The 72,089-nt window shown below is 34.9% G+C and overlaps 2 protein-coding genes across 2 annotated transcripts; both read right to left on the bottom strand.

Annotated features, from left to right (window-relative positions):
* Nucleotides 1-1,970: 1,970 nt before the first annotated feature.
* LOC123542379 (coadhesin-like) lies at nucleotides 1,971-24,022 on the bottom strand. Its single transcript, XM_053531586.1, has 12 exons — nucleotides 23,969-24,022; nucleotides 22,634-22,719; nucleotides 21,508-21,579; nucleotides 20,292-20,412; nucleotides 19,753-19,896; nucleotides 19,116-19,235; nucleotides 17,171-17,344; nucleotides 13,790-13,960; nucleotides 6,819-6,995; nucleotides 5,848-6,033; nucleotides 5,444-5,671; nucleotides 1,971-2,170 (listed from the first exon to the last, which is right to left on the bottom strand). The coding sequence occupies exons 6-12, from the start codon at nucleotides 19,153-19,155 to the stop codon at nucleotides 2,037-2,039; spliced, it is 1,110 nt and encodes a 369-aa protein (XP_053387561.1). The 5' UTR covers nucleotides 19,156-19,235; nucleotides 19,753-19,896; nucleotides 20,292-20,412; nucleotides 21,508-21,579; nucleotides 22,634-22,719; nucleotides 23,969-24,022; the 3' UTR covers nucleotides 1,971-2,036.
* A 1,178-nt stretch (nucleotides 24,023-25,200) lies between these two features.
* Nucleotides 25,201-59,110, bottom strand: LOC123543127 (phosphatidylinositol 4-phosphate 5-kinase type-1 alpha-like). Its single transcript, XM_053532033.1, has 18 exons — nucleotides 58,900-59,110; nucleotides 57,125-57,156; nucleotides 56,327-56,452; nucleotides 55,618-55,748; nucleotides 54,848-54,965; nucleotides 54,164-54,316; nucleotides 52,304-52,363; nucleotides 51,373-51,612; nucleotides 50,643-50,720; nucleotides 49,556-49,652; nucleotides 43,609-43,726; nucleotides 42,548-42,680; nucleotides 41,812-41,899; nucleotides 40,731-40,784; nucleotides 39,667-39,711; nucleotides 27,281-27,367; nucleotides 26,032-26,167; nucleotides 25,201-25,438 (listed from the first exon to the last, which is right to left on the bottom strand). The coding sequence occupies exons 1-18, from the start codon at nucleotides 58,928-58,930 to the stop codon at nucleotides 25,201-25,203; spliced, it is 1,965 nt and encodes a 654-aa protein (XP_053388008.1). The 5' UTR covers nucleotides 58,931-59,110.
* Between the last annotated feature and the right edge of the window lie 12,979 nt (nucleotides 59,111-72,089).

Consider the following 72,089-nt stretch of genomic DNA (forward strand, 5'->3'; position numbering starts at 1 on the left):
CCTTTAAAACTACATTTAAAATACACGTTAGCTTCTAAAACAAAATTAGCTTAATGTGAAATGGTACACGTTTTTTTTTTTGCCATCGAAAGAAGCGTGGTCATACGGTGATAATTATTTTACCGATGAATAATTGCTTTCGCAAACAAAATGGCGCGTGGAGAAAGCGCCACTTCCGGTAAACGAGATCTCGTTTTTTTGTCACGGGAGGTTGGCGAGATTTGCTCTATATGCCTTTCAAGTTGCCAATCTATTTATTTTTATAGCTCTTTGCATGGAACAAATATTTCAACATGTCAAAATGAGCGATTTCCATGGAATAGATATTATAACACTGCGGCATAATGGGGGTTAATGGGGGTTTACACGGAATAGATATTTTAACACTGTGTCATAATGTGCTTTTCCAAGGAATAGATACTTTATCACTGCGTCGTTGTGGGCGTTTTCCATGTAATATATATTTTATTACTGCGTCATAATGGGCGTTTTCCATGGAATAAATATTCTAACACTGCGTCATAATGGGCGTGTTCCACAGACTAAGCGTAGCGAAATGAACATACATCACAAGATACAGTGCAAATGATAAAGGGTTGTTAGTCTAAGAAATGCCTCGCATTCAAGATCAATGCAATTCATTATGAACTGAAATATATTGACTTTGGACAGTAACAACTGACTCAGTTAGTATTTTCTAAATAAGCATGCCAGATCCTCTATTAGTAAAGCGAGAGAACGACTGCTTTTGTACTTGTCAGCTTGTCATTTGTCATGAATTTTAATAATATTTTCCAAGGCAAAATTTGTCAGATTTTGCCATGGCAATTTGGTCATGACGGATTTTTACCGTGTAAAAAATTAAAAAGTGAGATAATAGTATAAAAAAGTTGTAATTCTACCTATACTTAAGTCCGGATATAAATAAAACACGTCTTTCAGAAAATCTGAGCAAAAAAAAAAGAATCTGATATGCCATGGAAAAATGATAAATGTTCTTGCCTTGGCAGTTATTTTGCCATGGCAAAAGACCGATCTGCCATGGCAAATTCGTTTTGGCAAATGCACTATTTTCATACATATTTTCAAAATAATAGAAATTATATATGTTAGAATCATACTAACTTTCAAATAGGTTAGTAAATATTACAATTTAAAACAGTTTGTTTTCATTTTTGTGAAGCGCGTATAAATATATGCTAAATTTGCCAAATACCGGCGTAGCAAAAAGAAACCGATGGCTCTTCTAAATGAGTTTTTATGTAAGCGTTACAAACCTGAGGCTAATAGAGGTCTTTTTTTTTTTTACTAAACATGACGATTTCGATTCCTCTTGTTACTATCACAACTCGTATGGAAAATCGTCATCAAAGTGTTTTAAATACAGAAAATGGTTCATTGAATTCAGTGAAAATATCCGGGTATAAAATAACCTGATCGACGCATTACAGCGTATGGAAGAGAATATATACACATGTATTTTAGACTTCGCAATTTTCAAGACGCATTTCGTCGCCTTAATTCAAGAGTGATGTAAGTCCATTTTTGCCAAAATTGAAATTTTAGAGTCATTAGGTATGGCATTGTCCTCTGTATGATGATGTAGAATCAACATAAATCGGCTAAATTTTAGTTCAACAAGGCTGTAATTAGTGTAAAGTCATTGACACTCATATCTTTAAAACATCTTTTCCCGAAACTATCAAAAAGCTAGTTGCGGCATTGTGGCGACGAAATTTTATTTTCGCTATATTCGCACAAATTGAGTGTTCGTATGCGCAAAATACACTGACGTGACGGTAGCAGTAGAGCAGTAACAACAATAACTTCACGCAGGTGCAAAATACATAGAATGTTGTACCCATAAAAGTGTTACAGCTGACACAAATACCTCTACATATCTCGCAAGTTTAATAGCTCTCATCTGTGTAAAATATACGTATCCCTTAAAGAAAAGAAATATGTCATGGAAAAAAATATCAGTCGACAATGTTAAAGATCAATTATGCTTTGTTCCACATTATAAGTATTATTTTTCAATGACAGACACCACAAGTTTTCGCACAAAGTGCAGCTAGCTCATTATCGGTGCAGGCAAACTGTGTATACATCGGGTCATTACAACTTCCGCCAACACTGTCAACACAGGGTGGTGGGGCGCTTGTTGCACCTAAAATGTATACATAGGATTATTACAACTTCCGTCGACACTGTCAACACAGGGTGGTGCAGCGCGTGATGACCTGAAATGTATTCAAAGTATCATTACAACTTCCGTCGACGGATTCTACGCAGGGTGGTGCAGCGCTTGTTGCACCTGAAATATCTTCATAGTATATCATTACAACTTCCGTCGACACAGTCAATACAGGGTGGTGCAGCGCTTGTTGCACCTGAAATATATTCACAGTATCGTTGCAACTTCCGCCGACACTGTCGACAAAGGGTGTCGGAGCGCTTGTTGCACCTGAAATATATTTATCGGATCATTACAACTTCCGTCGACACTGTCAACACAGGGTGGTGGAAGACTTCTTGCACCTGATATATATACATCGGATCATTTCAACTTTCGCCACCTGTAATATAATATTCATACATCGAATAATTAATTTCTGCTGCCACTATCGACACAGGGTGCTGGTGCGCTTTTTACACCAGATTTAAACATCCGACCATTACATCTCCGGTCTACACTGCCAACACACAGGGTAGCGCGTCGCTTGTTTCACCTGGAATAGATATGGGTTTTAATTAATACAGTATTTAATAGATGTATTTAATCATAAGGTAGTGATAAAAGATTTATTATACATACCTAAACATAATTGGTTAAGGTAAATATCATCAACATAGTTACGTTACAACCTAATGCTGAGATTAAAATGCTTCCTAGAAAGGGGAACTCTTTTCCTATTTCTGATAAAATATAATTTGTACAAGTACGAAGGACTTTCGTGTATTTTTTGACTTTTCATTCAAAGATTGCAATCTTATCTTTTTTCATTTTACACAGTGAGAATACAGCTGTCACACTTGCACAACAAACGATTTTATAAAAAATACGCCAAAAAATGTGTTAAATACCTAAAGGGGTCTAGGCTGAGGAAGATAAACATGAGTTGGCCATTCAAAGTATCGGATTACAGAACAAACATCAAGGAAAAAAGAACAAGGATGCATTGAACAATAACGTTTATAAAGAGATATTGTTAACTTCCATATACCATAACATATTTGTGTATTTTCTGCTTTTTGCTTCATATGTATGCATGTTACAAATAGCTTAAAATATCCCATTATTAAATAATAATATACACTTATTTATTTTGTTTACTTTCTTTCTGGTGGAGGGCCGATCGTTAATGTTGTATGAACTTGAGCTCAACCCTTTTTGCTTCTTATTATATCGTTTTGTTTCTGTATTTACTGACATGTACATATAAGCAATAAAACATGATTAAACTAATAAACCAAGTATAGTTAAATTTCCGAAACGTAAACCTTCATATACTAGTCTTATTTCCGTGGTGTAAATATTCATATATCTTATCTTGTCTTATTTCCGAGACGTAAACCTTCATATGTACTAGTCTAATTTCCATGGCGTAAACCTTCATATACCTTATCTTGTCTTACTTCCGAGACTTAAACCTTCATAAACCTAGTCCTCTATAATTTCCGTACCGCAAACCTTATTATACCAAGTCTGGTTTAATTTCCTAGACGCAAATCTTCATATACCAACTCTGTTCTAATTTCCGTAGCGTAAACCTTCATATACATAGACTTGTGTACCTTCCATATTAAACATTCATATACCAAGTTTTCTCTAATTTCCGTACCGCAAACCTTCACATACCAAGTTTGGTTTAATTTCCTAGACACAAATCTTCATATACCAACTCTGTTCTAATTTCCGTAGCGTAAACCTTCATATACATAGTCTTGTGTACCTTCCGTAACGTAAACATTCATATACCAAGTCTTGTCTAACTTCCGTACCGCAAACCTTCATATACCAAATCTGGTTTAATTTCCTAGACGTAAATCTTCATATACCAACTCTGTTCTAATTTCCGTAGCGTAAACCTTTTATCTACATAGTCCTGTGTACCTTCCTTAATGTAAACATTCATATACCCAGTCTTGTCTAATATACGTAACGTAAACCTCCATATACCCAGTCTTGTCTAAAATCCGTAGTGTAAACCTTCATATACAAAGTCTTGTCTAATTGAGTAGGTTTAACCTTCACATACCCAACTTTGTCTAATTTCATCGGCGTTAACATTCATATACTCAACACTGAATAATATCCGAAGTGTAAACCTTCATATACCCATCCTGGCCTTAACCTATATAAACCATAATCTTGGAAGAACACAACCTCAAGAAAACAAAACCCCATATTAGTGTATGTATGCATGGGTAAACGATTGGCAGATACACATAAACATAATTATAGACGGAGTAAAACTAATGGACAACAAGGAACGTGTTAAGGAACATAGTGGGGCACCGCCTTGGTCAGTGGCAAGCGTAAACCGGTTTATTGCGCGCAAGTCCTCATTCTTTTCTTCTTTTTGCGAGAGTGGCACACCGTCACAATTTAAGTCATATTGCGATTTCCCAGCTTTTGATGATGGAGGTAGACACAAGGTGCCAGTCCAAGCATTGTTGCAGTTGCGGGCGGGCCTCATTCTTTATCGTCGCTATGTTCCGAAGTTACAGGACAGTGTAAATAAAAGTTATCCCAGCCAATTGAATCACTGATACATGTATATGGTAACAAATGCATCATTTGTAAAACACAAAATATGTTGTCTGTGTAAAAATATATTCAAGAAACCCTGCGGAAGCATACGTGTACATATACTCAATGTACAGAACAAAGTCATCAAAGGCACACCAATAAGGGCTCGACGAAGCACACCAGAAGACAGATTTATACCAAAGCAGAACTACCTAGTGTGGAGTCATCTACCTGTCCCGTAAATTTTTTAAATACAACGCCGACGGCGTAGAAAGTTTAGTGCTGAACACCAAACAAGGCTTTTTATTTACAGCATACCGAAGTTCCTGGACAATCACCATGGCCCAGAATCTTATGAAATGTGTGAATAACACCACCATTAAAACCAGATTACAAAGATAACTGTCGTAGTTGTGTCTTCAAATTACTCCAAAATAACTAGAAAGAAATTAATATAATGTTAATCAGCTACGCTAAATGATCATTACCATTAATATCGTCTGGTCAATGTCAATGACGTCATTTCCTGTCAAACTTCTTTCAGTTATGCAGTCTTGGGTCGTAATAAACACTTTTTCTATTGACTGGCTACATCAAATACTGAAAGTGAATAGGGCGTATAATACTAGTATATCTGCTCTACATGTAGAGTAGGAAAAACACAGATCTTCAGTATATTTTTCTTACCACATATTCCGCACATTTTTGGACAGTATGTTGCTGCCATGTAGACATCCTGACAAACAAGCGGTTGAATGTGTGTATCCGAGCAGAACACCTGGTCAGTACAACCAATCGATGGTACCAGAGATGGCTTTGTTGTGAATGAAGATGATGTCGTGAAACTGAGCGACGTAGTTGAAACCATTGATGACGTCACTTTTTGCGTGACCTGTGTTGTTGCATAGTTTATCGCTGCATCAAAGAAAAATATTCATGTCTTTCAAACGATAAATTGAAACGTTACTGTATTCTGTTCGCATCCATTCTAGACAGAGTTTTTAGACAAACATGATATTTTGACAAATACATTCACAAGTAACACATCTTTGTTTCGCCTTGACAATTAAAGCTTTTTTCCAGATTTTTACCTTTACATGTTACTTCCCCGCAGGCTCTTCTGTCTATGAAAGAAGCTGGATTTGCACAAGATTTCCCTCCATTTTCAGGTACGGGGTTCGAGCATGTTCGAGAACGAAACGTCATACCACCTCCACACGTCACGGAACATTGATGCCATGGTGACCAATTTGCCCAGTTTCCATCAATTGCATCGCCTGAAATTAAAAAGAGAAGTAAGACAAAGGTTAATATATATATATATGGAATGCTCTTCTGAAATATTATTTATGTAGATCTAGATCTAGTATGTACTATAGATCTACTCTATGTATACATAGCGACTACCAGGGTGGCCAACCCACTCGACGTTTGGTTACCGTACACTTGATAAAAACGTCCCGATTCAGGTAAACATTTTGCTTATATGTTGGTTATTGCTTGACGGATTTTCATAAGATCAGGTGTGCTGAAGACGACAAAATCAGTGTTTTCCAAAATCAGTGCTTTCTTCCACAGAAAACGTATACCATCAGTTCTCAGTACTGTTCTCAAACACTTCGCCCGACTGAGAAAGTGTGTACAGTGTGTTCGTTATCTACAAAGTTCTTCAAAGACAGCGCCACATATTTTACAAGTAAAATTCGCAAAACGCGACAGAAATAAAAATAATTTTCCGACGCCCTTTAATAGTTATTAACAAATTTCAAGTCTCGTAGTGTACATACAACTCCATATAGATTTTAAAAAAAACACTGGAGAGTACTAAAAGCAATACTATAAAACTGAAACTTTACACATGTACATATATGTTCATATACACACATGTACATACATACTCATATACATGTATACGCATACATATACAATGTAGGCCTACATACATGCATAAAACTACACAGGATGATTTTTCTGTTTTGTCGTGTCTTTGCCCCGCCAGTACGATGTGGCAGAAATCTGAAACAATATGCTATATAGGTTTATTCATATAATGTACACAAACCTGGACAGGCATCCGCTGCACAAGGTCTTGAATCCAAAAAGTGCGCAGGATTTTGGCAAGGTTTGCCACCATTCTGAGGGGAAGGGTTAGAACACGTGCGAACTCTTGACATGGTTCCGCCTCCGCACGTGACGCTACATCCATGCCATGGAGACCAGTCAGACCACCCGCCATCCACTGACAAAACAACAGAGATAGTTAAAGCATTGTAAATACTGGAGGACTGATTGTCAGGTCCAAGATCAGCTATGTCCCTTTCTGTTGGGACTGTTAAACTAGTTCCAGTTGTTGTTGTTGTTGTTTCTTTTTTTTTTTCTTTTTTTTTTGTTGTTGTTGTTGTTGATTTTTAACGTCGCACTGCCAAATTTATATGTTCATTGTGAATTTAATGACGAAATATGAACAATGCAGACTGCACAAATGTGCATGTAGACACATACACACAATAACAAAACAATCATACATTTTGTATTCTAACACGACTAGCGAATAACCTACATACATGTAGAGCAAAATCTATCTCGGGTTATTCTGCAATAAACCACTCGCGTGCAATGACGCCATCCGATCCAGGTGCGTAGCACGGTCGTAAAAAGTGGTTTCCATTTTTTCTAACATTGTTGATACTGGTATGTCGTGTTAGAATCGAAATAACAAGTTCCCAAGTGTGATTTATCGTAGAATAACCCTAGTTTTTCGTTCTTATACGAAACAATATATCACTCAGGCCTACGGCCTTCGTGATATATTCTTACGCATAAGAACTCAAAACACGGGTTATTATTCTACGATAAACCACACATGGAAACTTATTATTTCTTAAATAACTATTGGGCAAATATACATCAAACTATAATAACATAGGGAACAGAACTGAAACACATTTTCAAGGTCATTTATTAGAGCAGGGACGATCAGACTTTTAAGGAATACATATATAACTGATTACCATGTTGCAAATTAAAATAGACTATATGTAGTATAGGTAGTTTGTATAACACAACTATTTTGAGGTTTCTTCAATTTATTGGACAGTACCAGTATAGTACGTGTAGAGAAAAACCTACAACATAAAACAGTAAAATCATGAACATAGAAAATACGAATTACAATAAAACAATAGCAGATGTGAAAAATACAGATTTCACAAAATAGATCTCTCGCGGTAAATAAGTCATCATTGCATTTAAAAAGAACTAATACTAAAGAAAATATCTTACCAGAATCGACTAGCAAAGGTACACTTATAACATAGTAAATTGTCCAAAGGTAAGGACATTAAATTACTACAGTATAACAATAGTTCTAGAGTAACTTGCGTTCACTCGGACAATGATTCTCAAGAATGAAGAATAGAGGGCCGTGCAATTGTTAGTTCGCGCCAAAAGTTGTTATTTGTGCATGAAGATAACTGACCAATGAAAACGTCTTCTATCTACAAAACAAGTTCAAATGCACAAGTGGACACATGACTGAACATGATAATACAAACACGGAGTACGATACAATATGATACAACGAAACACAGAGTACAAACATGATACAACGGAATACGGAGTACTGATCATCGATATACGACCTGACTATAAATAAATAAAGTGAATCCATTTATCAGTTTAAATAAAGTGAAACTTGACTTTACTACATATAATAGCCAAATCATTTGAGCATGAAATATTTTGCTTTTGCTTTAAAATAGTAATAATTTTACAGATTAACTGAGAGCTAAGTAATATTATATTCGGCAATATAATTAATTCCTTTCTCAATAAATTTCCAAGTATCATAAATCATTGGAAAAGTCTATCAAAGTTTTGTCATTCTATTTCACTTCTTTGTGGTGATTAAAAATAACAAATATCCGAGCTTTTATTTCCCCTAAATTCTGAATTTTTTAGTACAGCTTATTTATTTGTGAATTTCATTAATGTAAAATCTTCAATGAAAAATCCGCCATTCAGCGATAAGAACACTGTCTCGTGTATAAAGCGTGCTTAGTTAACAGGTCAGCGGGCACATCGTGTCTACATTCAATTTAAGTGCTCGTGCTCAGTGAAGCGTGGTAATTTCACTCGTTTAATGTGCAATCTGACTTAAGTACTTGATCTTCTAAACGAAGATCTGAGAACGACCCATTCACATACGTCTTCTGTATATTTTGGATTTCCAGTATTGCTATTTTTATTTTAACCAATCAGACAACTTGTTCCAACGTCAAAGACTAAGAAAAATGTGCGTTCAATCCAGGGCTCGAACCTGGGACCCCTGACGTGCAAAGCAAGTGGCCTACCGATTGAGCTAATCGGCTATCTGACACATTACGACATAAGAATTGTAAATAACAAAAGTCAAAGCTACAGGTAGATTTTGCAAAATGTTGTAAGTTAATCTGATGGGCTAGCGAAAGGGTCGTCAGAACGAGGCTATGAATAGGTCGTTCTCAGATCCTATGCGTAGCGTAATAGGAGATGTACTTTAATGAGATTGTTTAATGTGCTGCCATTTGAGAACTATATTCCTTCGGCGGAGTGTGAAATCTATGGCAGTTATCAAAAAATCGATTAAGCCGAAATTCATATATTTTTATTTATTAATTTATTTGAATCTCATCCATTTACATTTTATACACATATACAAACAATAAAAATTCACACGTATCATACAAGTAAATGGCTATTCTATATAGAATTACAAGAGACAATTTAAAAATAGTACATTACACTATTAAAATCATAGTAAAGCTATTGCAAGTGTATTGTGTTGTATTTTGTGTTGTGTTCATTTCAAGTGGTGCATGTTTGCGTGTGTGTGCTTGTGTATGTGAATGTGTGTACTGAAGTTGTGTGTATCACACTGGATAACCGGCTATCTTGGCGCCCGCTGGAAATGTAACTCAGCTGGAAATGTAACGCAGCTGTACATAGGTAGGTAAAGTTTTTCATTTATTTCTATTAAAACGAAGCCAATTCTTGCAAATCAACTTGACAGTTTTATCAAGGAATGACCATTGCTTACATTTACAATTTCTGGGCCAAAAACGATCGTTATGTTTTGAGATATTCGCTAACAATTTCTTCACTTTGAAAAATCGAGCAAAAATCCAAAGTTTTGCGCAAATTGTTTTGTTTATGAACAACCTGTGAAAAATTTTATCATCTGGTTGAACAGATGTGTCCTTTCGGAACACCTGTGTGAAGTTTCCGGGTTCTACGTTATTCCTGAAAAAGTATATTAGCCGTTAAATAGGCATGGTCGAAAAAAAAAAGACTGTCGAAAACGGCCGCTGTATTTGCAAAAGGCAGTTGTTGAAGTCAGCTGTCGGCTATCGAGAATACAGCTGTATCAAAGTAAAAAAAATGTCTTGTAGACATGTAATATGCCCCGTAGAGTCTCTTCTTTATGTATATTTTGGATCTGTTTTGCCTGTCTGTGTTTTTGCGACTTCTTTCGTCTTTAATTTGTGTAAAATGTGTATACTTGCAGTCCGTAAACAATTTGAATATACTTATGTATGGTCCTTATTGCCTTGTCGAGTAATTCTGGTTGATTTCATTATCATTGTCCGTTTGGTTTAGGGTCTAAAAGTTGCTTAGTTCCTTTCGTCTGTCCGTTCGTCCGCCCGCAGTGTCTTGTCCGGAATCTGATTCTACATGCATGGACTGATTTTTAACAAAGACCTATAATACTTCTTTGTTTTTAAGTATTAATTTTTAAACTTCAAACATGTGTTACCAATGATACAAGTATTGCTGAGGCCCATTCATTAATGGCCACCTCCAATGTCAGTATAACAAAAAAAAAATAACACAGACCTATATATAAGTATTTTGTGTCAGACTGGCAATTTCTACATGCATAGACAAAATTTCAAATATATGGTATTAATTCCATTTTTTCCATAGGTTTATAAAGCAACATTTTGTTTTGTCTGGCGTATGACTTTATCATTCATCGAGAGATTTTGAAATATGTTACGCAAATGTTTACTACAGCCAAATTATCTTAGACATGCAAGAGTCGTCATCCTTCCTTGAAAATTAAGGTCGCAGTTTCGAGTCCGGTCTCCAAGCAACAATTCGTGTCCGGAGCGTAACTTTGTTACTCAGTGTGGTATTTTGAATTAATTTTATATTATTAATTACACAGTGAAACTCAGGAAGGTCAAGGTTGCATTTTTGATTAATGTTTGTACTATAGTGTCGTATAGTATAACTTTTATTTGCATGTGGTTTTATTTGATTGCTAACTATGTATTGCAGGGCAATTTAACTTGTTTCAATATGTCCTTTTCCTTACCTTTTTTCAGTAGAAAAATATGCTGGATGAAGTAGCTGATTTACAGTTGGTAGGCAATGATATAATGGGTTTATTTCTTTTTTTCACGTAATACATGATTTATAATTTCAAAATTCAATTTAATTCATTGTTATATTGTTTATGGATCATGCATGTACTTATTTATTAAGTTGCCAGTCGTTTCTCGATAATGTATATAGTTTACATTTGATTTCAGAATCATGTACATCTGTTACTATTGTTCAGCGGTGTATGAGGTGTACAGAGACATTATACATCATCTTATCAAAAATCATGACCACAAATGCCTGAAGTACAAAGAGAAAGAACTGAACTCTGAAACTGGAAAATTTGGGTATAGAACTAAAAGTTTCGAGGATATTATTCCAAAAGAGTGCAAAATAAGTGTAACAAGCGATAATGTTATATCCCTTTCAAAGGACAGAGTGGACAGACATTGTACAACAGATGACAGTTTTCTAACATCTGCAAGACTTTACGGGTATCAATCACAACCGCAAATAAAAGAAAAATATAAGGAACTGTATCATTGTTATCACTGCACATTAGGATTTAAATTATACAACGATATTTTACATCATTTGTTAACAGTTCATTCAAAGGAAGAATTGAAATACAGAAAACTCGAGCTTGATTTCAGTTCTGGTAAAACCGGTTACCGTACTCAATATGTAAGAGGAAATATTAAGAAAAGAAGCTTTGAAACAAATGAATCATCAGTAAGTTACGAAAGAAATTCAGAAAATGAAATTAATTTGTTTTTGAATATTGGAGCAGATGAAGAAAAATCACAAAATATCAATGATGATTCTGTGGAAGAAGATGACGTAAAGTATCTGAAAGAAATCCTACCAGTAGTTTTAGACAAACTTCGAGAACACGGACAGCTAGATTTGTATTCCAATCCTATTACTTCACAAATGCGTTATTTTCAGTCCGAAACATTGAAATTTTGGGAAGTAGGCTATAGGCTGTTCAAAGGAAAATTCTTACGATTCATGTCTGGGCCTCGAAGTACCGGACAAGTTGTGTCAGGTGAACAGTCTAAAGGCTACTGCAGTTCAATAGAATCAAACGTTAACTTCGCAGTACCATCCCTAAGTGTACTGAATCAGGAAAGTTTAGATCCAATATATCCTGGAATTTTAAACGAAAGTATTGCTAAACTAGCTGAACATCTCCAAACAAACATAATAAAAATTGGCATTGATGGTAAAAAAATCGCACAAGGAAAAGGAAAGCAAGCTGGAGATATAGATTGTTGGGGATTTGAAAATGAGCCTACTCTTAAAGACCGAAAGGAGAGATACAAAGAGGAAAAGAATATAATTTCTGGAATTTCGCAATATGTAGAGGCGTTTGGTGAAGAACATATTTCCGATAGAGAAGTGTTGAATCTCAAAATTAAGCTTCAGCGACTGTTTAATCTGATAGGCTTGCGATTAAAAGATCTAAGGGAAGTCGCTTTAAAGGTTAGCCAAGGTTTATCCAAATTTCTTAAATTAGCATGCTGTGAAAATGGAGACTGGAAGAAGTCAAGATATGCACCGGTTATAAGCAGCTTAAAAGTGAAGAAATATGACGTGAATTTAGCCATAGAAACAGGACTACGTTTAGTAAATGAGCTCGGAGCTCAACTGTGAAATTAAATGGGACGGAACATCTATATTCAAAATCAGGTACTGTAAATATGTCAAATCAAGGAAATTATCATGATTTAGAGGAGAATAGTTTATATATTGCTTCGGTGTAACTGCAAAAAAATATATGGTTGGCTTTCGCATGCTGGAAAAATGGCAAGAACGCGTGCACTACGTTTAAATTCAGCCCGGGTGTGAAGGAATATAGTCCTAAAGCCTCTTGAAATGAAAGTGCCAATTTTAAAAATAATTACGTTTCCGTCAAATTACTGCCAGTAATACTTTTTACTTACAAAAGTATTCAAAATCATCGGAGTTAATGGATAGTCTATAAATGCTAACATCTGAGTTCAACGACAGCACTAGCGGCCGTTTTCGACAGTCTTTTTTTTCGACCATGCCTATTTAACGGCTAATATACTTTTTCAGGAATAACGTAAAACCCGGAAACTTCACACAGGTGTTCCGAAAGGACACATCTGTTCAACCAGATGATAAAATTTTTCACAGGTTGTTCATAAACAAAACAATTTGCGCAAAACTTTGGATTTTTGCTCGATTTTTCAAAGTGAAGAAATTGTTAGCGAATATCTCAAAACATAACGATCGTTTTTGGCCCAGAAATTGTAAATGTAAGCAATGGTCATTCCTTGATAAAACTGTCAAGTTGATTTGCAAGAATTGGCTTCGTTTTAATAGAAATAAATGAAAAACTTTACCTACCTATTTACAGCTGCGTTACATTTCCAGCTGAGTTACATTTCCAGCGGGCGTCAAGATTATCACGGTTATCCAGTGTGGTGTATGTGTGTACCATGTCCATATATTATGTATGATTGAGGTTCCACTTCGACAATCCGTCTAAATACCATATTTATATAGTAAACACTTGCTGAGCAAGACTTATTCTGTATCAACAGTCCGGTTATCAACTGTAAGGTGCGACAAGGACTTCGATGAAAAGATATAAAAAGCAACAAATTTACCTTTAAACGATATTGAAAACAAGATTACCTGGGCATAGAGCGTCACGGCAGCCGTGATTTTCGGAAGATGGACCTGTACATTGTTTTCCACCGTGTGCTGGGCGCGGATGAGTGCATGTCCTATCTCTGGTCCTGAGGCCGAAGCCACAAGTCTGACTACATGCTGACCACTCTGTCCATAACGACCAGGAACCATCCACTGTTTGTAATATATGAACTAATAGAGTATGGCCATAACGACCAGGAACCATCCACTGTTTGTAATATATGAACTAATACAGTATGGCCATAACGACCAGGAACCATCAACTGTTCGTAATATATGAACTAATACAGTATGGCCATAACGACCAGGAACCATCCACTGTTCGTAATATATGAACTAATACAGTATGGCCATAACGACCAGGAACCATCCACTGTTGGTAATATATGAACTAATACAGTATGTCCATAACGACCAGGAACCATCAACTGTTTGTGGCCATAACGACCAGGAACCATCAACTGTTTGTAATATATGAACTAATACAGTATGGCTTTAACGTTTTATTTTCTGACTGTCTTTTTTAAAACGAAAATATTGCAATAACATTACATCAACAAGATCATCTTTAGATATATTAAAACAAAAAAGAAAAAAGGTAAAAAGCAAAACATATGCTTTATCTAAAACTTGTATTGTCCATTTTTTCTCTACAATTTAACTATTTTCTATATCGTCAATCGGCGTCGAAAACCTCGTATATAATTATTAATAAGTATTTTCATCTCAGCAGGTTAGATCTAGATATAAGTTCACACGTTCTTTGCGAAATAATACTAATAACTATCCTTTTTATTAAGGTCTGACAAAGTTGTTTATCTAATCCACTGGACAAGTGTTTATACCTTCTGACAGGCATCGCTATGATCACCAAACAAGAGAAAAAAAGTATTAAACAATAATCATAATTCATATCCCGAGAGTAAACCAATTTTCATCGTAATTGAAAGTGCGACATGACTTTTCTGTGGAAACTTAGTAACAGGACATGTCTGCAATTGTTATTTCAAATAAGTCTTATGTCACGTATATTTCACGTAAATTTCAACTTTTTACGATTTTTTTTTTACGATTTTGGCATTCTACGAGGAGTGTTCGATATGAATTGCTTATTGTCCTCTAGCTCGATACCCACGTGGGGCACGATAAAAACCAATACCTACCTGTATAGGGTTATTCAATATCTACACAACGGTGTATAAATGTACATGTTAGACTAAGTGTAAGACATAAAATTTGCCATTTGAATACACGCAGTCATTGACCACTGTAGTAAAATGGTTGGTAGAAGCGTCGACAAGAAAGATGAAATACGGGCTTACATCAAAGCTCGCTCAAAACTTGGTTGTTCTTTGAAGCAGCTGATGACTGAATTTTTACTGCTTATGGACCTTCTTGTGTGTCACAACACAGTTCGGCGGTGGAAAAAGAAATTTGAGTCTGGTGTAGAGTCCATCAAAAATGCACCGAAATCAGGTAGGCCAAAATCTGCATCTCGTAAAGAAATCGTTTCCAGAATAAAGGAAATCATTGAAGAAGATGCCAGATTTACAGTTCGTGATATTGCACGAAAGGTAGGCATATCACTATCAACGGTTCACCTTATTTTGAAGAAGCATTTGAAAGTCAGAAAGATTTCTGCTAGATGGGTGCCACATCTGTTGACTGATGAGCAAAAGAGGCAACGGGTTAAAGTGGCCAAAAAGCTGCTTCAAATGTTTCCAAAATATGACAAAAAGCAGTTTGCCAATGTCGTCACAGGTGATGAAACCTGGGTCCATTATTATGAGCCCGTCAGAAAGGTTAGCAATAAGATCTGGGCCACTAAACACAGCAAACGCCCAATAATTGCCAAACGTTCTTTGAGTGCAAAGAAGGTTTTGTATGCAATCTTCTTCTCTGGTGAAGGAGTCGCAATAAAAGTGCCGGTGAAAAAGGGCAAAAGCATCACCGGAAAGTACTACAAAGACGTAGTACTGAAGAAACTGAAAAAGTATTATCAGAAACGACGCCCTGCCACTGGTTTTAAACATGTCCGTCTTCTACATGACAATGCCCCCGCTCACACCTCCGCAATAGTTACGGTGTTTTTGAAGAAAGAAAAAGTAACTGTTTTGCCTCACCCCCCGTATTCCCCAGACCTTGCCCCATGTGATTTCTTTTTGTTTCCGAAATTGAAATCATTCCTTGCTGGGCGGAAATACCAGTCCCGACAGGCACTTGGATCTGCCATTCATCAGTACCTTATTACTGTGCCCAAATCAGCGTACCGTGACGCCTTCAAGAAGTGGATACATCGGCTGAAACTTTGCATTTCTAGCCACGGGGAGTACTTCGAGGGCATGAAATGAGCCCTTTTGGGCTAACTTAAAATTTGAAGTCTCCAGATAGAAATAAGCAATTCATTTTGAACATCCCTCGTATAACCTCGTGTATATGCGATCATTTAAGTATTAGCTACCTAACAGAAATGTTTAAAAAAAACGACATTCGCTTGTTATATTCTTGCATACCAGACGGGGATTTCCGGTATTTTCACCGGTGCTGGAAAAATCCATCTTACATCCCCCAGGGTGTAAGATGACTCTCGTGCTTTAAATGACGTATTACGAACTACATCTATGTAGAAGATTTTTGTAGTTATTTAAGTATCAATTTTTCCTAGGCTGTGTCTCAAGTAAAAGGATAAATACGAGGAAGGACTCTTTACTCCAACATTGATAAATTAAGGGCGAGTTCTATGGGACTGTTTATAATTTTGACACTTCATTCAAAAATAAGCTTGGAGTAGAAGTAAAACCTACCTACACTTCTTCCACAACATGTAATCTAAAGAGTAAAGGCAAAATAGAGAATTTTTTTTACCGCATGTAACTCAGTATTTTTAAAGATGTGCGCTTCTGTTTCAGAGGTAAATTCACTTTGAACAGCAAGAAATCGCTTATCAAATCAGCAATTTCCAATTTTGAACAATAAATCAATAATAAGTCCTGAAAAACGTAAAAACTTACTAGGAAAAAAAGAGGAATTCAAGGAAAAAATTGTCCCAGCTAGGCTTGAACCTATGCCTCTTGAAAAATATAAGTCGAAAGTAGGTTTATGGTAGGAATAGAATATTCTTCAAAACAGGTACACTATTAGGTATCTAATACCTGAGATTTACCACGAAAATGTGACCGAATATTGCTATTACAACTTAATATGATGCAAGAAATAGTTCGGAACCTTAAATTTCTTTATCCAGAAAAAGGGTCACTTTTTATATATCCAGAAAAAATATGAAAATGAACGAGGATCCCGACGACGGTCGACAATATATGTCAAAATGGCAGAACGACATATATTCGTATACTGATTAATTACCCGGACACGCCGTTGGACACTGTTGACGTTCTCTGTCTTGACCAATGCAATAGGATCCATTGTTTTTCGGTTCCGGGTTATTGCACAGGCGCAGTCGCAATTTATGTGCGTCACTTCCGCAAGTCGCTGTACATCCGGACCACGCTGACCAGCTTGACCACTGCCCGTTAACAGCTGAATTGGATAAATTGGAATCAATTAGAAGCGGAGTGCTGCTGGGAAACTAATGTATGTTCTCTCCTGTATGTGTTTCAAACTGATTTTCATTCTCTTAATGCGTATGTAGAAAATTGTTAACATAATATAACCTTATTATAAGTTAATGACAAAAAAAGAGTTACAGTATCCGGGTCATAGATGGCCCAAAAAGCAGCACCTGTGCACAAAGCTCTCTATTTGTTACCACTATGTGTCTTTGGTAACCTATGGTCAATATAGGAAGTTTCAAAGTACTAATCATAAAAAAAAGAAAAAAAAAACCTCCTCTGTATTTGTTTCTACTCTATGTCTTTGGTAACTTTTGGTAACCTATGGTCACCAGGAAGTTTAAATGTACTACACGTAAAAGGCAAAACACTGTATTACAATTTTGTGTCCACTCTATGTCTTTGGTAACTTTGGTATAACAGCGCTATTAAAATATAGCTCATATAATTTTGGTATCAATTGAAAGTGTACCGTCTACTGAAAAAGAAAATATAAATTACATGTTTGTTTTTTTTACTTTATAGTTTTCAATGATACTTCAACAGAAATCCAGCTATTACAGAGTAAGATTTATCATTTCGCAGTAAAAACATGGCTGTAGTGTATATTATTATGGTCATCTTATTTACTAATTCTTATTCAGCTGACACAGTTCTTACAAATGATAAAAAGCATGGGGTCACCAGGCAACGAAATGTTATCTATTTGTGGATCGAATATCTTAAAAGATAGGATAGCGCAGCCGCAACGGGAACGACCTTGCGTGGTTGCGAAACATATGGATAGAAAGTACTTTTCTAACATAACTGTGATACGGGCAAAATAGCCGACAAAATTAATTAAGTTTACAGTTTTAGCTAAGCATTTTGTATAATTTTTGACTGAATATTTGTATATAGATTACAGGAAAAAAAAACTTCTGGATAAGATATGTCTCTTCCAGTTTACAAGATAAGAGGATGTAAACAAAAGAAGAAAGTTTAGTTGCAGCGACCTTGAATTCGATCATTTGTATCTCTCTTGATATTATATAAAAGCCGCCACCATTGAGGTTTGAACCGCTTTCCTTCAAAATTTGTACGTTCCGGAAGGTACCATTGATCAAAGCCTTAGGCAACGTTAGAAATTTAGTAAAAAAAAAGTCGTGTAATGTACCTACTTAGTAAAACCTAAGTTTCATTTCAACAGATGATTCAAAACTATTGTGCGGACACTGTAATGTTTCATTGTTCCACTATTTTTTGTAACAGTTGCCTTAAAATTAAACCCACTGGCCTCATTTGCAATTCCTGTCTTGCAGGTCTTACTACAGCTTGCCATACGCCAAAAGATAATAGGCAAGGGTAGATTTCTCGGAGCACAGAGCACCACAAACACAGCCTCAGAGCCACGCCAAGTTTGATTTTAATACCTCAGTCCAAACTAACGTCATTGCACGCATTGTCGTATATTTTCGCTTATAAGACGCATTATTAGGAGTCATATTTCCAGTTCAGAGAGTGGGGAGCATCTTATGAGCATTTACTACAAGGAAATTAAAATAAAAAGAAACCCATGATTGCATGACCGACGTCATATAAGCTAGTTCGTCCTATAAGCGAAAATATACGATGTATGGACTTGACACCATCCATCTGTCTAAACATCCGTCCACCTATAGACCAAACCAGTAATAATGGTTTCAATTTTTGACTTGGTTAATAATCTGCTAAAACAACTAAAATGTAAAACAACTTACGACAAAGTCCACATGTCCTGGCACAAAATTTCTCTGCCATAGATTGTGATGAGCAAAGTGTTTGCTGAACGTCAGGCGAAGAACAGTGAGTGTACTCGTCCTTGCAGACAGCGCGTACATCTGTAAACATCATTTAAAGTCATTCATTAAATCGAACGTTATAAAGATGTGTTATGTGTCACAAATTAATAACCATGTACACTTTACACATCGTTTAATTCATAGTATTGTTTTAATATTGAAATTTTTATTTCAAGGTATGTTAGCTAATTTCTGACGCCATGACACAGGAACATAAAGTGAAAGGACATGGTCAAAATCACAGTTCACAATTTTGTCCTTTGGCATGGACAAGACGACAGGGCGAGATTTTCAAGACGTCGTATACGGCCATAGAATTCTTTTAATTGTAGCCTGTACATCTTTCCACTCTGGCTCCAGCACAAAAAAAATCTTTTCTTTTCTTCCTTGGTGCCCGCGCCAAAACACGAACGCACCAATCCGAGAAATATCGCCTGTTTAATAATATCGGAATATAATAAAGGTGTACACTTAGAATATTATTCATATTAGAACATACATAGTTTTATATACATGCGTACTTAGAAACCAAAACACAAGGCATTTTTTTCCTCACCTGGACATGCTTGTGTATTGCATTGTCTTGTCTCATCTTTTATCGTCTGCTGCGTGGAATGTTTACATTGCCGCTTTCGTGATTGTGTTCCACTGCCGCATGTGACGTCACATGACGTCCACTTCTCCCATTCCGAACAAACCTCTACGACATAAATAGAAATGACTACATTCTACTATGTTCATCGATATTCGAACCTTTTACAAATATTAGGGAAAATCAATTATCAGAAATAAGATTTAACAAGAAATTTAAATATCTTATGTTCATAACAAAACATTTGGCAGACTTATTTCACACAAGGGCTTTATGAGCCATAGATACTTTAACTTTCCAATCGATACCTTTTTTAGTTATTTTACATAAAGATGATACATTTCAGCCATAAATTATAACTTACCATGTCCCTATTTTACGGTAAAACATGGTCAAACATGGTAATTTGTTAAAATCGATCCTCAAGATTTACCCTAAAAAATATGATTCACATATTTCAGGATCGGTTCATCAATGGATGAATATACCTGATCGGTACATACCTGTTTGTATGTCTTGACATGGCTGGTTATTGCACCTATCACCAAGGCAACACTTGACGCAGATGTCAACGTCACGTTTTCCAACAAGTCCTGGGTCTCCTACACTGCCGTGATTACAATGCTACATATGGTATAGCGAAAATAAATGTCGTGATACCAATAATTCAAATGTTAAATAGAAAATAATTAAGTATAGGTTTTAAGTTGAATACAGCAGTTTTAAGATACTGATTTCGAGCGAGCGTTAGCGAACTTGTGTATTCAACTTTTAACCGTCTTACAGTTAGTCCCGCCCAGTTAATCATAGAATGACCAGATTTGAACGAAATGGAGCAATTCCATTGGCAAAGCAACTCGGGCGAACTGTAAGTGCTGTGATTACAATAAAGCAAATGGTATACAGAAAGTAAGTGTCATGATTAAAATGCTATAAAAAGTAAAGCAAAACTATGTGTGAAGATTAAAATATGAAAATAATTAAGTGTTGTGATTACAGATCTATAAATGGTATACAGAAAATAAGTGTCGTTATTACCACGTTATAAGAGGTATAGCGAAAGTACGTGTGAAAATTACCATATTAAAGAGGGAATAACTAGATAAATGAAGTTTCGTGATTACAATACTGCAAATGGTATAGCGAAAATAAATGTCAAGATTATAATATTACAAGTGGTTAAGCGAAACTAAATGTCAAGATTATAATATCACAAGCGGTATAGCGAAAATAAGTTTCGTGATAACAACAGAGAAAAAAGTGTACCGATTACAGTGCTGGTATGGAGAAAATGAGTGCCATGATTACAAAGTGGTGTAGCGAAAATAAATGCCATGATTTACGATATTTGTAATATGGTATGGCGAAAACTAAGCGATGTCATTCAGATTGTATACCGTATATTTTCGCTCATAAGACGCATTATAAGGAGTCATATTTCCAGTTCAAAGAGTGGGGGCATCTTATAAGAGTTTACTACAAGGAAATTTAAAGAAAATAAACCCCAGATTGCATGGCTGACGTCTTATAAGCGAGTGCGTCTTATAAGCGAAGATATACGGTAGTAGAAAAGAAAAGGCATCATGAGTTGTATACTACTCCAGTAACAGATTTGTTCTAATCAATGCGCCCATTGACCGTTTTTACAGATTTCCACAAGATTACTGGACTCTGGAGAAAGGGCTACTGATGAGGAGAAGAGAAGAGTAAAACAAGTACCTGTTGCTCCGTGCATCCTGTCCTATGACTGACTTGCCCAATATTATTTATAAACAGAGAAACGAAACAAATCTGCAATATATACAAGTATATGCAAACGTTTGATGTTGTGTAAAGTTTGATAACTTCATTTCAAATTTAACCGTGGGACAACAAGTCAGTTCATGAAAATGGTGAGACAAATATCCAAACGGAAGTAATTACCATGGAATTTATACAAAATGCGCCGCGCTATGAGAAAACCCCAACATGTGGCTTTGCGACCAGCATGGGATCCAGGCCAGCCTGCGCATCCGCGCATTCTGGTCAAGATCCATGTGTTTCGCTAACAGTCGTTCTCTCATTCTCCACAAGGCTTTGAAAGCGAACAGTATGGGAACCTGACCAGACAGGCGCGGATGCGCAGGCTGGTCTGGATCCATGCTGGTCGCAAAGCCACTATGGGTTTCTCATGGCGCGGCTCAAATGCATTCTGATATTACAACACATCAACAGAAAGCTACTTTATGCATTTATACATATAAAACATATAGCAAATTATTTATACATATTGTTGTAGTCATAAAGGTTTAATATACCGTTTTAGAAGAAAGACAAAAGGAGGTTTGCTAAGAGAGTTTGTTCATCAAATAATCAAGGCCTTCGTGTGGTCTCATGAGTTATTACGGAGTTCAGATGCGCAGGAATTGAACCACGAGAGCGTCAGTACAAGAGGTTAAATATCCAAGCTTCTGAACGATGAACCGTGGTAAAAGAGACGATAAAGCACAAGAAAACCGTTGTTGTTTTCATTCTTACATGCTTTTTGAAACGTTTTGGTAAATATTACGCTGGACTTAATTTTTCCGTGTAGTAATTAATCGGACGTCATGCAGCAACTTGACGTCGTATTTGACGTCACAGTGCTCATTTTCCGGTCCACGCATCAACCGTTGTTTTTATCGCAGATATGAACAGATAATGACCTTCCAATGTTTAACTAGTAAACAAACCGAGCGTATCAGAAAGTTAATTATATTAAAATTTTGTCAGATAGGAAAGATATTTCCCGCTTATGTAGATAAATGTGTGTTCATAGAGGTGTCGTTGCGTATATTTACAAAAATACCGACAAGACGTATCTTACCTGACTTCCGGAACATTTTACTGTTGTTGAGCAAGTGGAGACGGGGTCTGCAAATGATATACTGTCACACTGATAGCAAACAGCACCTGAAATTTATCATTCGAATAAAACAAAAAGGTAATTAGCTTTGTATCGCAAAATATGCACGAGTTCTGCAGCGGAAATATTGCGCGACTTTAGGAACGCAGAATTCTTCCGCTAAAAAAAAAAAAGTGCAAAGATAAGAACATTTTTATTACATACATGTATATCTACATCGTATAAATGTAATGTAACATTATGAACTTATTCAATATCGAGAAAATGACACCCGCCCCTGGCAGCCATATTTGTTTTGCCACTATCAAAAGGGAGCCACCAGAGGAATGTCGTTGAAAATATTGCAATTTCTGGCAAGTGGTCTAGGAAGGTATATTTTATATTTGAAGATATTTTTTTTTTCTGTTGTTCACTCCAATCGTCTTATACTCGTACATGTATTTAACACGGAGAATACATGCATCGCCCGGGAATTTAATTCACAACCCCGCGACCCATAGATCTGCACTCTCCCTACTGAGCTAAACAGGCAGGTACCATATTTTTGGCAAATCGAAATACGATGGAGCATAATAAAATCGATGAAAAAGCATAGAATCTACTTTAGGATAGATAAGTGTTTGACGCACAATGATAAGACACAGCTCCAGTGAAGATAGTAAATATTTGATGCACAATGATAAGACACACCTCCAGTGAAGATAGTAAATATTCGATGCACAATCATAAGACACAGCTCCAGTGAAGATAGTAAATATTCGATGCACAATCATAAGACACAGCTCCAGTGAAGATAGTAAATATTCGATGCACAATCATAAGACACAGCTCCAGTGAAGATAGTTAATATTCGATGCACAATCATAAGACACAGCTCCAGTGAAGATAGTAAATATTCGATGCACAATCATAAGACACAGCTCCAGTGAAGATAGTAAATATTTGATGCACAATCATAAGACACAGCTCCAGTGAAGAAAGTAAATATTCGATGCACAATTATAAGACACAGCTCCAGTGAAGATAGTAAATATCTGAATCACAATGATAAGACACACCTCCAGTGGAGATAGTAAATATTTGATGCACAATGATAAGACACACCTTCAGAGAAGACATTAGATATTTGATGAACAATGATATTTAGTATACAGTAGCTTACCTTCAGCGGAGGTTAATTGGTATTTGATGTAGATTTACAAATATAGTAAGCATAGACCTACCTTCAGCAAAGGTGCTTCATATTTATAGCAACAAAACGAATCATTCAACAAGGACTTCTATCATAGAACTTACCTTCAGTAAAAGTAATAGATACATGTAACAGCAGAGCAAGGAATGGCAGCCTGTCTGAAATATATAATCTACTAATAACAAACTAATTAACCTTTGCGACCAGTGAAGACCAAATCAGCCTGCACATCCGGCTAGCACTGTCCGCTACTCAGTCAGTAAATTTTCAGTGAACATCTTTTCCAATAATAAATGGTATTGCCCAAATTGGACCCAAAATGGAAACGTCTATTTTAACAAGAGGGTCATGAAGGCCCTGTATCGCTCACCTGACCTATTGAACTAAAGATCATCAAGATTAACATTTTGACCAAGTTTCATTAAAATATGGTCATAAATGTGGCTTCTAGGGTGTTAACTAGTTTTTCCCTTAATCTGACCTAGTGACCTAGTTTTTGACCCCACATGACCAAGGATATAACTTGACCTAAAGATCATCAAGATTAACACTCTGGACAAGATTCATGAAGATACAGTCATAAATGTGGCTTCTAGATTGTTAACAAGCTTTACTTTGATTTGATTTGACCTGGTGACCTAGTTTTTGACCCCACCTGACCCAGACTGAAACTTGACCTAAAGATCTTCAAGATTAACATCCTGATCAAGTTTCATAAAGATATGGTCATAAATGTGGTCTCTTGAGTGTTCACTAGCTTTTCCTTTGATTTGACCTGGTGACCTAGTTTTTGACCCCATATAACCCAGATTCCAACTTGGCCTAAAGATCATCAAGATTAACATTCTGACAAAGTTTCATGAAGATACAGTCATAAATGTGGCCTCTAGAGTGTTAACAAGCTTTTCCTTTGATTTGACCTTGTGACCTAGTTTTTGACCCCACATAACACAGATTCGAACCTGACCTAGAGGTCATCAAGATAAACATTCTGATCAATTCCCATGAGTTTGAAACTTAAAATTAGGTATCTAGAGTGTAAACAAGCATTACCTTTGACTTGACCTGGTGACCTAGTTTATGATCCTACCTGACCCAGATTGAAACTTAACCTAAAGATCTTTAAGATTAATATTCCGATCAAGTTTCATTAGGATGTGGTCATAAATGGACAACCGCTCAAGTGATGACAATAACTCATCATTTTTTTTCAAAAAATCAGATGAGCTAAAAAACTAAGATTTTTCAAGATTTTCATAGTGACAAGGAACTTCATAGCTAAACATGACAATCCTTAACATAATGTACTTCTAAAGATCAATTTGCAAATCTATGATTACAAATGAGCAAAATTTGGTCTTACCAACGAGCAACATTTCCACTTACCAAGAACTTCACTGCTACATGAGGGACTTGAGGGCGTATAACTTGGCGTACCCTCTGTAAATTCTGTGTAAGTTGGAGTGGACTCGGACACACTGAGGGGTGAGTGTCGGACCTTCGTGCTACTTGAACCTCGTGACAGAGTTGTCTCCTCTTGTTGTGAGATTGTTTGGAAATATGAACGATCAGATCTGCATTAAATACAATTTTTTAATGAATTAATATTAGTAAATAGTACACTTTAAATAAGAAAATCAAAAACCATAATATGTACGTTAATATTAGGTTATTTAGCACTGTTCTGTACAAAATGGCAATACATCTGGCCATGTAACCATTGGAAGAAACATACTTGACGAGCCAATATGCTATTGCACTATTTTTTTTTCTTGAAGACAAGACAGCAAGTCCAAATAGTAATTACATGTTATATTGTACAAGGCAATGTTGAACAAGAGCTGTCTGATGACAGCGCGCTCAACTTTTCTCAGTGCTTGACTCTTGAATTAGAGCTTTGCTGGTAAAAACTTTATAAAACTTTAACCAAAAGTTTCCATAGTAACAGAGATATCTGACTTTATCAAAAACTTTAACCAATAGTGTTGGCCTCACCATCAGGCCGATGCTGGAGCAAGTGCAATAGCTCTACTTTTTCTTCAAAAAGTCAAGCTAAAAAAGACCCCATCATATGAAGTCTGCTACCATTTTGCTTGGTTTCGCAGATTCTCATATATAGCAAATTATGATTTTAAAACAGTAAAAACACTATGAAAAGAATAAAAACCTTTGTAATTCCTCTGACGATCTTATTACAGGTAATGGGGCAGTGGTTGCTCTATCAGGAGGTTTCGTAGCTTCTGAAAATGAGGGCGGGGGAGTAGCGCTGCCCATCAACAAATCTGGTCTAGCACCCATAGTACCTACAAGTACACAACTTATAATTCAATCATGCTCTAACTCATCATATTGCACTATATTTTTTTTTTACATTATAACATAAAATATCATGTTTTATTTTCATTGTTGTATTTTAATTATATTAAAACATGGTTCTGCTGTACAATATATGAGCCGTGCCATGAGAAAACCAACATAGTGGGTTTGCGACCAGCATGGATCCAGACCAGCCTGCGCATCCGCGCAGTCTGGTCAGGCTCCATGCTGTTCGCTTTTAAAGCCTATTGGAATTGGAGAAACTGTTAGCGAACAGCATGGATCCTGACCAGACTGCGCGGATGCGCAGGCTGGTCTGGATCCATGCTGGTCGCATACCCACTATGTTGGTTTTCCCATGGCACGGCTCATTTATGAAATACAGTAATTTCTAATATTTTGACAGATATTTACTACTCACTTTGTAAAGATCATACAAGAGTTCTTCACATACTTCCATTTTTGTAAATATAATGTTTGCTTGTTTCGAGTTTAACACGGTTTTTCAACAGTATTTCACTTCGTGTGATGCAGAAAGGTAATTAGTTTATAACTGTGATTTCCTATTGATTGAAATCCTCTTGAAACTTGTAAAATAATTGCTTAAATTTTGACAAAGCTAGCTGTTTCTGCAATTCGCCTGTTTATAAGATTTGGTATCAGTTGTATTTCACTGGTACAGCCAGTAAGTTCATACTCACATCGGAGAAATCTGGGCAGTTTTGATTGATTAAAAATGTTGGCAAAATTAGATTAAAGATAATGACCATGGACTGGTTATAATTTCTACAGACTGGGATAATTTCAATGGACTGGTTATAATTTCTGCAGACTGGAATAATTCACATGGACTGGTTATAATTTCTACAGACTGGAATAATTTACATGGACTGGTTATAATTTCTACAGACTGGAATGATTTACATGGACTGGTTATAGTTTCTACAGACTGGGATAATTTACATGGACTGGTTATAATTTCTGCAGACTGGAATAATTTACATGGACTGGTTATAATTTCTACAGACTGGAATAATTTACATGGACTGGTTATAATTTCTACAGACTGGGATAATTTACATAGACTGGGCATACATTACCTGGAATATGTTCTCTATCCTCGTTCATACTAGATGACCTTGGACCACGTTCACCGGGTTTTCTTTTAGAGGGAGAATGCTTTAATGCTGAAATATTACAAAAAAACTGTTTATATATACATTAACTCCATCCTAACATAAAGCTCATAATAATTCTAAGTGATCTTAAATTTTCTTATAAAATATTTAATCTTTACAAAAATAAGTCTTTTTCTCAAAAATTTAAATAGCATTTTTACGTGTTTTACACAACAAAACATAGTACATATTTCTGGGATGATACATTATGACAAGTGCAAATATGATCTTCGGTTCAAATATGTAATGAATAGGTGAACACAGTGCAAAAAGTAACAATAGGAAATGTTTATTTGATGGGTACAGTATTTGCCATGAGTCATAAAAGCTCCCATGCAGACTTTGCTGTAATAAAGTCAGACACATATGCAATACGACAGAATACAGGGTGTGTGTAAAGTTGATCTCCATCAGTGCCAGAACAGAACCTTCAGTAAAACCACAGTTGCTATATTATATTTCTGTTCTAGTAAATCTATAAAATTCTGGAGAAAACAACGTCTTTTGATCTTTAAGATTATTGTATTTCAGTAAGGTCTTTATATACATCCCTGGGGACCAAATTTTCATGGGTTTCATTGCAACAACAATAATGAGCCGCACCATGAGAAAACCAACATAGTGGGTTTGCAACCAGCATGGATCCAGACCAGCTTGCGCATCCGCACAGTCTGGTCAGGATCCATGCTGTTCGCTAAAAGTTTCTCTAATTGCAATAGGCTTTGAAAGCGAACAGCATGGATCCGCGCAGGCTGGTCTGGATCCATAGTGGTCGCAAACCCACTATGTTGGTTTTCTCATGGCGCGGCTCATATAATTATTATGACGACCAAACAAAATTTACATACTTTATCTGTAAAATCTATAACCACAAATTTATGTCCTAATGAAACAGCAATTCTGGCTTAAATCGAGAAGATCTATGCCAAAACGATTTTACAGAAGTCAATATCTGATAAGGAACAAGAGGACCATGATGGTCCTGAATCGCTCACCTATCCCCACATGACCCAGTGTTGAACTGAGTACGACGTTGTTATTTCTATTATTTGACATAGTGACCTAGTTTTTGACCACATGTGACCTAGATATCATCAAGATAAAAATTCTGATCAATTTTCATGAAGATCCATTGAAAAATATGACCTCTAGAGAGGTCACAAGGTTTTTCTATTATTTGACCTAATGACCTAGTTTCTGAAGGCACGTGACCCACTTCTGAATGTGACCTAGATATCATCAAGGTGAACATTCTCACCAATTTTCATGAAGATCTCCTGAAAAACATGGCCTCTAGAGAGGTCACAAGGTTTTCCTATTTTTCGACCTACTGACCTAGTTTTTCACCGCACATGACCCAGTTACAAACTTGACCTAGATATCATCAAGCTGAACACTCTCACCAATTTTCATGAAGATCCATTCAGAAACATGGCCTCTAGAGAGGTCACAAGGTTTTTCTATTTTTAGACCTACTGACCTAGTTTTTGACCGCACGTGACCCAGTTTCGAACTTGACCTAGATATCATCAAGAGGAACATTTTGATCAATTTTCATGAAGATCCATTGAGAAACATGGCCTCTAGAGACGTCACAAGGTTTTTCTATTTTTAGACCTACTGACCTAGTTTTTGATCGCACGTAACCCAGTTTCAAAACTGACCTAGATATCATCAAGGGGAACATTCTCACCAATTTTCATGAAGATCCATTGAGAAATATGGCCTCTAGAGAGGTCACAAGGTTTTTCTATTTTTAGACCTACTGACCTAGTTTTTGACCGCACGTGACCCAGTTTCGAACTTGACCTAGATATCATCAAGGTGAACATTCTGACCAATTTTCATGAAGATCCATTGAGAAATATGGCCTCTAAAGAGATCACAAGGTTTTTCTATTTTTAGACCTACTGACCTAGTTTTTGACCCCACGTGACCCAGTTTCGAAACTGACCTAGATATTATCAAGGTGAACATTCTGACCAAATTTCATGAAGATCCATTGAGAAATATGGCCTCTAGAGAGGTCACAAGGTTTTTCTATTTTTAGACCTACTGACCTAGTTTTTGACCGCACGTGACCCAGTTTCGAACTTGACCTAGATATCATCAAGGTGAACATTCTGACTAATTTTCATGAAGATCCATTGAGAAATATGGCCTCTAGAGAGGTCACAAGGTTTTTCTATTTTTAGACCTACTGACCTAGTTTTTGACCCCACGTGACCCAGTTTCAAACTTGACCTAGATATCATCAAGGTGAACATTCTGACCAATTTTCATGAAGATCTCATGAAAATATGGCCTCTAGAGAGGTCACAAGGTTTTTCTATTTTTAGACCTACTGACCTAGTTTTTGACCGCACGTGACCCAGTTTCGAACTTGACCTAGATATCATCAAGATGAACATTCTGACCAACTTTCATAAAGATCCCATGAAAAATGTGACCTCTAGAGTGGTCACAAGCAAAAGTTTACGCACGCACGAACGCACGGACGGACAGACGGACGACGGACACCACGCGATCACAAAAGCTCACCTTGTCACTTTGTGACAGGTGAGCTAAAAATGGGTCAAACTTTTCAAACACCCTGTACCCTGCAGCATATAATAGAACGCCATTTATGAAAATACAGCCAAAAAACATGCACACAATGGTATTTTCTAGGACACAATATATCAAATAAATAAAAGAAGAATCAACTGGTATATCAAACATGCTTAATGAAAACCCAATACAAAATTTATGACTCAAAAAGACTGGATAAAAATTCAAGCTCATCATGAACATTAAATATCAAAATCAATTAAATGGAAGATTCCTATCACGAACAAAGGACAAACATATAAGCTTCAGTGAAAACGAAACATGTGACACCTGACATGTATGTAATAAACAAACACCTCCCTTGGCAACATAACATGGCAACACAAATAAACGCAACTTTAAGGGAACAAAAAGTATTAAACATGAAAATGTTGACGTTCTATAAACTTTCAGCAGCATCATTGAATGAGTGTGAGGGTATGGGGCAGGATTTGGCTGAAAGGGAAAAGATAATACAATTCAGATAATTAATTTAGGGGATAGAATCAGCAGTGTAAGGGGATTGGACTGAATTAAACTGTAAGGGAATGAGATATAAAACTTCAGATAATGGACATAACGGGAACATGACATTAGTGTAAAGGAAACAGGATATCAAACTTTAGAGAGAAAGTGTTTAGGAAACAAGATATCTGTGTAAAGGAAACAGGATATCAATTTTAGAGAGTAAGTGTTTCGGGAACAAGATGTCTGTGTAAAGGAAACAAGATATCAAACTTCAGACAGTAAATGTCAGGAAACAGGATAGCAAAATTTTGAGAGTAAGTGTTAAGGAACAAGACATCTGTGTAAAGGAGACAGGATATCAAACTTCAGACAATAAGTGTAAGGAAACAGGATAACAAACTTTAGAGACAGGATATCAAATTTTGGAGTGTAAGTGTTAGGGGACAAGACATCAGTGTAAGGAAACAGGATAGCAAATTTTAGAGAGTAAGAGTTAAGAACAAGACATCAGCGTAAGGAAACAGGACAGCAAATTTTAGATGGTAATAGTTCTAGAAACAAGACATCTGTGTAAGGAAACAGGATAGCAAAGTTTGGAGAATACGTGTTAGGGAACAAGACATCTGTATAAGGAAACAGAATAGCAAATTTAAGAGAGTAAGTGTGAGGAAACAGGACATCAGTGTAAAGGTTTCAGACAGTAAGTGTAACAGGACATCAGTGTAAAGGTTTCAGATAGTAAGTGTAACAGGACATCAGTATAATGGGAACATGACAAACAAGAGCTGTCTCCATAGGATGACACATGCCCCCAATGGCACTTTGAATGAATAGTTAGAGCCGATGTTAGAGTTTTGACCTATGGACCTGGGTCTTGCGCGCGACATGTCGTCTTACTGTGGTACACATTCATGCCCAATAATTTTAAAATCCATGCATGAATGACAAAGATATGGACCGGACACGCCCATCAATGCACTATCATGAAATATGACCTTTAACGTCTAAGTGTGACCTTGACCTTTGAGCTACGGACCTGGGTCTTGCGCGCGACACATCGTCTTACTGTGGTACACATTCTTGCCAAGTTATTTGAAAATCCATCCATCGATGACAAAGATATGGACCAGACACCCCATCAATGCACTATCCTTTAACGTCTAAGTGTGACCTTGACCTTTGAGTTACGGACCTGGGTCTTGCGCACGACATGTCGTCTTACTGTGGTACACATTCATGCCAAGTTATTTGAAAATCCATCCATCGATGACAAAGATATGGACCGGACACGCCCATCAATGCACTATCCTTTAATGTCTAAGTGTGACCTTGACCTTTGAGCTACGGGCCTGGGTCTTGCGCGCGACACGTCGTCTTACTGTGTTACATATTCATGCCAAGTTATTTGAAAATCCATCCATCGATGACAAAGATATGGACCGGACACGAAAATTGCAGACAGACTGACGGACCGACAGACCGTTCAAAAACTATATGCCTCCCTTCAGGGGCATAAAAACTTTAGATAGTATATAGGAACAAGACATCAGCGACCTTAACCACTTGGACACGGAGGCCCCCATATGTGTTTTTAGATATTAAACTGCAAGAAATGAATATAAAGAAACAAGACAGGACCCAAACAAATATAAGCTTCAAAATACATGTACATCAAACTTTTTCCAGTGTAGCTATGAAAATGTGCAACATTTAAAACATAACATGTCTTACAATGAAAAAATAGAAAAAAAGTACAACAAGAGGGCCATGATGGCCCTATATCGCTCACCTGTTATCATTGCACTTGAGGACAAGAAGGTCCTCAGAAAAAATATCTAAGTCCAAAGGACAGGAACAACAAAGGAAAGAAATTTAACCAAAAAGAAAAAAAAAAATTCTTACAAGGTACAGATATGTCAAAATACACCTAAAAATTGGAGGTACCATCCATGTTGTACCACAGAAAAGTGGTCTCGGTTTTTCCCTACGGCCAATAATAAAAAAGTTACTAAAAATAAGCTATTTATATTAACGTAAAAGGGAAGTAATTAAAAAAAAAATTATTGTAAGTGAACAACAGAAGGATCTGCCAAATAAATCTGTTGACATAAATGAAATTTCAGATCAGTATCTTCATTAGTTACAGAGATATACCCATTTTAATTTGAAATAAAGGGAGGTAATTTGACATAAAATCAGTCCATAGTTATCTACCCTGATTGACTCAGTCCAACTAATGATAATAATGAAATTTCAAATAAGTCCTATAAATACTTACTGATATAAATCCATTTTGACTACAATCAGGGGAGGTAATCAGATATAAAATAACTCTGGAACCTACAATTGGATCTGATTTGTCATGGAATCCAAGATTTATTGTTGTTGAAGATATTTTGGAAGTTTGTATCAAATAAAACCATAAATGAAGTCTCTATATGGCTGCAAAAGCCAAAATAGCTAATTTTGGACCTTCAAGGGGCCATAACTCTGGAACCCATGAAGGAATCTGGCCAGTTCAAGAAAGGAATCAAGATCTTGTGGTGATACAAGTTGTGTGCCAGTTTGGTTAAAATCAAATCATAAATGAAGTTGCTATTGTGCAGACAAGGTCAAAATAGCTAATTTTGGCCCTTTCAGGGGCCATAACTCTGGAACCCATTATGGGATCTGGCCGGTTCAACAAAGGAACTGAGATCTTATGGCAACACAAGTTTTGTGCAAGTTTGATTAAATTCAAATCATAAATGAAGCTGCTATTGTGCAGACAAGGTCAAAATAGCTAATTCTGGCCCTTTCAGGGGCCATAACTCTGGAACCCATAATGGAATCTAGCCAGTTCAAGAAAGGAACCAAGATCTTATAGTGATACAAGTTGTGTGCCAGTTTGGTTAAAATCAAATCATAAATGAAGCTGCTATTGTGCAGACAAGGTCAAAATAGCTTATTCTGGCCCTTTCAGGGGCCATAACTCTGGAACCCATAATGGGATCTGGCCAGTTCAAGAAAGGAACCAAGATCTTAAGGTGATACAAGTTGTGTGCCAGTTTGGTAAAAATCAAATCATAAATAAAGCTGCTATTGTGCAGACAAGGTCAAAATAGCTGATTTTGGCCCTTTCAGGGGCCATAACTCTGGAACCCATAATGGGATCTGGCCAGTTCAAGAAAGGAACCGAGATCTTATGGTGATACAAGTTGTGTGCAAGTTTGGTTAAAATAAAATCATAAATGAAACCACTATCGTGCAGACAAGAAATTGTTGACGGACGGACGGACGCACGCACGGACACACGACGGACGAAGGGTGATCACAAAAGCTCACCTTGTCACTATGTGACAGGTGAGCTAAAAACAGAAATGTTTCATGTATAAAAACTGAAGAAACAAACTGATAAAAAGCATTTATGTGTCGAACTGTGGTTTAAAACTGCTGTGTTTCACCAGGAACTTCAAATTCATGAATTTTAAATTTTACAGAAAAAAAAAAACACCAAAACAAATGGGAGGTAAACTCGAGCCCTGGAAATCAGTTAACTATAAATTAACAGAAATTCATCCCCCATGAAAATCTGATTTCACTGAAAGCAAAATGAAACTGTCTCCTTGGAAACACAGCATAGCAACCACTACTGTACATATCTGGTGCATCACAACCAAAATATACAAAACTTCTACTATTCACTGACCTTGACCTTGAAGAAAGAAGGAAAATATAAAACACTTAATGAATAAACATGCTTAACATTGCTCAAACTACATCATTACATTATACAGTCAAAATTTGTTTTCTTTCTTCTTTTACAATATTTCAACATAGTCATTCAGCAGCTTTTTCCTGACCTGTGTGGGCTATCTTATCTATGCAGGGAATCAATATTCAGCAGGTTATTCCTGACCTGTGTGGGCCATCTTATCTATGCAGGGGACCAATATTTCGCAGCTTATTCCTGACCTGTGTGGGCCATCTTATCTATGCAGGCGACCAATATTTCGCAGCTTATTCCTGACCTGTGTGGGCCATCTTATCTATGCAGGGGACCAATATTTCGCAGCTTATTCCTGACCTGTGTGGGCCATCTTATCTATGCAGGGGGCCAGTATCTAGCAGCTTATTCCAGAGTTGTGTAGGCCGTCTTTCCTTTGCAGGGTGCAGGGACCAGCATTCAAAGAATTATTCATGACCTGTTTATGCTGCCTTATCTATATATAGGCCAGTATTCAGTAGGTTATTCGTGGCCTGAATACTAGGCTGTCCAACCATATACATGGGCCAATAAAAACATGGGCCAATATACAGTAGGTTATTCATGAACTGTGTAGGCCATCATATCTATACATGGGCCAGTATTCATTTGTTTATTTCTGACCTGTATAGGCTATCTTACCTATATGTGAGCTCGTACTTGGCAGCTTATTCATGACTTTTATAGACTGTCTTACCTATGCAGGGGCCAGTATTCTGCCAATTATTATTGACCTTTGAATGCTGCCTTTACTTTGCAGGCGCCAGTAGTTAGAGACTTGTTCACAACATGTGTAAACTGTTCTATCGACACAGGGGCCAGTATTTAGCAGTTTATTACAACCTGCCTTGAAGGGTTTGTATCTCTCTTTCTTGTTTTCAGTCTAAGTTTCAAAACTGTGATAGATTCAGATCCTCCATCAATGCATAAAAGTATGGGTGAATGCCTACTGCAGCATATATAAAAAATATCACCTGAATATACCCAACATACATGATCATGTTCACTTGTCTTTACACAAAACATGACTATATTCAATTTTGGTGTAAAAAATGATATAATCTGACACTGTGCATGAATGGAATGAACAAAAATACATGATCTTAATAAAGAGTCAATCATAAATGTAGTGACTTCACAGTGTTACCAAAAAAAAAAAAAAATCAACTAGAAAATTGATCTCTGCATAACTGGTTTCAAAGCATGAATGGTTTCCAAGATCCAATTTTGACTGCTATGAAATTAGAATTAGAGATCAAATTTTGACTGCTATAAAATAGACTTTTGAGATCAAATTTGAGGTGACTGGATATGAGTTAAAATATTACTGCTATGAAAATGGACTCTGAGATCAAATTTTGACTGCTATAAAAACGTAATTAGAGATCAGATTTTGACTGCTATAAAAACGTAATTAGAAATCAAATTCTGACTGCTATGAAGGTGGAATTTGAGATCAAATTATGACTGCTATGAAGGTGGAATTGAGATCAAATTTTGAATACTATGAAGGTGAATTTTGAGTTAAAATTTTGAATGCTATAAAGGTGGACTTTGAGATCAAAATTTGACTACTGTAAAAATGGAATTCAGGTTCAAAATTTGACAGATATGAAAATGGAATCTGAGATCAAATTTTCTATGCTATGATGGTGGAATTTGAGAACAAATTTTGACTGCTATGAAGGTGGACTTTGAGATCAAAATTTAACTGCTATAAAAACAGAATTGAAGATCAAAATTTGACTGCTATGATGGTGGAATTTGAGATCAAATTTTGAATGCTTCATTATGAAGGTGGAATTTGAGATCAAAATTTGACTGCTACAAAAATGGAATTAAAGATCAAATTTTGACTGCATGAACATATCAAGCTGATCGTACATTCTACAACTGAGGAATCCACAAAAAAAATATGTAAAAATAAGTTCTGTCTCATGCCTTAACATTACTGGAATTTCAAGGGAAATAGTCTCAGCTGCATACAACTTTGGACCATTTATATGCTGCATCTATGTGATATGGTAGGCATAATCTGTATGGCTATTACCTTTTCTTCTCGCCAGATAACGAATATCCTGTGAACTGCTAAATTTCTAAAATGTACTGGTCCATCATTCAATCTGGGCAATACCACTTATTATTCAAAGGGATTTTCAATGTAAATTTATTGACTGAATAGCAAACAGTACAGACCATGATCAGCCTGTACAGATGTGCAGGCTGATCTTGGTCTGCACTGGTCGCAAAGACAGAATCACTTGCCGCCAGCAGGCTGAAGATTATATGTAAAGTGATGTGTGCTAGTTTGAATATTTAGTTATTACCATACCAAGAAATATAATGTTGATTATGATGATGAAAATTAAAAATGTTTCTATAAACAGTTGAATTCTTTTGTAGTTTTTAATTTTACCTTTCTCTTAAGACCATCAAATCTCATTCAAAAACAATCCTATTCATTTTGCTATAAAACAAAGAAGGCTGAAAACAGTGAATTAATGTACAACAATTAACTGTTCTGACATCACAATTATTATGGCAAAGCGTCAAACAGCATAGCGGCGCGCTGGAAAAGAAACCGATTGAAAACCGGCAAATATTTAATGAATGTCACCAAGGATGTACTTAAAAGTCCTTGATAACGTGTTAGAATCGAAATAATATATCTTATTTTGTGATTTGCTCTTGTTGTATAAAATCATTGTTTGTCGTTCAGATGCGTATTATTTTATCACTCGGACTGCGCCCTCGTGATATAATTCCTTCTCATCTGAACTCCAATGATTTATTCCGTGACAAATCGCTAAATGAGATATATTATTTCTTAATTATAATCATGAAAATGGAAAACCTTTTGAATCTATATTGGTGAGTGGCAAGTGATTTGAAGTCAGTGACTTTAACAACTTGGCCATAGAAGCCTGTGTTATATTGTCAAATGTTGCATATTTCCCTTAAAGGAACAAATATTGCATTTTCACCTTAAATCCTAAAAATATTTTATTTCATCACCCTCAGTATGGTAAAACATGCCTAGAAACTTACAATATTTACGAAAAAAAATATTCAATTAATATTACAGGAAAAATGTTGTCAAAAAGCAAGAAAAAAGCTTAACATAATGTTGTCCAGCCAAAATACAATGTAGCCAGCCAAAACAAAACATTGTCCAGCCATACTGAATATCAGGCAACTCATGCTGCGTAGTCAATATCTGGTACTGTTATATAAAATAATGTTCTGACTACATGTCACAGTTAAAAAACATAAACTTGTTCAGCACTATTCACTTAGCCCTGTCCTCCCCACCAATTTCTTACACTAACTTATAATGGGCACACACAAGCTTCAATCATAATTATTTTTTCTTAAAAAACTGAGCAGAAAGTCACAACTAGCTATGGCTATGACTACAGAGGTCACAACTTATTCAGTGTTGCCTCTATTAAGGAGGTTCTGCATGTCTGGGTCAATTTTTTCTTTAACTTCGTGTGTTCAAACCTTCAGAATACACCCCAAAAATCTGTCAATAAAAAGGTTACAGTCTATAGTTGGATTTTTGTTCACCTAAATGGAAAAATTTCAACCTCAGGGACATAATTAATCCCTTCATAGCACCATAACAACTACCTCAGTAAAAATATTTTTATCCTTGTTTTTCATTCCTAGAGAAATATGTACAAATGCTCGGACTGCTGCCAGACTTTTCACTGACTACTATCACCTTATTTTGCTGGCCTATCGGTCCTATACAGCCAAACAATCTACACAATTATTTTTCATTTTTCGAAAAATCAAGGAACTTAACCTCAAGATGAATTGACAGTTGCTCCCTTTAAAATAATACTAAACTACAATAAACAATTACAGATTACCATCTTCAAAAAACTAAGTACAGAAAAATTAAAGTGTTATTTGAAACATTTCCGCTGTCAATTAGCACAAGCAAATCTCTTTAAAAGTTACTAAATTACTAAACTATTTCACTACAGATGTGAGAAGGCGTCAGTATAAAATAATATTTAAATAAATGTGTTCTAAGACCTAATTTTGATATAGTAAGGGTCTGCTGTGGTTGCATTATAAAATAAACTTCAAAAAGAAAAAAAAAACATTATCAAAAATGCATTTTACCAAATCAATAGCAGCGATGAATATGTAAAAAAGCAAAATGTCTGCAAAAAGGCTAATATAGGTCAAACATGGCGGATAAATATATGGGGGTCTTCAACAATGGTGCATTCAAAACTTTATAAAAAAATCTAAGAGAAAGAAACACTGTTAACAACATAGCCAGGCAAAACTTACAGCGTCGAAATGTCTTAGCTTTAAGATAAACATTGTAAACGATGTAATTTCAGCTGAAAATATTCTGACTCAGTGAAAAAATAGTCAGACTAAGAGAAAAAAGTAGTCTGACTCTGAGAAAAAGTAGTCCGACACAGACAAAAAGAAGTCCCACTCAAAGAAAAAGTAGTCCCACTCAAGAGAAAAAGTAGTCCAAATTTTGTGAAACCAAGTGAACTCATTCAAATGTTTACATATCTACATGACGCATATTCAATGGCAGATTTCATAGCAAACTCCACCTTATTATTTCATAGGCTCATTTACAATAAACTTACAAAAATAATCTTTATTTATCTGTAAACTACTTGGTTTTTCCCCCCTACAAAACTGACTGAAAAATCCATAAAAAAAAACTGCCAGCTTTAGAGTAACTGTACATTTCTTTTAAGTTTCATAGCGAAAACTTCAACCAATTTTTGGTATTATGGCAAGTGTATTACTTCACTGCATTAAGTTCATTCATAATAACAACCCACATACATTTTAATGGCGCTTTGTTAAATTAATAACCATGTTAAATAACTCAATTTTATGGATAAAAGTTTAAAAATAAGTATTTATCTGCTTCCAAGATTATAAAATCAAGTTTGGAGACCAGTGTCATTACTGAAGCTCGTCATTGGTCTATTTCTAAACTGAGCTCAGAATTGACCAATCAGACGCCTTAGTTATCAGACTGGTTTCCAACCTCTGACCTGGGTTTCATTAAACATGGCAGATTGGATGAGAAAAATAAAATAAAATAACATTAGCACTCAAAAAAAAAACTAAATTAACTTAAGAAGTATTCATCTGAGCAAATATGTGCAAAAACCAATGTTACAGCTTTGAGACCAGTAACGATCCAAGATTAGTCTGCATATCCGTGCAGTCTGTCCTGGATCCATACTGTATGCTTATCAGTTACATAAAAGTACTGGAATTGATAAAAGAACATTATGGATGTGCATAGACCTTGATCTTTGTTGACTGCAAAGCTCTAACACAGGTTTTCGCACTGTGGCTTTTGTTTTTATGTACCTTCATCAGGTATTATCAAAATAATGCAAATTTGAAGGAGAAAGTGGCAAAATGCATTGGTATCATTATAACAAAGCCATGGTAAGAGAGAAATTGAAGGGTTTTTGTATAGGTTGGTCAACCGGTGTTTTACCGTTAGAACCTTTAAAATCGCCTATCCCCATCCACGTGTGACCACCTACATATAACAGAAACAAGAACAGTAACTCCATCCTACACAAAATATTTCTTTTCATTGGATTCACCTAAAACAAATGTTTAAAGAATTCATAGCAGTAAAAAATGTAGAAAAATAACTTATTTTGAGTCCCAGAATGTGAAATAAAATATTATTGGTTAGTAACATACAAGTTAAAGTACAACATTATCAAACCTAAGAAAAGAAATAATCAAACTGAAACAAATCTAATTAAAACTCTTTCATTTCTAAATTTACCTCAAAACGTTTGAGCCGCGCCATGAGAAAACCAACATAGTGAGTTTGCGACCAGCATGGATCCAGACCAATCTGCGCATCCGCACAGTCTGGTCAAGATCCATGCTGTTCGCAAACTGTTTCTCTAATAGCTTTGAAAGTGAACAGCATGGATCCTGACCAAACTGTGTGGATGTGCAGGCTGGTCTGGATCCATGCTGGTCACAAACATAATATGTTGGTTTTCTCATGGCATGGCTCAATTTGATTAGCAAAGGGAGGTAGTCCATGTAGACTGTCCTACTAACTAAGCTGTCAGCTCTTGTACCAGCTTTCATAAATAATATAAAAATAATTAATGCACATTTAAATTTGATATGATAGGTAACAGTTCCCCTCTTTAAATATTCTCTTGTCATTTACCTTATGTACCCTTAATTAATGAAATGAACTCTTCTATATATATATATATATTCCCTTGTTATTTAGCATGTATACCCTTATTCCACAAAATTAACTCTTCTGTTCTGCTTACTGAGGACTGTAGAGGTGTCAGGTATATAAATATCTTAACACTGAGTGCTATCAATATAGATAAAACCAAATATCGAACCAAAGTGCATTATAATATGCAAAGAATAATTTTCTTAAATGTCTTTGAACTTGTGAGAAATCGTCAAAAAAGACGTTAAATGTAGAAGTGTACGATTTAAACATAGAAACGTAGAGTCAAGATGCCCTTGAAATCTCCAGCAATGAAAGATACATATAATAGACAATACCTAGTCCAACAAGTTTCCGAAATCGTTGGGTCGCTTTGAAAGTGGGCTGCTCCACTTGTATACAAAATATACCAATTAAAAAATATGTATGTAATGCCAGTATATCTTAAGAATTTATAAAATATGCAAACATATGAAAAATTGAAGGTTGTCACTAGATTTTAGATTTACTATTATATAATGTTAGCTAAAAATAGCATGTAAAATAATCTATGATTATAAGTAAAATGTTTATAACCTACAGAGTGTATGATACAGCAATAAAAAAGAAATATAATTTTACATTTGTCATATATAATGTAGGAGGAGCCTATTATAACTTTGTCAAGTATATAAAAAATAATTGGGGCAATGATGTTCAAGAAATCTGGTGCTTGAAAAAATGAGGATTTTTTTCATCCCATATGTCTGGATTGATTTTCAGACGCTGAAAAAATACTAGCACTGAAACTTTGGAATTCAGTATAAGAAACATGGAAGCATTTAACAAGAAAAGGTAATAAATAAATGACCATCTGCATTAAAATTTACTAGATGTGTTATTCTACTAGATCTACTGGCCTTCAATGAATTACGAAGGTAAAATCTGCACATTTTATTCCTTCTAGAATTTTTTTTTTTTTTTTCAAATTTCTTTTGAAGTGAATTTTTTTTTATAACGACTTAAAACAAATCTTCAGAATTGATAAGAAAACATTACTACATGATTCAGATCATGTGTTTTGTAAACCAATATATATCTTTGCCGTTAGGCACAAGCAATGTGTGGTCAATATTTCACTGTATTAACATAGTGAAGCAAAGTGTGTACAAAATAGAAGGCTTTAACACTTCATTAACAAAATTTCATCAAAATAATAATTTTACAGGCAAAGATATTTCTTTTGTTGGACTTAAGAGTCACATCGACATACTGTAGGTCATACGGCACCTTCGCAGGCAAAGATATACATTGGTTTAGAATAACCTTAACCACAGACATTACATATACCCTTTCCCAGTAAGAAGAAGCATTTAAATCCAGCTATGTGAAACAAAAGGAGGGATTTTATTTTCCCAGGAATTCCCAGGATATACTTACGTGATGGTGCCTTTTTGAACACTGTGTTTGTGAAGAATTTCTGGAATCGTTCTGCATAAAAACTAGGCCTTGTCACTGATATAGTGTCCTGTAAAAAGTAGAAGAATATGTCCTTAATCTAATGAATTTTTATAATGAACTTATCCATCTTTCAATTTGGTCAGTACCATTAACTGCTAAAAGGGGTGCTCACCAAAAAGATACTGACTGAATGGCAAACAGTGTAGATCTTGATTAGACTGCACTGATTTGCAGGCTGATCATGATCTACACTGGTCTCAAAGGCAGACTCGATTGTGTCCAGCATAAGGGTTCAAATCCCTTCTTGTACAGGTATAGTTTTGTTGGGTATAATATTGCACAAACACGAAGGTCATACAGCGACTTTCCAGCTTTGATGATGGAGCAAGACTCTAGGTGCCCCTCCATGCATTATTTCATCACTAGCAGACACTTGGGTAGAACCACCGACCTTCTGTAAGCCAGCTAGATGGCATCCTCACATTAGTGAGGGAGCATGTGATTCTAAATCAGAAAACTTAAGTGCTTAGCTATGGAGGCCCCTTTACAGATATATATTGCACTAAGAGACCACACAGGTGGCCCCTAAACAGAAGTTCTAAGTTAATTTATATAAAATAAGAAGCAAAAAAATCGAAACTGTGAAACTCCATTGGAGATAACGAAATATCAAAATAACCAGTCGATTTTGGACTGTGTATTCAAACTTGCTTACCCCATCAGCAATCATGGATTTGAATGTATGTTCAAACTTCTTCCTGAACCTATAACACTGGAGAATATCTATAATACCGAGGTAGAGTAAAAGTCTGTCACCCTTCGCGTTCTTAGCCGGGATACCTCCGGGTCTGAAATATAGACAATGTAATTAGTGGCCTGTTACATTGGAGAACATCTAATCTTGGCTTTTTTTCTGCAATAGTAACATTAGCCTCCTAAGAAAATTTCTTTCAAATTATGTAGTGTTTCTGTGAAATTTATCAGTTTTCTTCTTCTTTGCGCATATACCAGGCCCCTTCCCTCTTAGTAACAACAATCTCTGATAATTTCAGAAGAAAACTAAAAATCTGTCACCCTGCAACACTTGAGGATATATGTTATACAAAGGTAATCAGTTACAAGACATGGTCTGACATGTTCTAAAATGTCCAAAAAACAACAACTTTTATCATTTGATGCAAGTAAGAAAATTCAGACAGAATGTTTTTTTTGCTTTTCAAAAATACACTAAGAGTTTATGGCATGCATGATTAAACAACAATATGTGGGTGTTACACATTGTGATTACCCAGCAATCACAGACAATTACACGGTATGATCACCTAGCAATTACACATTGTGATCACCTTGCAATCACAGACAATTATACATATGATCACCTAGCAATTACACATTGTGATCACTTAGCAATTACACATTGTGATCACATGGCAAATACCCATTGTGATCACCTCGCAATTACACATTGTGATCACCTCGCAATTACACATTGTGATCACCTTGCAATCACAGACAATTACACATTGTGATCACCTTGCAATTAGGGACAGTTACACACTGATTATCCTGCAATCTGAAAGATAACACATTGTGATCACCCAGCAATCAAGGACAGTTACTCACTGTGACCACACTGCAATCCAAACAATTACACATTGTAATCATCCTGCAGTCATGAACAATTACACAATGCGATCACCTGCAATCAGGGAAATTTACACACCCTACAAATTTTAAAGTCAATGTCAGAACATAAAAAATATTTTTAGAACTTACGGAATGTCATCATCATCAAACTCCTCTAACATATCACGTACTTCTGCCTGTATAGATTCCATTGGTGTGGAATACTGTGTCACCTTGGTTCTCATTGACTTCCCTCGCGCCAGACCAACTGAAGAAAACAAGGAGCTATCTAATGCACATGCTACATATAGTATTTCTGACTGTAGATTCAATTCTGTTACTGGTTTGTCTGGAGAAATGTTTATACTTTCAGTGTTTTACCACTTGCGTACTTTTCAGCAATTTTTCCCCTGTTTACTTCACAATATACTTCACTTACTTCCCAGGTTTATACCGATCACTTATATCCCAGCTATCTCACTTACTTCTTGGAATTACACTACTCACTTGTTAGCATTAACTCCTCACTAACTTCCAAGTACCATCCCCAACTTTACTTCCCAGCATTATCCTCCTCACTCACTTCCCAGCATTATCCTCCTCACTCACTTCCCAGCATTATCCTCCTCACTCACTCACTTCCCAGCATTATCTTCCTCACTCACTTCCCAGCATTATCTTCCTCACTCACTTCCCAGCAATATCTTCCTCACTCACTTCTCAGCATTATCCCCCTTACTCACTTCCCAGCATTATCCTCCTCACTCACTTCCAAGCATTATCTTTCTCACTCACTTCCCAGCATTATCCTCCTCACTCACTTATACTACCAACTCACTTCCCACATTTCAGCCCCACACATATTTCCCCTAATTAAACTCCTCGCATACTTCCCTGCATTACTACCACTCACTTATTTAGTACCAACTCCCTAACATTTTACCTCTCACTTACTTCCCCCATAATACTCTTCACTTCCCCCATTATACTCCTTATTTCCCTGCATTACTACCATTCACTTATTTCCCAGATTAATAACCCCACACTTACTTCCCAGCATTATAAGCTCTCTCACTTACTTCCCAGCATTATAAGCCCTCTCACTTACTTCCCAGCATTATAAGCCCTCCCACTTACTTCCCAGCATTATAAGCCCTCCCACTTACTTCCCAGCATTATAAGCCCTCCCACTTACTTCCCAGCATTATAAGCCCTCCCACTTACTTCCCAGCATTATAAGCCCTCCCACTTACTTCCCAGCATTATAAGCCCTCTCACTTACTTCCCAGCATTATAAGCCCTCTCACTTACTTCCCAGCATTATAAGCCCTCTCACTTACTTCCCAGCATTATAAGCTCTCTCACTTACTTCCCAGCATTATAAGCCCTCTCACTTACTTCCCAGCATTATAAGCTCTCTCACTTACTTCCCAGCATTATAAGCCCTCTCACTTACTTCCTAGGATTATATAACATATTTATCCCTGTATCAGCTGTTACTTCAGCAATTTAAAGTAAATACAATTGTAGGCGAGATATCAAGATTATAAAGCTCCTTTAAATCTATAGTACTACAAAAAAGTATTGTAACCTATGAAAGTATTCACAATGAATTATAGGTGGTAACCTTGCCTGCCAGATTACTGTACAATGACACCATAATACCCACTTATTTTGTCCTTTATAGAAAGGAATCTCTAAGTGTTGTGCAGTTGTAGTTCTATAAGTGTAACTTAAAATCGTATATATATAGTCTATAGAGACAGAATGACACCCAATTATAAATGCATTGCCATAAAATTGATCACTACTACAATGTCATGTATGGAATAGAAACATATATATGGAATAGAGAGTATCAATTATTACCATATGTATGGAATGGAGACTATCAATTATTAATGTATGTAAGGAACAGAGACTATCAATTATAACCATATTTATGGAACAGAGACTATCAATTATTACCATATTTATGGAATAGAGACTATCAATTATTACCAATTATTACCATATTTATGGAATAGAGACTATCAATTATTACCATATTTATGGAATAGAGACTATCAATTATTACCATATGTATGGAATAGAGACTATCAATTATTGCCATATATATGGAATAGAGTATCAAATATTACCATATATATGGAATAGAGACTATCAATTATTACCACATGTATGTATGGAATAGAGACTATCAATTATTACCATATGTATGGAATAGAGAGTATCAATTATTACCATATATATATAGAATAGAGACTATCAATTATTACCATATTTATGGAATAGAGACTATCAATTATTACCATATGTATGGAATAGAGACTATCAATTATTACCATATTTATGGAATAGAGACTATCAATTATTACCATATGTATGGAATAGAGACTATCAATTATTACCATATGTATGGAATAGAGACTATCAATTTATTACCATATATATATATGGAATAGAGACTATCAATTATTACCATATTTATGGAATAGAGACTATCAATTATTACCATATGTATGGAATAGAGACTATCAATTATTGCCATATATATGGAATAGAGACTATCAATTATTACCATATGTATGGAATAGAGACTATCAATTATTACCATATATATATGGAATAGAGACTATCAATTATTACCATATTTATGGAATAGAGACTATCAATTATTACCATATGTATGGAATAGAGACTATCAATTATTGCCATATATATGGAATAGAGTATCAATTATTACCATATATATGGAATAGAGACTATCAATTATTACCATATTAATGGAACAGAGACTATCAATTATAACCATATGTATGTATGGAATAGAGACTATCAATTATTACCATATGTGGAATAGAGACTATCATTTATTACTATATCGTATGTATGGAATAGAGACTATAATTTATTACCATATGTATGGAATAGAGACTATTGATTTTGACCATATGTATGGAATAGAGACTATCAATTATTACCATATTTATGGAACAGAGACTATCAATTATAACCGTAAGTATGGAATAGAGACTATCAATTATTACCATATGTATGGAATAGAGACTATCAATTATTACTGTATGTACGAATAGAGACTATCAATTATTACTGTATGTACGGAATAGAGACTATCATTTATTACCATATGTATGGAATAGAGACTATCAGTTATTACCATATGTATGGAATAGAGACTATCAATTATTACCACATGTATGGAATAGTGACTATTAATTATTACCATATATATGGAAGAGAGACTATCAATTATTACCGTATATATTGAATAGAGACAGTTACTATACCAGATTGTAAACTGATAACTACCACATATATAAAGGAATACAGACAGGATTAAATAATGTTTTAAACTGATTGCTATTACACATAACAAGAGCTGTCCGTAAGACAGCCAAGCTCGACTATTCGAAATATTGTCCCAGAAGCAGGAAAATATTACCCAAAAAGGTTAAATATTAAAAGAGTTTTAAGTTCAAAAGGGGGCATAATTTGGCCAAAATGCATATCAGTTATGGGACTTGGTGCTATCAACTAGTTTTATAACCCCTAAGGCACATGTGAAGTTTTAATTCAATATCTGCATTAGTTTTGGAGATAGAAACTCGCATGTAAAACTTTAACCAGAATTTTCAAAGTCCAAAAGGGGGCATAATTTGCCCAAAATACATGCCAGAGTTATGGGACTTGACCCAGTGAGGTTGGTAATTGACCTAGAAAAAGAAAAAAAAAGTTTCAAATCTATATGCCTTTTAGTAATTGCTGTATGTACTTGCACGCAAAACTTTAACCAGGATTTTCTAAGTCCAAAAAGGGGAATAATTTGCTCAAAATACATGTAAGAGTTATGGGACTTGATCCAGTGAGGTTAGTAATTGATCTAGAAAAAGAAAAAAATAAGTTTCAAATCTATATGCCTTTTAGTAATAGCTGTATGTACTTGCACGCAAAACTTTAACCAGAATTTGCTAAGTCCAAAAGGGGGCATAATTTGGCCAAAATGAAGGTCAGAGTTATGGGACTTGCTGCTATCAACTAGTTTTATAACCACAAAGACACATGTGAAGTTTCAAATCAATATCTGCATTAGTTTTGGAGATAGTAACTTGCATCTAAAACTTTAACCAAAATTTTCTAAGTCTAAAAGGGGGCATAATTTTCCCAAAATACATGTAAGAGTTATGGGACTTGACCCAGTGGGGTTGGTAATTGATCTAGAAAAAGAAAAAATAAGTTTAAAATCTATATGCCTTTTAGAAAGAGCTGTATGTACTTGCACGCAAAACTTTAACCAGAATTTTCTAAGTCCAAAAGGGGGCATAATTTGGCCAAAATGAAGGTCAGAGTTATGGGACTTGCTGCTATCAACTAGTTTTATAACCCCGAAGACACATGTGAAGTTTCAAATCAATATCTGCATTAGTTTTGGAGATAGTAACTTGCATGTAAAACTTTAACCAAATGTTCTAAGTCCCAAAGGGGGCATAATTTGCTCAAAATACGTCAGAGTTATGGGACTTGACCCAGAGAGGTTGGTAACTGACCTAGAAAAAGATAAAATAAGTTTCAAAGCTATATGCCTTTAATTGATGGCTGTATGTACTTGCATGCAAAAACTTAACCAAGGTGTGACGCCGACGCCGACGCCAGGGTGAGTAGAATAGCTAGACTATTCTTCGAATAGTCGAGCTAAAAATACAATACAGGTACATGTATATATACTGGTGTAAAATATTAATGTAGATACATTTTAATAACACAATAATTAAAATACAGTGCGAGAATTAATAAAATTTAGTCGTATTGATTGAAGTGTTAGAAACCAGATAACACACATGTGAGAACAATGTGCTGTAGTACCAGAGTTCACACCCAAAACACAATGAGTCGTGCCATGAGAAAACCAACATAGTGGCTTTCAAAGCCTATTGCAATTATAGAAACTGTTAGCGAACAGCATGGATCCTGACCAGACTGCATGGATGCGCAGGCTGGTCTGGATCCATGCTGGTCGCAAAGCCACTATAAATTGGTTTTCTCATGGCACGGCTCACATAATGATTAACTTTAAAGACATTACATGTAAGTTATGTAAGTGACTTTAAAAGACCAGAAATAACCATGTGAATCAGAAATTCAGGCAAAAAAGTTATATTAAAGACATTCAGAACAAAAATTAATGTTTTTATTTGTTTAAAGATGTATCTTGCTGTAAAGACACTGATAATTAGGGCATTAAAACAGATTTAATAATTTACATGGAAAATCATTAATTTTTCAATTTTTATATAAAGAAACAAAATGTAATAGTTTACAACAGCATTTTATTTCAAGATCAAATTTGTTTTATTGAAGATGAGAATTAACCTTGATAATTCTTTCAAATCATTTTCTATTGCCCACCTCTAATTTCTTCATTAACTTTTTAAAGTATTTTTTTTTAAATTTTCACCTTTTATGACGATTTTCCACCTTCTGTAGTATATACAAAATCAAATATTTAAGTGAAAAACGGGTATCTTTAACAATAAGCTGGGCAATTAGTGCCAATGCTAAAAAAACTTTCTTATAAAAACATATATACAACAGACTAAAAACAACTGGGAATCAGTGGTTTACAGTATCAAAGACCACCGCTGTCTTAATAACTCTTATTTTGTAGCTTGCAGTTTCAGTATAATCATGCTTGCTTGAAATAATCAAGGAATTTTTTTATCCATGACTAAGAAGACAAATTTCTGAAGGCTGTTCCTTCTCAAAGCATTTTTTATTCTTGTGGATGAAATAAGGGTATATTTAACAAAATAGAATTGTTGTTTTAACAAAACAGAATTGTTGTTTTGTTGGGATTAATGTCACAACAACACAATCTAAGTTCATACAGAACATAACAGCTTTTGGAGATGAAAGAAGTCCCCTGAAGCACCATTCAAAAATCCCAGGGCATGTTTTTCAAATTCAGTGATATAACCACTAGGCAACAGATGCCCCTTTATTTATACATTAAATTTATTATTGTGAGACAAACAATTAGTATATTAGTAAGAAAAGTGACCGCCACCTCTTGTTTTACCATCTGGAGTCTCCGAGTAACTGGTTCCCTGTGAACTACTTAATCCGCTGCTGGTACCCGTAGAAGATTCATTACATCTCGCGGAATCTGTTGTTCTCTGAAATAAAGAAATAATAAATTTTATGATTATTAGATTATAAACTAGAGCGATCACTGAAAGTGATCAATATTCCAAACACAATCCCCATACCACAGGAAGATCCAAACCTTGCCCAAATGCCAACGAAAAACATCAATCCCGCCCCATATCACTTTGTAAACAGAAATAAGATTTTTCTTCCAAGTTCAAGGGCCTAAAACTCTGAAATGCCAATATTGACCCTAAAAAATATATCGAACACTTCTACATTTCATGGCAGATCTAATTATTAATATGAAGTCTCAGTTTAAGTCATTTAAAACTGCTGAATAAGTTTATGCCAAAGCTCTTTCAAACTAATAAATGCTATAAAACATGTTGTTAAGAGAAAGGGTGCATATCTTATAATGCTTGGTTGTCTACATTCAATGGAATCCCTAAAATAAGTACTGTTTGTACTCAACACATTTGTCATACTTTTGACAGCCATACGCTCAAGCTTTCTCCATTTTATTGATTAAAAACTGTGTTCAGTTTTGAGGTGAATATGACCTTGACTTTCTCACGGGTCACTTGCTGACCTAAGGTAATCATGTTTTGAATTCTGTCAACTGTAGACCAAAGCATTCTCCATTTATCTATCAGGCATTGTAATCAGTCTCAAGATCACAGTGACCTTGACCCTTTGAATATCTGAGCCCCACAGAATATCATCCTATAAATTTTGATAATTATCAGTTTCCAGGGTCAATGTGACCCTGGTGCCCAAGCAAAAAGGTATCACCTGCTGACATAAGGCATTCATTCTATCAAGTTCGACTACAACAGACAAAAGCATTCTCCAGGTTCTGAGCCAACCAGGTACTGAGCCAACACCATTCTCAGTCTGAAAGGTCACTGTGACCTTGACCTTTGATGAGCATGTGTTTTTCATATCTATAAGGCTATTACAAAAACAATTGTTGATTAACATTATTATATATATTATAATATTATTTCAACCCTTACCTTTTCTTTTTTAGCTATATCTAGATTGTGGATTCCTACCAATAAACTATAATCCATGATTTTAAAACTTTCTAAAACCTGAAAATATACAATAATCAATCATATACTGTGAAATCGTTGATATTCGTGGGGGACTAATTTTCGTTTATTTTGTGGTTGAGTTAATCCATGAAATCTAATCCCAATGAGAAAGTAAAATTCCCATTCATTTTTTTGTTCAAAAGTTGAAATCCACGAATTCATATCCCCACGAAATGCCGTTTTGACCAAAACCACGAAATTTCATGCCCATAAAATTAAATGATTTTACAGTAGTACATACATGCCATAGACATAACAGTCCATGTATGTCCATTTTTACAACAGACTGACAAATCATACACATAGGTGATAATCCATGTATAAAACAGTCTGGCTAATCAATTACATTAGTGACAGCCCATGTATGTTCGTGTATGAAAGAGGCTGACTCAGTGTACAACAAATTGTAAACTGTTTGAAATAAAAGTAAATATCACATGGCAAAATGAAATTGGACTAGAAACACTGAAAGGTTTATACAATAATCAAATATATGGAGTAACACATTTGAGTTATATTAACCAATATAAAATGGCAAAATAAGTTTAATAAAGAATTTCTTTCAAAAGATACTGGGCTTAAACAAATAAATTATATACCATCTTTCATGTGAGAAAGGTATGACAGGTATGTACAACTTCCAACTTACTCTACAGTCCCGCTGTATAGTTCTTATTAATGCCTCGTATGTGTCCTTCTCTAACATTAGACCTTCTGGGTGTATCTCATTGAAGTCCAGATCCTTTAGGGTCGGAGAACTTTTCGCCCGCTCACTTTTCGACGCCTTTCTTTTGTGCGTACTGCCTTTCAGGTCATATTTCTCGTGCATTTTCACGACAGAAGGTAGAATGTTGTTCATGACTACAAAGCGGATATTTTTACCACCACACTGAAAATACAACATGTAGTTTGAATTTTTCAATACATCAGGGGTTTCATAACCGAAGGAAGTAGAAGTTGTGAAGTAGAGAAGGTTCTGGGCTCCTCCTGCTTGGAACAGTATTTGCTGCGGGAAAAGTAGCAAGGGCTACAGACCACTACAGCAGGGGAAAATCCCCATCCTTGGCCCTTAATGAAACCCTTGGTACATAATTTCTTTGTTTTTCCTAACATGGTTTTACGCAGAAAGACTAGATTTGAATTGTGAGTCATTTCCATTTTGGTATGAAAAATACAGGAATGATCACAGTTAGCTTGAAGACATTTAGCCTTTTTTGTTTTAATGCGTTTAACATCACACAGAAACAATTATTGGTGATACGGCGTCATTCAAGGTTTTCACAGAGGAGTTAGTCTCCAAAGGCCCTAGGGGCATTATTTCATGCACAGTAAGCACCTGAACAGAACCACAAACCTGCCATAAGCCAGATGGATAATTTCTCACATTAGAGAATTCTATATATTTGACGAGGTTTCAAAACCAAAGCAGAGATAGGCAAACAATTTAAGGTCAGCGGCCTTAACAACTCAACCACAAATGACCCACACCTATGGTTCGTCTTTTCTGGTAAATTATTTTCGGAAAACTGACTGGGCATAAAAATTGAAGAAGTTATAAGGAAACACGTTTCTCCACTCACCTGATAACAGTATAACCCGTAGAATTTTGGTAGAAGCGTCCTTTGATTTTGATTCAAATTCTGAAAACAAAACGTGAAAACAAAAATGTAAATAATAACCTCATAACATGCATGGAGTTCTCCAATATTAAGTACAGGGTAAATAAACATCATGCTTGAAATTCTCTAACAGGTAGGCAGGGCTTCCATTAGGATCCAATTTCATGAAGTCAGGACTGCCTAACATACAGATTTTGGAGTCCCTCTTAAATTTTCTTGGAGTCCTACATATTATCACTTTGTACAGTGACCTTCAATACCATCACCATCATAATCATTACTATTATCATCATACTAATTGGTTCAGAACAGTGCATAAAGTAATAGAATTTGGAGAAAAGGAACACTAGATTGATTAGAAAACATCTTATTTAACAAAAAATATTTTATTGTTTTTTTAAATTTATAGCAACAGTCAGCATTTTATTAAAATCACCAGACTTACTGTTGTTCAGCTACAAAACGAAAATCCACTTAAAAAAATCTGAAGCACATTTTACTTGGAGTAGAATTATGTCAAATTACGTCATTCACCTGGCAATACCCAACCAGTTAACTTTCATCCCACATCAAAGAAAATCAATAAAGGAAAATTTTGCCGACACTCCTTTTGATGTCAGCTGCCATGTGCTGGTCGAAATGTGTCAAAGATATCAGTTTTTAATAGGTCAGGAGACAAACTGAATGTGTTTTTTTTTCTTCTAAAAATACTGTAAAAGGATTTATCATTTATGAAAATCCAAAGTAAGTAGCAAATTTATTACCGGTCGGAAAAAAATGTATTAATTTAAACTGGATGTGAAATGTCATTTGCTAAAAGAATAAAGTTACTTGCTGAGGTTTTTGTGCTGAAATTATCGATATATTTTCCATAATTAAGTTACTTTGTCTTCCGACTTAGGAGCTTGTTTCACCAATTTAATCAAAGCCTTTACAGACGTTCTCTATCAGACACGATGCTTTCACACTGTCACACACTTCAAACACTGCCGGCAGTTTTTACGAGGCTGTCAATCATCAAGTGTTAAACCGCTTTGATTAGTTATGGGGCGGAGCTAGTTACGTCATTCTAGTAAAGTTACGTCATGGTGTATTGATTTTGTCGTCCTTTGAAAATATCGGAAGTCCTTTGTACGCCTCTAAGATTGTGTATTGGCGTACGGACCATAATTTCTGGCGTATTTTACGCCGGGACGCCGCTTAACGGAAGTCATGAGGTAGGTAATAAATTTATAAACTACATTAAAATCATCATCCTATGTTAAAACTTTGGCATATAAAACTTGATATTCTTCATCTTTAATAATCTATGGCATAAGTCATTGACATACAGTTGATATAAATGAAAACTAGAGGTGCTTTTGAGAAAAGCGCATGTCTCCCACAAGTGCCTAATCATCTGAATAGTAAGTCTGTCTTTATATACTGTTTACGTGTTGGAGTAAGTGGCATATTGGTAATTCACATGTTTGAGTAACCGGCCTATCGGTAATTCAAAGGCCATAATTCCAAAGTGCCTGGGCCGATTTGGCTTGTTATCAAACCTGGCCGAGGACTTATTGGCAAACACATTTTGTTCAAGTTTGGTGAAGATCGGATGAGAAATGTTCGACTTAGAGTGCAGACAAGATTTGTGACAGACAGACACACACACAGACAGGAGTAAATCAATATGTCTCCCACACCACTGGGTGGTGGGAGACATAATTACTTATGATTTTCAGGCTAATGTAGTTTTTTTACCAAAATATGATATACTTTTAGCTGCAGAAAAACTATTGATGACATAAAAACCAAAATATCATAAAACTTAAACTCTACCATGTAATAACCAGGCAGTAATTTCTGGAGAAAGTTGGCCTCCTTGTGTTGTGCAGTTTTGATAATAAATTCATCATCTTCACTGATATAGAATATACTGCCTCCAGCACCAGGATTAGATAACTCTGTGAGAGAGTCATCACACAGGGATAACTGAAATGAATAATCAATCTACCTTGAAGTATTCTATCAAGACCTTGAAATATTTTATATAAAGCATCCATATTACAAAATTTTGCTCAAAAGCCAATTTTCCTTCATTGGAAACTGCAGAAAGAAACTGTACTTCAGGCTTATGACCATATTCAACCGACAGTATTTCAAAGGGAATTAAATACACTCTTTGATCTTTGTATATCGTTATAAGATGGATACTATAGGGCCACAATAAACAAATCACTGAACATCTTTCAAATACTACACTGGATAGGATCGGAGAATACATAATCTGTGGATTGTCACTTCAGGTCCACTACCTTAAGAAGACATTATGTGGCTGCTTATGTGTAAATTATAAAACAGAAAGTAGATTTGTTAAGTTAGCTTACTGACTACTTACGGCAAGTGGCTTTTTAATACTGTTTACTGCAGCGCTGATAGTAGTTTTGAAACCAATTAAACTTCAAACTGATTTCAGAATTTCAACATAGGTGAATTACAACTGAATTTTAAGAAATTTTTTACCATAAAATCATCGGGACGAATGTTGAACAGTTCACGAAAGTAACGAAAAGCCATGGGAGCATACGTCTTAAAACGAAAATCACTATAATGATGGGCTGGCGTCATGTTGCTGCCTTCACTGAAATACAGAAAGCACAAAGTTTACATCTTGTTCATCCATATAGATATCATTGCAAAATAAATGATGTGTCACATAAAGAAAATTCTATAAGGCAAGAGTGTTTATTTTGTTTGTTTGTTTTGGGTTTAACGCTGTTTTTCAACAGTATTTCAGTCATGTAACGGCGGGCAGTTAACCTAACCAGTGTTCCTGGAATCTGTACCAGTACCAACACGTTCTCTGCAAGTAACTGCCAACTTCCCCGCATGAATCTGAGGTGGAGGACGAATGATTTCAGACACAATGTCTTTTATCAAATTGTCACGGAGAACATACGCCACCACCCCCTGGCGATCAAACTCATGACCCTGCGATCCATAGACCAACGCTCTACCTACTGAGCTAAGCGGGCGGGCTACACGAGCGTATAACACAAGTCTTACTATTTCAAACTCATGCTGATCTTAAGGATAGTTAATCTGTGTGTTTTCATATAATTTTTTAAAAACTCTTGTTGGCATGAATGTTGTAATCATAATGATGATGAACATAATTTCTTCATTCTTTTTATGCAAAGTTGTATTCGAAGAACAACTTTCCTAATTTAAAATGGGCAATAAACAAGTATAACAAAAGCTTGACAGCATGCCGAAAAGTTCTAAAATAATACCTGGGAAAGAAAACACTCTGAACGACGCCAAAATCTTGCATTAGAAGATCTCTCTCTGGTTTAGATGACAAACCACCCACACTTTGTCCGATTCCTAACTGTATGGCGGCCATCAACTCACTGGTTGGTTTCTGAAACACAAAATTTGATACACATTTTTAAACTTTGTCAAGTTACAATGGAACCTAAAATGTCAATATTTCTCCATACCAATGTTTTCATTTCAATACAGGAAAAATAACATATTATGTAACATATCAACTAATTTCTGATTTTTAAAATACATATATATAGCAGCTATGAAGTATATCTAAATGTTTCTACCTGTTTTACAAACTTTGCTAAGGACAGTAGCAGTAACAACACATCATAACACCATTTCAGGCAAATTAATTAAATAATTTTTAGAAAGGCCTTCATCAGGACAAATATTTTTTTTAAAATTTGTTGCCGAGATACATAAAATATAGTAACAAAGTGATGTGAGTTAATAAAACCAGTAATGATTATTCCTAAAATTAGGCAGTTAATTTGAAGAGTGCCACTGGTACATTAAAAAATTCCATAAATGCTGCCTTCAGAAATTATTATTCATTATTACAACTGTTTCAAAAACTGATTAACCACTGACTTTAGTACAATATATTTACATTGACCCTATACATGCTGGTGTGAAATGTTTACCTTAAACTAAGTATTAAATCTCTACCTTTTTATATGTGACAGTTCCTGTCTTCTCGTCCACTCTTCTATGTCCGATCTTCCTTTCACGTTCCTTCGGTACAGCTCCGGTTCCCGCTGTCTTGCTGCCATGTTCTGTTTCTGACTGACCACCCTGCAAAATAAATCTCAATACATTACATAACACCGTAAATCTGGTTCCTGGCATCATTCATTGAAATAATTTACCATTTATTATCAATAGCTTTCCCCTCATGAATACACACAAAGCTGTTGACATTGTTATAACTGATCGTCTGGACATAACGCTAATTGTGAGGCCTCCACAATTTTTTCTAAAGTTATGTAAACAGTTATGAAATTTATGTAGGTTGTAAACTGCTGTGGATTTCTAAAAGTTACTAGCATATATTGTTTGCAATAATATGATTTTGTTGAATTTATGAAAATTACATGACAGCGGCCCTTTGTATTACATTATTTTGCAGTGAAGTACACCAGAAGAGCCGGAGAAGTGTCCCAAACTGAGTAACCCACCCGAAACATGTCTTATCAGATATACATTTTATACAGAGTTCTTTTTAACCATTACCCTACTAAATTTCTATCATGAACTTGTCCATCTTTCAATTTGGACAGAACCAATAACTTTTAAAAGGGGTACTTACGAAAAAGATACTGACTGAATAGTGAACAGCTGCAGCTGTATGCTCAGAAAAATAATTGGGGGAGGTGTGGAATAATAAGCTTCAAATAAGGCAGCAGCAGCAGTATATTACGTTATTGCCCATATATGAAATAATCAGAGATAAACGAAACAACATACCTCAGAGACTTGGGTTTTCATCTGTCTTATACCTGAAAGTAAAACATACATAAATTTATAACTTCTACTGAGAAATCATTATTATATACCCTTCTCAAATGGCTCATTGGTTTGGTCGAAAGGGTTGCACGTGCAGGTCCGCAAAAAGCGATATTGACTCACAATATGTGATAATGACTCTTGTGATATCACTTTTTCTTATATGTGTGTTGCCTCACAAATACCAACAAGAATATAAAGATATTTACCCCACTATGTTCCAATTAATGTCTTTGTGTGAAATTGTTTCTTATATATCACTTAAGTGGTCCAAGTTTAACTTTTTTGTTCAAATCAAATTAAGTGCATCAGGAACAGACAGTTAAGTACTCTTAAACTTTTGATTTGTTTTGATTAATCTTTAACTACATTTAACAGTATTCATGAATCACAATTTCCTGGTATGGCAATTCAAATGTTTTCCAGCTGCTGACTTACTAAAAATAGTAAGAAAATCCGTAAGAAATGCAATGATGTCACACAAATATAATTCAAGAAAACAACATTTTTAATAAAATATTTATTTGCAAATACGTTTTGTATTTTCTTACAATAAATTAATTACAGATGCTGAACATTTAAAGGAAGGTAATTAAGGAAATTATCTTTATTTATTAACTTTCATTTTAAATTCTATTACAAGTCTAACTTCATTTCTTTCACCTTATTCCCTTTCTTTTCATTATATAAGAGCTCAATTATATCAATATTTCACTCTATTCTTACTTGAGTTTTGGTACATAAATTTTAGTAATTTTTAATTATTACCCATCTATGCTGTTATTTTACAATAAATAATCTGCATGGAACAGTTTATTTTAGAATCAATTAACTATCACTTGTAAGTAAGTACTATAATCAATAAATTATAGTATCAACGTGTTCTGAAAACAAAGTACTCTAACTATTAATACAAATGGTTTGTCACAACATAATTTAAGATCATTTTGAGAGAACTTACCAATTGGGCGAATATTGGTATCTGTGAAGTTTAGATTCGAGTTTTGGCTGAATATTGGTTGAATTTTATTTGATTGTTTATTTGCAAAAAAAAATTAATTTATGAAAGTTTGGTGTTCCTTTGTTATTTACAGTTCAAAAGACAACTGTTAACAATTGGGTGAATGCTGGTGTCTGTGAACTATTTAGATTCAAATTTAAGGTGATTGTTGTAATCGTATTTGTAATTTGATAAAAGTGTATAAATAACACTAAATATCTGGGCAAAGGAGGTCTGTACCCATAACAGTTTAAGAAGTATGGATTCATACCTCTACTTCTAAATGTAGAGTTACGGACTCCTGAAAAGGTAAATTTTAATTACGGTCGCTTTGTAGAGCGACCCTATTTTAAAACAGTTATGACCAGTTATACCTTACCCCAAGCAATTTCCTGGTACCCAATTCCCCATTTAGTATGATTTACAGCTGGGTCGACTGAGGCAACTGTGATAAAGTGCCTTGCCCATATGGACACACCACAGTGCAAGTAGCCAGGAATCAAACCCAGGACCTTCACCTCAGTAGGAAAGCGTCTTGGCCCTCTCGACCAATGCATCCACTAGACACTTCCTTTTTTATTTATTCAACCAATAGGCTATTATCATATATCATGTAATAAAATATCCAAGTGTACTCTCCTGGACGTGTCTCCAGACCATATACGTATTTTTGTTCAGGAGGAAGTTAAAAAAAAAGAACGACAGCCATAATAATTTTGTTAGTGAAAAAAATCACCTGTCAATTCGAGTTCATTTTCCGTCGCCATTTTGTACGTTTACTGCCTCGATCGCTTCAGTTTTTTTTGCAGCCTCTCAGGTCATAGTGTATTTTACCGTGGGGCTAATTCTAAGAATGCACTGGTGTGAAGAAACGCTTCCTATTTTCATTAAAATTCTAAATATTTTATGCCAAATTCTTTGGGTGTCTCGGTCAATGTGCGCATGCGTAAAAGCACGGTGTGGGTGTAAAATTTGCCCTTGATATAACATCCGATTTAGGTGTGACAATGCCAAATTTTAACCGTGTGGGCGTCTTGGTAACATTATAATAATTCAGTTTCTGCTTTATTTCATATAAAGAATAAAATCTTGAAACCTTAAGAGCATTTCAAAGATTAGAAATTCATTTATAGTTTTCTTACAAATTATAAACAATATTTTTCACAGTTGACAGTGGTACATTGGTCTGCGAATATATGTGTTTTTTGGAGCCACTTCCTATTTGGTGTAAACAGTCCTTAGGTCTCAACTCGGGAAATAAATTTACGCTTTTCCCTAAGGTAAAGTTGTTCTTAAATATAGTAAATTGCTCTCAATACGGGAAGCACAAAATCAACATTTTTATCATGTATCAGTCAAAATTCCTTGTGCATAAAGCATATACGATATCATTATAGGTCACAACCAGGTAAATAGTTTTCCCTATATATTCTATATAAAACTGACATTTTTTAAAGAGCTACCAAACATAGCTAGACCCATTTCAGAGAACACATCCTTACCTCATTTTAAAGAGTTATGGTAAAACTGATATAAAATGAAGAGAAAAGTAGGGGTCATGTATCTTCTAAGAGAGATTTCTCTGGTCACATTTGCTTACTGTAAACTGACATCAAAATCACACTGCTGTGACCTGGAAGTACTACTCATACTACAATTGAGATTCACTTCACCAAATACAACCTACTCTCTCATTTTTCTACCGAAATGTCACAAATAAATCCACAATGCAATTTAAACAGAAGCTAGCTTTAATTTACACCTCTGTTGCCATGCCAAGTGAAAAATTAGTGTTCAAATGCCTGGCAGCCATTACGCGACTATTATTATTATTATTATTATACCAGATTTGTTGAGCGCCCTTTTCATATGTAATATACGTTCAAAGGCGCTTTACAATTAAACATGTGACACATCGCAGATATGTAGGAAAATAACAAAACATGACATATGCAATCACAAAACTGAAACTGAACAATTTGATTAAACGCCTTTTTTATAAAAGATATTTTCAATGGCGTTGTACATAATAATAAAAAAACAATAGTTATTACAACAATATCATAAATGAACAATGATAATATTTAAAGCCTTATTGTAACAAACAGCCATGACCACACCCCCACCCCCGAGGTCGTTTTACCCCTATTGCCAATATCAGTGCTTTAAACATCTGGTACGCCCAGACGGGCTGCATATAGTGGTTCAACCTCCCGGTAAATGGTGCCATCATGTACTGTTTTAGATAGAAATACCACACATTTCAAGTGAAACTCAAGTCTTGCGAAAAACACACACATAGAACGTCATAACCCTTAAAATGTGACATGATGAAATAAAAGGTGGATTGTCAATTTAGTTAATTACATGATGAATTGTACAGTTAAGAGACCTTCGTCAGCGACGAATCAGTTGCTGTAGTTCTGTATTACAAAAATAATGAGTAGAAACAGTCACAGTTGGTATCTATGTGTTGTAGAAAATTTTGAAAAGGTGTGTTTTGAGAGCTCTTTTGAATGAATTAAGTGATGAATCTTTTCTGAGATTGTCAGGGAGAGAGTTCCATAGTTTTGCGGCGGCAACCCTGAAACTTCTATCCCCGTAGGTAACCAGTCGACTTTTTTGTGGCACAAGGGTTGTTGCTGCATTTGCTGACCTCAGATTTCTAGTTGGCACGTACACCTCCAATAAGTCTCTCATATACACCGGCGAATGTCCATGCAAGGCCTTGAATGTTTGAATGAGAATTTTGTATTTGATTCTATCTTGTATTTGAAGCCAATGAAGATCTTTAAGGATTGGTGTTATATGTTCAAAACGGGTTGTTTTCGTAATAAGACGTGCAGCTGTGTTTTGGACATTTTGCAGTTTGCTCGTTGTTGATTTTGGCACGCCGTACATAAGAGCATTGCAGTAATCTAATCGTGAGGTCACAAGCGAGTTTATCAGGGTTTTTGTGGCTTCAGTTGTCAAATATGGTCGAATATGACCAACGTGTCGTATTTGGCCGTAGCATGTTCGAGTCACAGAATTAACATGATGGTCCATGTGCATGTTCGAATCAAGCGTAGCACCAAGGTTTCGAACAGTTTTTGATGGTCTTATGCTCGATTTTTTCTTATTCTCGACTAGACCAGATGGCTCCCACGCTGGTTCCTTCAGTTTAGTTAGGTCTATATGACATTCACCATAATATGATTTATTTATATATTTACCGATCATTTCTTTTAAGGTATTGCCAAGTTTTGAATTTCGAGTGAATGACGAAAAGCAAGAAAGTACTCTGTTCTTTGCAAAAATCCAACACGAATCATTCTCATGTCTTAAGATGATTACATATGTATTACATTATTTTAAGATGATTAAGTCTTGGTACAATCATTAACAACAATAAACTAAAACAATAGAAAATCTTATGTGACTTCAGTGTGCTCAACAAAACAATTTCAGACACAGACATTGATGTGGAATGTATATAACTTACATACTACAATGTCCTGGTAAGATACTTACAAAATCGATGCACTTGCAGGACGGAGAGATAAAAATAATTCTAACAGATCGTGAACACTCATGACAAGTTTTGACAGATAACCCACGATCTAATTAAAAGTTTGCTGTTATTCTACCAAACAGATTTTTTAAACAAGGCTCTTCAATATCGTAACTTACAACTCATATAAATTAAAATAATAAAAGAGCCCACTGTTAACTTACTGTCGTTTTGTCTATTCAAATCTCTAAAGCATTTCTCTTTGTTTCAGTCGACTGTCACTAAGTAGGACTATTGCATTTGCAGTTAGGCAATACAGATCTCTTACATTGATAATTTATCTAACATAATGAACAAATTGTTCATATCAATTGTGTATTACAATAATGATAAAATATCTCAACCGTGATATATCCTTGATATTCTATATATTAAACTTGTATCAAACATACTTATTTATAAGCTTGTCTTGCATTGCTCTGCACGGCAAATTGATTCACTGATATTTTCATGTTTCTGAAAGGAGTATATAGGTCTTGCGCAATAAGTTCTACAAATACGTGGAACTCTGGAAAGTAAACCAACCCTGTGTTAAAAGACAACGCTTATAAAGAGCAGCATATCCAGTTGTGTTTTTATCACTGACTGTTCCAAGGTGGTGTCCTGCTGTGTTCCTTTGTTTCTTCGTTTTGTCCTGTGTGCGAGTGTGTGTGCTTGTGTGTGTGTTTGTGAGTGGTGTGCACGTGTACGTGCTGTGGGTTTCGTTTTGTGGAGGCTGCGTTTTTGGTACGTAGCATTCCCTGTTTGATATTTGTCTTTGTTTTTTATTGGTATATTACCCGTATAATCAAGTCATAGTATCGTTAGATGCAAGATCCAGTTATTTGTTCAATACCAATAATGTTGACAGTATGACCGCACGTGGAATGTACTGTTCTATATTAAATCTTAATGTATGTAAGGTAAGTCGAAAAAATCTGTTAACTGGACACCTGAACAGTATCATGACAACAAGCCCCTACGACTCCTACAAACAAACCAGTTTTATGATCAGGGTATCACTGTGAACCTAATGTGACGACCTTTCTACCAGTATATTACATTTGGCATTTGTATACAGATAAGCGATAGTAAAACGGCAACAAAATTTGAGAAGAACGAATCAATGTCAGTTGGACAGATGTGCAAGAATCTTTTGTCATATTGACAGATGCTTGGCTATCTAAGCAAGTAACTTGCAAACTACATGTTTACGTTGAACATTGTGACTGGACTTAAGCTTCAACATTTCCATTACAACATTTTTTACATTCTAGACACATTTTCATAGCATATCCTTTCCATAGCAATGTCAAATTTTAATTTTTGTCTAAATTGATACCGTAACTCTTAAGACAGAATGGCCCGATAGTACTAAAATAGAAAAAGTGGAAACTCCACAGGTCGCTCAACACAACAAAAACGAAAATGTTGCAGGCTCGGTTTGATTGAGCCTGTTCATGAACGGTAGTGGAAATGCGATATACATATAAACTTTTGCAATGTAAGGGATCAATTGTTGTCAAAATTGATAACGCTATCCAGCCTTAAGCATCCAAGCGATTAGGCTGATTGTTCTTCACAGACATAAGACACAGATGAATTTCATTACTACGGTATAGAGTGACAAACACTTATGTCGTTGATGCCATATAATACTTAGGCTTGTATTATCGTGTCTGGTTCGCACAAGCGTTGAGCCGTATTAAGACGATTCCTATAACAGAACAATTCATCCAGCACCAGATTTGTTTTAACGGTCATGTATATTGACATTTGCTATGGAAGATTTTTAATTTTTATCTAACTTGAGACCCCATCCTGTTCTTACCACTGAACCATTCAGAAACGATGCAGCTCTAATTATAGTAGATCACACGTTTAGGGGACAAGAGGCAGTAAATCTGCGTTGATACCAGTGCGAAAAAATCATTATAAATTCAATTTTGAGAAATACCCGGCAAGTTGTGAGCGGCTTTATTGCATATATTTAGCACTTCATCATGTGACATTTTCAGCCCGCCGATTCCTTTCTTTCTATGATAAAGACGAGTAAAAAACTCCAGTTTCAGGACTTTAAATTTTGAGGCAAAAATGGCCCAAATTGTACATCTTGCGCGACCTGTACCGCATTATCTGCAAATCACAGACCTAAACCAAATGTATAGTTTTGTGACCAGACAAAAATATTGGTGGAAAGAAAAGTTTGTCATAACCGTTTACTTTTTCCGCAAATTTGAGCTGAATCAGGATGGATGGATGACCGTTTCTGTTTCGTCTGACTTCCGTTACCTCAGGTTAGGTTTTAGACCCGGCCGTCTACATGGAGCTAGGAAAATCAATTCAAGCATTTATCTATTTTACACAATAATTACTCGGCCCCTGCCCATTTAATACACAGGTCTATTTCCATTGTAACAGAGCGACAAGCAGTTTAGGAACAGAAAATCGACATTATTTAGTCATGTAATATCAATATTAAACATCAATATTCAATAATCTTTTGTCATATTGACAGATGCTTGAATATCTAAGCAAGTAACTTGCAAAATACATGTCTACGCTGAACATTGTGACTGAACATAAGCTCCACCATTTCCACTTACAATATGTTTTACATTCTAGACACACTTTCATAGTATATCCTTTCCATAGCCGTAACCGGTAACGTACTAAAACGTAAATTAGCCTTTTCACGCTGCCGTAGAATCAACATTTATAATACGAAATTCATTTTGAAAATATTTCTGTAATACCTATGTCTGCAGCTCTAAAAAACGAAAATATCTGACATCCGAGGCATAAACTGACATTTTTAACAACATTAAAATGTCCTTTTTAAACGATTTCAAAATTCCCAAAAATCTCTATTTACGCTTGCTCCGTTACGGACCTCTGTAGGATTTGTGTTTTTTCCGAGTGGAAATGTTATTTTTTCGTAGATGAAAAACTGATATGTCGTGCTGAAGCTCAGGTATTTTTAAATCGTAAGAAAGTGCTGAAAATGACTCCCAGTTCGCAAAAAAAATAAATAATAGAAAAACCAAGGAAACGGAAGTCCAGATTTAGACGGGATGACCCTGCGCGTGAACCCTGACTTCAGACCAATGCAAATGTGACTTTCGTTTTCAAGAAGTCTGTTCATTTTAATTTTCTTCACTTCCGGGAAAAGCCGAAAGCCGTCTGACGTCTTTTTTCTGTGTTGTTTAAAACACACGTAAGCCTGGCGAAATTGTATAAATATGTACCGCCCTCCTAAGGATATATAAGCATTTCTATATACAACGTATGAAACATTCTAATGTGTTTGTGTTTAAGATCATATGTTGACTTTGCAGATTGAAATTTCGCAGCCCACAAAGTAGATAAACTGATATATTTTCATTTCAACAGAGTAACAAACACTTATGTCACAATGTCCCGATAATACTAAGGCTTGTAGTATCGTGATATGGCGTGCGTCCTCTCTTGCGGTGTGACGTGGAAAGATGAGTTCTGTGACAGTCTGAAAGAATTCAAACAGTGCAAAATATATCTAAAAGGTCATGTATAATATTATTTGCTGTGATAAGAATTTCGTTTCTTTGTCCAAATTGAGAACGTCATCCTGCCCTAATCACTCAACCGATTTAGCAGCGCCAAACACACTCATTGGCTGAGTTCACAAGGAAGCACTGGGATTGAGTAGAGGCCGACTATATACTCGATAACCCACTTGAACGGTATAAGTAGTTTAGAAACTACCGATTTTGAGCCAATTTGACCTCGCTTGACCCCTTGTCCAATTTTATAAATGCACTTTGGTCTTACCCTAAACTTTAGTAGAAACTAAGTTTCTGTCTTAAAATACTAACTTGGTACCCTTGGTACCCTGAAAATCTTTGGTTAAACCAAACGAAAACCTCCGGTTTAACCAAATGAAAACATTTGATTTGATGGACGTCAATCTGACCTTATTTAACCTATAGTCCTTGGTCAGGATTGACCAATGCCGGACAATTTAAAACCCACAGGTTTTTACTAAACTTTGTAAAAACCTCTGATTGAACTTCCACAGGTATTAACAAAGCAGAGAAAACATATATTTTATATAAAATATATTTCATTAAAAAGTCATAAGAAACTTTAAAACCCATACTGGAAAAACAATCAGCCTATTTTATAACCCACAGCAGGTTAACGCAGGTAGACTACCACGCTTAATCAGGTAGTAAATAAAACAGTTTCTAAATCCCCATACAAATGTATCCAATCGAGAGAACTTCCGCATTGCTAGATTATTCTTTTCAATATGGCGTTGTATTATACATCGAATATTTATCAACTTAGGAATGCTATTTTAAACAGTTATAACAAAGGATATGTCTTATAAAGTTAAATAATTAAAGAAAGGACTTATAAGAACACTACAAAGATATGATTATTCGAGATTTCTACAAAGACACCTTTAGTTTTAACTGTATATTTAGAGGGGACGGATACAACCGTATGATGCAAGAATGGAATTCGTTATACTGTGAGAAATATTACGAACTTACTAAAGAATATGTCTGGAATTCGGATAAATTACAACAACGAAACTTACAACCAGCGAACTGCTAACTGTCTACAAATATGCCAAACTTGAAAAACAGTCGATCAATTAATAAAATCGAATAAAAAGGATATGATTTTAGACTCTAATAACAAAGGATATGTGAAAATATTATTGAGAAATGAAAAGAAAGGATTTAGTACCATACACACCCAGAACATTCTACACAGCAAAGCTCACCAGAGGCTTTACCGGCGGTGTAATATTGTATCAGACGACAATCTAGGACTTTCTTTGCTAGTATAAAAACCATACAACGGTAGAATTGAAGGAATGAAACTTTATTCTACAGTAGTTATTCAACCGTAGGATTGTAGAACAATCACACACATGACTGAACATCATAATACTTCCATGTTGTGAGAATCACTCAACCATTTGAATATGGCATAGGCATACGCATGACTGAACATCATAATACTTTCACGTTGTGAGAATCACTCAACCATTTGAATATGGCATAGGCATACGCATGGTTGAATATTATAATACTTTCACGTTGTAAGAATTACTCAAGCGTATACTTATGGCATAATCATACGCACGATTGAATATACGCTTTTGGGAGTAGTATGGAATATAACGTTTATGGTACATTTTTGTTAGTAGTAAAGAATATTATGTTCTTGATACATTTTAACTCTTTTTATTAAAATAATTTATAATTGTTTGTTCATTTGCTCTTTGATTGTTAACTTTTAGCATTTTATACAATAAATCATAAATGTTAATACCATGTTGTAACATTTTTATGAACAATAAACAATAGTAACCACAGAGTGTACTTGTTTTGTCTTGATATTGTATGTTGTTATACTTGACTCCAGGTATATAATTAATTACTTCTTTCGGTGGAGGAAGTCCAAATGTGTCAAAGCACAAAGTATTAAAGTAACAAACCCAATGTGTTCCAGACCCAACAGAATCATCTAAATTTATAATTCCACATTCAACCTTTTCTTTCGTTTTTGGTAAATTATTTCTGCTGAAAACACCCCTAAAGTTTGTTATACCGAGTTGTTTTACCCATTGTTCAATTTCAAAGTTAGAAATAGGTTTGTTTATAAATTTTATTTTTTTTACTATAGGAATTCGTCTGTAAGGTCTTTTTTGAGAGTCAATCTGTATACCCTGACCATGTCCCTTACCACTTAACAAAGATGTAATCAAAGGTATCCCTAGACTAGCAGCCAACATGCCTAAAAACCCACCGTCTTGTTTTTGTTTTTATGTTAATTTAATCACTCCAGATCCCATTAGTTGTTTTCTTTGATTAGGTGTAAGATATGGTGATATCATGTTTCGCTTATTATAAGCTACTGAAATCATACCATTTCCAAGTATTTTACTTACACCAGTACTGGCAAGTCCAGACAAAGCGTCGATGCCTAGAGGAGCTAATATTTTTGGAGCTATTTTTGCTGCCAATGGAAGAATTGTTTTTCCTAACAAACCAGCCAAAGCTCCTAAAAATCCACTATTTGACCTTGACTGGACATTTGTTATTTTGAAATTGTAATTTCTAATCCCTTATTATTTCTAACAGACTTTTCAATTTGATTAATTTGTGTTTTTGCTTAAAGTAAAGGGAAGTTTCCACGTAATTGTTCATGTTTTAATCTAAACGTATGTGGAATTTTATTATTATAAGCTTGTGCTAATTTTTTTTCTGTCCATCTGTAAGGTTAACTTTATATTCAATATAATTTGATGCCATTATATACTTTATATTTATTTTAATTTTTACTTAATTTTAATTTTATTTAAACAATAACAAGTTCATTTCCAATAGTATTTATTTCAACTGTTTTCTCATACAATACAATTGCGTAAACACGAATATTAGCTGCTGGTGCAATATTTAACTTAGCTGTTAATGAAATATGCTTAGGATCTTCTGTTATTACTTCCTTTTTATATTCCAAGTTAAAATGAACAAATCCAAATAAACTATAAAAGTTTAATCTATTTAGCAGACTTCCAGTAGTCTTATTATTTTGTTTATAATAATAATTAATTACATCGTCATATATTCTTGATATACTTGTGTATTCTGTTTCTGGATAAAAAACACCATACCAACTTCAAGACGACAGGAGCTCAAAGTGCAATTATTATTTGCTGCATTAACTTTAAATGTATCTAATAAATGTGGGTTATGTTCTTGTGAATTACTTTTATCAGGTCGTTGTAAATAAACAAATACATATTGTGGTTTTGTTATACCAGCTGTTATTCTAAAGGTTATATTATTTTGTTGTGTATCAGTTGGTTGTGTCACCATTTCCCGAAGGTATAACCATCTTGCTTTTGTAAATCTTTCAGCAATTAAATTAAGTCCAAATTCATTGAAAATTAAACGCGGAACCCATAGAATTAATTTTGTTACAATTACCCTACCAGCATCAGCAGCATTAGCTCTAAAAGTTAATTCATCATCATCCGTCAGCTGCACTGTTATTTGAATTTGACTTGGAGGTATAACATTGGTTTCTAAACCCTGAAAAAATGAATAATTATTTAACGGAATTTTAGTATTTATCTCATTACCACCCTGGATTAATACCTTTCTAGAAGCAAAACCTTTATTCTCATCATCGGCAGTAGCAGTAGTATCTAAATAGATAAATTCATTTGTTCCAGTTGATTTTACATAATCATTAGATAGTTCAACTAATTTTTTTACATTTATTACCTTGTATAAATTATTACAATCATATACAATTTTTCCATTTTGTTTAACCACTAACTGATCAATTATTGAAGCTGCATTATTAACTAAAGCAATTTGATCTCCGTCAGCATAATTATTACCATTAGCAAGCTTATTTACTTTAAAACATACTTCAAAATAACCATTAAACCAATCAAAATATGAGCTTCTATCATTAATTGTAAAGTGATATCCGTTTTTTTGTTGCTTAACATTATTTCCCAAGACAGATATTAAGGCTGTATCTAATTGAATAGGAGTTAGTTCGTATCTCTCACAATATTGTTTTGTTCTAAACATGTATATTATATTTTTTTTTATTATTTACAAATTAATCTATTAATACGTTTACGCTGAGCTGAAGCTGCCGCAGGCGACAGGGAACCAAAGTTCGCTCCCGATCCTGACAGTATTTTATTTATTCTTATATTAATATCCTCCTCCTCATTATTTGAATTTGTTTTTTTTTGTAATTTCTTAGCAATTAAATTACCAACCGCCGGAGCAGGTTTCTTTTTAAATTTTTCAACAATTTTATTAGCAGCTAAATTTCCGACTTCCATTCCAACCTTTTTTATTAAAGTGTCAAAGATACCCGAACCATGTATATTTTCTTCTCCTGTTTGAGTATCAACATAAATAAATATTCCTTTATTTTTATCATAAACTTTTTTGTACATTATATAAAACTAAAATTTATAATTTCATATTTCTTTTAATATTAGTGTAAAACTTGTTTCTACCCCATTAAAATTAATTATTCTACCAAATATGTCTGTAATATATATTCTTATTGAATTTATAATATATTTATTAATTTCAGAATATCCAACTCTTTGTGGTTCTTTTGTAAATGGATAAGCTCTTGTTAAATCTGCAGTATTTAATGCATAGATAATATCACTAAAATTACCATCAACAAGTGAATTATCAATAAGATCACAATGAATGTAAATTGTATCCACAGAGTTAGTTATATTTGGTGTTGTAGTTCCCCATTCAGTATTGTTTAATTTTTTTTCTCAAATCCAAGCAATGTATGAAAATTTGATATTTCCAAATCCAACAAAAAATTATCTTTAATTGAAATTAATATCTTAAAACTACTTAAATCAAATTCCAAACTTATTGGAGCAATGTCTGGTTTATCAAATTTATAATCACCATTACTTATTAATGTTTCCCTTATATAATTATTAATATCTGTGTAACTGTAAGAAACATTTGTAAATGTAATATTTTTCCAGTCTTTACCATTATTGTAACGAATTCTTTTATTGTCATATTCATCACTAATATTATGCCAAGAGTATGTCATAGTGTTAATACTATCCAAACCGACAACATAAGTTTTATTTTTATCTAAAATTAAAGGACGACTAAATCTGATTGTAAAATCACTTGGAGTAATTTTATTATTATCTTTAACTGTTTCAGAACTTAATACTATTTTTTGTTCCATTTTTATATTCAAGAAAAATAATTCTTATATAACATTTCATGTTGTTCTGGTAACAATTCATTTATTTTTAATAATTCATCAATTATACTAATACCTTCATTTTTTAGTTCTTCATTATTAATTCCAGCATCAATTGAACCACATATTAACTCCAAGTCATTAATCAGTTCTTCTGGATTACATGGACAAACGTCATAACCCTGTCCTCTAATTACTTTTTTAAATTTCATAGATCTTTTATTGATAGGTAATCCTGACTTTTCTGTTAATTCTTTGAATATTTTTCTAGAATGAATTGAATGTTTTTTTATTATTATATCTTTTATTAATGAAATCACTTAAATCATTATCTACTTTAGTGTTAATTACTTCTTTTCCAGTTATTCTATCTTTAGCAATTAATTTGTTTTGACCATAAAGTTTATTTAAGTTAATAATTAAATTTCCATATTGACCATTTGGTGAAACTTTATATGGGTTATGATGTTTTATTCCTTGTCCATATGTAGGAGCCATATCAAGAATACCCATCAACCGACTTTTATACTTTATGAGTTCCTCTCGTTTATGTTTTAATTCTTTTGCTTCTTCTTGCTTATTTGTTTTTTTTTTTGATCTTGATTTGCGAGCTATTGGACCATTTAATTTTTTGATATCCGTAGTAACATCATATATTGTAGCATTAAGTTCGTCTTTATTTATTTTATCAGGATTAGATTCACCTGCAGTAAAAAAGTCAAACATTTCAGACGGTTTGTAATATTTATATTCTTCTAAAACATTATTATCCAGAAAAGCATCTAAATCTACTGTAGGTATTTTTTTCCTTTGGTCTTGCTCCCAATTCTTCTTCTTCTGATTCTTCAGTTGTATCATCAGTTGTTTCAGTTGTTCCCATCTTTTCTCTTCCATAATCTTCTAATTTCTCAAATTTATTTCCAGGTATCGGTTTAACAGGTTTATTTCCCCAATCTATCGGCGTATAGTCTTTTTCCCAATCTATCGATGTATAGTCTGCTCTTTCCGATCTACCGAATGTAAATAAGGAGTCGATTTTAAAGCTTGTTGTTTTCTAGATTCTTCTTGCATTCCTTTAGTTAATTCAGTAATACCATGTGTCAGGTCTTCTGATATACTTTTTGGCTGATCCCAGCCAAATAATTGATGTTAATGATCTTTAATCAGAAGATCAAAAAGTAGTAATATTTGATGATTTTGTATGTGAAGATAAAAAGGTTCAAAATGAAATAGCAAAGTACTTTATTCAAGGACGTCACAAAAACTGTTGTGTTATTTATTTAAGCCAGTCTTACTATAAAACACCAAAAGATATTCGGATTAACTGTCCACATTATATTTTATTTGAAAGCCCAAGTAAACGGAAAAATGATATGATTTGTAATGAACAAAATATTAACCCTAACTCTTTTGCTAATGCAACAAAACAAAAATATGATTTCTTATATATTGACAAACCAAGGAAGTTTTTAAGAAAAAACTTTACTGGTAATATATAGATGGGAGTTTTTAATAATATAGAACAAATAAGTTAACCTGACAGTATAAGTAAAGTTAAATTTGATATTGATTTAAGTGATTATGCTACTAAAAACAATTCAAAAAAC

The sequence above is a fragment of the Mercenaria mercenaria genome, chromosome 19, assembly GCF_021730395.1.
Source record: "Mercenaria mercenaria strain notata chromosome 19, MADL_Memer_1, whole genome shotgun sequence".
Classification (NCBI taxonomy): domain Eukaryota; kingdom Metazoa; phylum Mollusca; class Bivalvia; order Venerida; family Veneridae; genus Mercenaria; species Mercenaria mercenaria.

Excerpts from the sequence above, each read along its gene's own strand:
- LOC123542379 (XM_053531586.1), bottom strand. The coding sequence starts at position 19,155 with ATGGCAGAGAAATTTTGTGCCAGGACATGTGGACTTTGTC. Across the intron at positions 6,034-6,818 it reads TGCAGCGGATGCCTGTCCAG|GCGATGCAATTGATGGAAAC; the intron begins GTTTGTGTACAT and ends TTTTAATTTCAG. Across the intron at positions 5,672-5,847 it reads CGGGGAAGTAACATGTAAAG|CGATAAACTATGCAACAACA; the intron begins GTAAAAATCTGG and ends TCTTTGATGCAG.
- LOC123543127 (XM_053532033.1), bottom strand. The coding sequence starts at position 58,930 with ATGGCGACGGAAAATGAACTCGAATTGACAG. Across the intron at positions 50,721-51,372 it reads CTATACAGCGGGACTGTAGA|GTTTTAGAAAGTTTTAAAAT; the intron begins GTAAGTTGGAAG and ends GTATATTTTCAG. Across the intron at positions 39,712-40,730 it reads TCGGAAACTTGTTGGACTAG|GTGGTCACACGTGGATGGGG; the intron begins GTATTGTCTATT and ends TGTTATATGTAG.